At 37.9% G+C, this 72,089-nt stretch overlaps 1 protein-coding gene across 4 annotated transcripts; it reads right to left on the reverse strand.

Annotated features, from left to right (window-relative positions):
- Positions 1-1,160: 1,160 nt before the first annotated feature.
- On the reverse strand, positions 1,161-44,172 carry LOC116252223 (phosphoglycerate mutase-like protein 1). Of its 4 annotated transcripts, XM_031626347.2 has the most exons (11): positions 43,970-44,104; positions 39,998-40,184; positions 38,297-38,358; positions 38,096-38,203; positions 34,888-34,967; positions 33,660-33,822; positions 30,090-30,164; positions 29,825-29,913; positions 21,783-21,902; positions 1,621-1,665; positions 1,161-1,534 (listed from the first exon to the last, which is right to left on the reverse strand). In XM_031626347.2, exons 3-11 carry the CDS (start codon positions 38,354-38,356, stop codon positions 1,423-1,425), a joined length of 852 nt encoding a protein of 283 aa, XP_031482207.1. In that variant the 5' UTR covers positions 38,357-38,358; positions 39,998-40,184; positions 43,970-44,104; the 3' UTR covers positions 1,161-1,422. The 4 variants fall into 4 exon arrangements, with proteins under 4 accessions (XP_031482207.1, XP_031482205.1, XP_031482209.1 ...); XM_031626345.2 differs by lacking the exon at positions 39,998-40,184 and having other exon boundaries at positions 43,970-44,172; XM_031626349.2 differs by lacking the exon at positions 39,998-40,184 and having other exon boundaries at positions 38,096-38,198; positions 43,970-44,128.
- Between the last annotated feature and the right edge of the window lie 27,917 nt (positions 44,173-72,089).

Here is a 72,089-nt window from a genome sequence, read left to right on the forward strand (position 1 = left end):
GCCATTGAATGAACCATTCACAACAGTTTTTAGTATCACAAAATACAAAAGAACCCCATAAGCAATAGACGTTGACTAGCTGATTTCAATTTCATCATATATATGTGTGTGTGTGTGTGTGTGCATATGGCGAAGACCATTGAAGTATCTAGTTCGGATGTTCAGACGTTTTTTTCATGGTCAAATTCTTGATCACGAAAATGCCTACAATAAATTTTGTATATATATTTTCCTTTAATGAGGTAATCAGGGAAAAGTAGATGAGGCTAGAATACCAACTAACACAGCAGAATCAGCCTTTCTTTTTACATGGTCTAATCATCGATCACAAAAATTTCAGAAATAAATTATTTAGAAAAGAGCTCGCCCCCTTTAGTTAAGGAGATCGGATGGCGATATATGTGCACTGGAATATCATCATAGACTGGCTTGAATCGGCCGAAACAAGTCATTCAACCTCTGTCGGCCTGTTTAATTAAACTATGAAATATTTACCAATTAGAGGTTTTTACTCCACAGAAACATCCAATACAATTGGAACGAAAGATTCATGCCAGTTCAATATAGCCAACTCCGTTTGGTAATTTACAAAAGAATTAACGAGCAGGATAGATTCAAAAATTCTATAGAAAGATAAACTTAGCAACTGTGATGTGGCAGAGGATACTAATGAAGGTCTGAAATACTCGATCACTGAGCCGCAGCACTGCATTCTAATTAGCGAGTGTTTAGCTTCCCATCAAGGTCCCAAAGCGGCCTTCGGTGGAGGGCGGTTAAGACCTCTCATCAAATCACCAAGGTAATGACCATAATTCACAAGGAAAAACTGGAGCTGTGGAAAAAGCAGATTTTTCAGTTGTTTCTTTTCCAAAAATACGATCCCCATTTTATGTTCAAAGCAAACCACCATTTGATGGCTGACTAACATTATCTGAACAACCTACAGCCATGACAAGTACCACGCTTCTCGAAAGGACGAAGAAGCACAACCAATTCTCAGAGCCCATCCTGTGGAAAGCAATTGCTAAGACGCTTAGGTGGTACTCAAGTGCAGAGTTTTATCAAAAGTACCCCTACCATGACAAGGTTCAAGTCTACGAACACGCTTGACCAGAAGCCATTGGAGAAAAGCCCAAGACCCTTGCATTAAAATCCAAGAGTAACGTGAAAACATGCTAGATGCCATCATTCTTTCTAAAAAAAAGGTCCATCAAACAGAACATACGAAATTTATAATGGAAAAAAGACAAGAACCATCTGAAAAATGGGAATCCATGCCACAAATTTGGCGTATTTTAGTAGAATGTATGAGCAATTGCACCACAACTAGGCCAAGTCCACAATCATACAAACTGACAATGGAAAACCAAGTGACTACCTTCAATTACCAGGAAGGCAATAATCCTTGATCAAAAAGGAATCCTAAAACTTCCCATCCTCTGCCTTATCCATATGTGCAAAATCACTTGGAACATCAGGACCGCGAGGAATCTTTCCTGGAAAATTTGTGCTCCGGTAACCCGACAAGGATCCACTGCAGCAGAGATTATCCTTTTGGTTAGTGAAAGAGGATGGGCAATGACAAAAGCTAGAAGCCAGTTATGAACAACATTTACTTACTGTCTATCTACGACAACCAATGATCGAAGTTCACAATTTGCAAACCTGAAAGAAGTAAAGGAGAAGCAGTAATGAAGTAGCTCGAGAATTATCAAGATGGCTAAGCATGAAAATATTCTTTGAATAGGAAACGTGCATATTCTAAGACTCAATCAAATTGTCCTTATGCCAATGAAAAAGGGTATACCTAAAAGAGTGTTAGAGAAATCTTGGAGAATAAAATATCCCCCATTTTCACCATTTTGCAGCCGATTACAGCAATTGTTAATCCTAAGCACCAAGTATCACAGATGCACCAATACAACAAGGGTAACACATGACATTCACCTTCAGCAAGGAAGAACCAGCCAAAGTAGAAATTGATATATAGGCAATATCGTTTAGGCACAGACTCACTCAACTTCATTTGGTTATAGATAGATCAGGATTGGATTGGGCTCAAGTCTATTAAGAGCACCACATATCCTTGGACGTTCAACATTTACTTACTTAATTTGTAGCCATAGCCTAAGCAAATAATTAGACAATTATTAACTCCTCAACTTATGAAGTAGTAAATTAGAAGGCCAATGACGATGCTGAGTATCCCTGCCATGACCATCACATTCAGTCGTAAAAATGATGCTGCTACTAATTTAGTTTGCACGAGTGTGCTCAGAAACACCTACACCACAGGCAGCCCCTTTTTTGGCTAGGTTGTAGTTTCAAAGTGGGCTGCCTAGGCACTGCCAAGGCGGACTGCAACTAGGCTAGTCCATGGAAGTACCAAAGTCTTTAAACAAGAAGAATTTTTTACCTCATGTTTTTCCTTCTAACTTTTCCTTTCCTCCTGTTATTTTTTTCATTCTTGTTCTTTTCTCTCTTCTTTTTCTTTTCTTCCTCCCATTTGTTTCTTTTCTTTTTTTTTTTTTGCCCTTTTTACATGCTGTTTTGCTGCATTTATTCTGTTACTTTTACTGTTATATATTTGCTTATACAGTTAAAAGATACCACATAAACATATTGCTCCCATTGCATTTAGGGCCAGGCATCGGGCTTGGCTGGCCAGAGCCCCATTTTGATGGCCTCGGCCAGGGCACGGCCCAGTTTTAATTAAAACATTAAAAAATTTATGTTTTATATGCAAATATAAGAAAAATATATTAAAATAATAAATAATAATAATATATTATATCGTGCCGGCTCAATATTGACCCAACCAGATTCATTGTCAGGCTCGTGCCGGCCCAAGTCCATTTTTACAGCACAGGCCTGGCCTAAAAGCCCGACGGGCTCCTATACCAGAACCCACCCTTAATCATATTGTTGCTATGAGATATACTGTTAATATATTCACTCCCAGCTCGCCTTTTGAAGACATAGGCTGTACCAGAGAAACACAAAACAAGCTTCCATTTTAGAAAATTTCTAAAAAAAATATAATAAAATATAGTAACGATAACCTGCAGTAAAAACTGAGATGTATGTAAAACAGGTTTTAGATCAAAATGTGGGCAGGTCCCAAAAAAATTGATATCAGAATACATTAGGTACAAATGTGTTGCAAATGTATCAACTTTGGTACAACCGTACAAGAGGTTTCAAAGCATGTCATATGGGTGCTCCTAAACAGCTGCCGCACCTGTGTGGCACCCGTGTCGGTGCTAGTGCTGGTGCTTCTTCCACACAGCATGTCCAGTGAGTTTAGCTGAAACCGGCCAAAACTAACAATTTTAAATGTGCACCTGACTAAACTAGCTCGAATACCAAAAGATTATATCAAAATATAGATAAATTAGGCTACTAAATAGTTAAATAACTATGTAACAAATGATATACTGTGCATATATACAAATACACACATGTATACATCCTCCCCACACCCAGCTAATTTTTTTTTTTTTTTTTACAAAACTGCCACATCCGCACCCATACCTTCACCTCGCACCAATCCCTGTGGCCCGCACCCATGTGACATAGGTTTCAATTTCCAAATATATAACGGCCATGGGTTTAGTTCTATGGAGTATGAAAACCAAGTACCTCTCTGAATCTGGTAAATTCCAGGTCAATTTATATCGGTCAGGTTTATATTCTTCACCTGTTTTCCTAGCCTGACATGACCCGCATGAGTGCAGTTTGATCTTCTTTCAAGCGGTTTGTGAGTCTTCTTATGGAAAAGCCTCCTTCCTTTGGGACAGCAGCACAGTGAGGGTCTTTGACAATCTTCGTGACGCCCCCACCTATTGCGTGGACGTCCTCGTCACGCCTTCATCGTTTTCTCGTTGACCACGAACTGCCACAAGTCGTCACTTCGTTCCCAACTTGCTTCACTCTCGGGTAGTCCCGTCCACTTTACCAAGTCTTCCGTGTAAGCTGGGACACCACGTCGATGAACTTTGCGTTCCGCCATCACATATTCCACTTCCTTGTGGAAGGAAGTCGTCATCGTTGCCGGTGGCCTCTTGGGCAACGTAAGCATGCACCTCATACAAGAAGGCATTTACATGAACAAAATTAATCTTTCTGCAGTAGAAAAAAAAATTGATGTCATCATTGCAAAGTTGTTCTCATCATTGTAAGCTCCAATATGTGAAGCAACTGCTCCTTTGACCCGTAAACTGAAGCTCAGTTAACCGAAAACATTTTCTTGCCTTCTATCACCAAATCTAACTTCACTCAAAGCAAGTGAGAAGATCCTTAATTCTATGAACCCATCATTTATGGAAATAATGGCCCAACAAAATAGACTTGATGAGGCATTCATGTATCACTTAGTGGGCATCCCCCAACTCTACAAACCATGTAGAGTTAGATTAGGACATTTTTGTAACTACCAACAAAGGAGTTTCAGAGAGTTTGACCAAAACGCTGCATGTTAGCAAAGAAACAACGAAAACCAGCCATATTCTTTACCGTTCCAGCCAACCCAGCCATCTCTTGTTATCAGAGAATGAAAACATTCTCATATCTAATCAATAAGCTCTTTCTTTACGGTTCTTGATCTTTTAAGTTGGATTCAGTCCAGCCAGTGTTGTCAACAGAACATTATGACGCATGCTATATGCACTTGATAACAAAGCACATATTAAAAAGCTTGGGAAACATACAACATAATGCAAGTGGGAAAAAGTGTGTGCTTGTCACACAACAAGGTGCATTTCCCACTATGGAGCATAGCTCGCAAACAAGGCACATACTGTATTCCATGCTCTGCTGTGCTTCTTTGTGTTCTTTATATTTTCTTTGTGTTAGTCTAAGTCACACGGGTGTGCCAACTATGGTGGCGCACCCACACCGATGCGGGTGCGGCCCGACACGGCACCCGATTCGATCAAACTGAATCGAGTGCTGCTGACACAATCCATTCTTCTTTCCTCTTTTTTTTTTTCATTTTTTTCCTTCACCTATCTTTCCTCTTCTCTCTCTCCTCCCTTATTTTATTTAAGAAAACTTCAAATTTTGTATGAGATTACGGTAACCTTGATAAAAAAAAGTCTAAAAATATAGACAAATAAAATTACTTACATAACAAATAACATATATATATATATATATATATATATATATATGCTCTCGCACCCAATTTTCTTTTTTGGAAATTTCCACATCCAGCACTGACACCAGCACCAACTCCAACACTCACACCCATGTGACTGTAAAAAGTGACTATAACAGTCACAAAATATGTATTTAGCAATAAAGAGGCACTAAGGCCAAGTGAGGAATAACATATGAAGGCTGTAAAACACAGCTTATATTTACAAAGACTCTTACAAGAATATATACAAGAGGGAATAAGAAGAGAGGAGCTGAACTAGCTGTTGAGCTAGTTCCAACGGCTCTTAATAGAGCTGTTGGAACTGCCAACGGCTAGTTTGGCAGTAATAAAATACAAATAAAAAATAAAGAGAAAAGAAAGAAATAAACTAAATCCTAACTAATCCTAAACTAACTCTTAACTAAGATAATACCTAATTAAGAGATAACAACAGTAAGAAATCATATTTCTTAACACCCCCCCCTTAAACTTATGGTGCTATCACCGAGAGTTTATCTAAAAGAAAATTGAATCCGGGAGAATATAGAGGCTTTGTGAAGAAATCATCCAGCTGAAAATCAGGGGATACATATGGAAGCTTGATAGTCTTCTTAAAAAATTCTTCACGAACATAGTGACAGTCCATCTTTATATGCTTTGTTCGTTCATGGAATGTTTGATTCTTGGCAATGCAAATAGAACTCTTGTTGTCGCAGCATAAATTAGTGGGTTCTTCTATCCTTGTTCCCATATCGATGAGCATTTGGCGAAGCCAGACAATTTCCATAGTTGTAGAAGCCATGGCTCGATATTCAGCTTCAGTAGAGAATAGTGAGACTTTCTGTTGCTTTTTGCACTTCCATGAGATGAGTGATTCCCGTAGAAAAACACAAAATCTAGTAGTTGAGTGTCTATCATTTGGATCTCCTCCCCAGTCAACATCAGTATAAGCAATCAAGTTCAAGTAGGAAGAGGAAGACATAAATACTCCCTTATTTATTGTTCCCTTAATATATTTGATGATACGAAGAACAGCTCCCATATGAACAGTTGATGGAGCATATTGAAACTGACTCACAATATGAACTGCATGAGCAATGTCAGGCCGAGTGATGCTAAGGTACATCAAGGATCCCACAAGTTGTCGGTAAGGAGTGAGATTGGCAAGTGGAACTCCATTATCAATCTTTATCTAGCTTCCTACTGCTTCAGGAGTTTCTGTGACCTTATCATCCGTTATGCCTGATTTATCAATGATCTCTGCAGCAAACTTAGTTTGTGACAAAAAATATCCTCTAGTAGAATATACAACCTCAATACCCAAGAAACACGTTAGAAAACCTAAATCTTTCATTTCAAAAGTTTCTTGTAGTAATTTCTTACATTCTCTAATACCTTCCTTATCACTAGCTGTAATAATCATATCATCAACATACAATAGAAGAATTATGATACCTGCAATAGTATACTTAACAAACAAGGCAGTGTCAGTTAAGCAAAAATGAAACCTATAATCAGAAATAACAGAGTTAAAACGGTCAAACCAAACTTTAGGAGCTTGTTTGAGGCCATAAAGAGTCTTCTTAAGTCTAAGAACTTTCCCTTGAGAAACTGACAGCCCTGGTGGAACTTCCATATAGACTTATTCCATAAGATCTCAATTTAAAAAGGCATTTTTAACATTCATTTGGTAGATATTCCAGTTTTTAATAGATGCTAAAGCAATAAGTGTCCTAACAGTAGTCATTCTAGCTACAGGGGCAAATGTTTCCTCATAGTCAATACCATATTCTTGAGCGTATCCTTTGGCAACAAGTCTTGCTTTATATCTCTCTAGAGATCCATCGCTTTTAGTTTTCACCTTGTATACCCACTTGCATCCAATAGTCTTTTTTCCTATGGGTAAATCTTGTATTTCCCAAGTTTGGGCTTTTCTCAAAGCATCCAATTCTTCTAACATGGCATTCTTCCACTCAATATATTTGGAGGCTTCATTAAACGTAGAAGGTTCAAAGTGAGAATGAATGACATTAATTCTAGCTCTATGTGTTGGGGTAAAAGTTTCATATGATACAAACCTATTGGGTTGTCTTGAATTTCTAGTGGATCTTCTAAGGTTTTCCTCACTTGGAGTTGGAGTTGGTTGGAGATCACTAGTCTCATGATATTCTTCCTCACCAACATCTTGTTGCTGGTTTCTTCTATGATATGTGATTATATCCTTGGCTACTCTACTATCATTATCATCAGTGTTACTACCATCAACATCATGCATTTCATCATCACATTGAGAGAGAGATTTAAATAAAAAGGAATAATCATTGTTGTGTTGTGACCCTCCACAATTTTTAAATCCATTTTCATCTTCACAAAACTTTACATTTCTTGAAACTATGATCTTGTCTTTGACTGGATCATAACATTTGTAGTTTTTTTGTGTCTCAGAATAACCAATGAAATCACATTCAACAACTTTTGAACTAAGTTTATCAGCCTTGTCATTAAGAACAAAGCATTTGCATCCAAAAACACGAAGTCTATTAAAATCGGGTTCATACTTAAATAATTTATCAAATGGGGTTGTATTGTTTAAAACTTTTGAAGGCATTCTGTTTATGAGATAAACAGAGGCAAGAGCTGTTTCAACCCAAAAGTTTTTAGGCACATTTTTGGCCATAAGAAGAGTTCTTGTTGTTTTAATTATGTGTCTATGTTTTCTTTCAGAAAGTCCATTTTGTTGAGGTGTTCTTGGACATGATTTTTGATGAACTATACCATAGTTTTCCAAATACCTTTTGAACTCATTTGAAATGTATTCTCTCCCAAAATTAGTCCTTAAAATTTTTAATTTGGCATTCAACTGTGTTTGTGCCAACTTGTGAAAATTTTTGAATATCTCAAAAACTTCATATTTATATCTTAGGAAATATATCCAACAATACCTAGTGAAATCATCAACAAAGATTACATAATATGACAATCCTCCTTTTGACATGATAGGAGATGGTCCCTGTAGAAACAAGCAACGCAAGAAGATAATGGAGAAGAAACACACGATATACGTGGAAAACCTCAGTAAAATGTGAAAAACCACGGAGAAGCTCTAACCTAGGGGCAAGACCGCAACCCTAGAAGAGAGAATGTTATTTTCACTTAATCAACAATTACACAATAAGTGAGATAATATAAGAGGGAGGCCCGCCTAGGGTACCGAGCCACCCTCGGTACCCGCACCCATGGGACCGGGTCCATATCCAGACCCGGTTCCCTATACAAGATATTCTAACACTCCCCCTCAAGCTTGGCATACATGTCAAACATGCCAAGCTTGCTCACATTTTTCTCGAATTGAGATGTACATAAGACTTTGGTCAAAACATCGGCAATTTGATCTTCAGACTTCATGTACGGCAGGATCAACTCCTTGGAATCTATACGTTCCCGTATGAAATGGCGATCAATCTCCACATGTTTAGTTCTGTCATGAAGGACGGGATTGTTTGCAAGGTTAATCGCAGACTTGTTGTCACAGTACATCTTCATCTTTTCTTCCGTTTCAACTCCAATATCCGCTAGGAGAATCTTTAACCATAGCATTTCTGTAACTCTCATAGCCACAGCCCTGTATTCAGCCTCAGCACTGGATCTAGAGCAAACTTCTTGCCTTTTACTTCTCCATACAATCAGGTTACCCCCCAGAAAGATGCAGTACCCTGTGGTAGACCTCCTAGTATCAGTGCATCCTGCCCAATCTGCGTCAGAGTATCCTTCAATATTAAGTTGGTCTTGCTGAGTATAGAGTAATCCTTTCCCTGGGTCATTCTTTAGGTACCCCAACACTCTTTCTGCACTCTTCCAGTGACAATCAGTAGGCGCATGCATAAACTGACTCAACACATTCACAGCATACGTAATATCAGGGCGAGTAAGAGTAAGATAGATGAGCTTACCAACCAGCCTCTAATACCTCCCTTTTCCTTCCTCATCAAGGATGTTGCCAGTTTTGATGCTTATCTTTGTACCAGACTCCATTGGAGTTAGAAATGATCTACATCCAAGTTTGCCTGTCTCCTTTAAAAGATCCAGAGTGTATTTCCTTTGGCTCATAACAAGCTCTGTCTCTGACCGAGCAATCTCGATTCCCAGAAAGTACCTTAGTTTACCCAAATCTTTAAAATCAAATTCGGCAGCTAACCTTTCCTTCATCTTCCTTTTTTCTTCTTCATCGTCACCTGTGACTATCATATCATCAACATACACAAGAAGAAGACTCACCAGGCCATTTCTCTGCTTAATGAATAAGGTGTGATCACCATTTCCCTGTTTGTATCCATTAGTCTTCATCACTATCCTCAGCCTTTCAAACCATGCTCTAGGAGACTGCTTTAACCCATACAAGGCTTTCTTGAGATGACAACATTTTCCGCTTTGAACATATCCAGGAGTCATGCTCATGTAGACCTCTTCTTGTAGATAGCCGTTCAAGAAGGCATTGTTGACATCAAGCTGATCCATGCTCCACTTCTTTTGCACTGCAAGTGCTAAGATGACCCTCACAGTTTTCAGTTTAGCAACAGGGGCAAAGGTTTCGAGGTAATCAATACCATATTTTTGGCTGAACCCCTTTGCAACAAGACGAGCCTTATACCTCTCCATGGTGCCATCCGGTTTGTATTTCACATTGAACACCCACTTGGAACCAACTAAATGAGTCCCCTTGGGAATATCAACTACTTCCCAAGTATCATTCTTCGCCAAGGCCTCCATCTCCTCTGTCATGGCATGTAGCCATTTAGGATCCTCTCTAGCATCTTCCACACACCTGGGAATCACAGACTTAGACAAGGATGTAATAAAGCATTTGTAATCCTTACTAAGTTTCGCATAAGAGACAAATCTCTGAATAGGATGAGAAGTACATGACTTGGTGCCCTTGCGCAAGGCTATAAGAAGCTCTTCATCGATTTGACTTGGGTCATTCGGGGAACTCACAGGATTGGGATTGGTTATATCAACATTCTCAACCACATCTGTCTTCTTCCTGGTGTACACCTGGCCAAACAAGTGATCACGAGCTGTGGACTGATTGACAACAAGGCCCCCGTCCGTGTGACTGTCTCTACCATCTCTGACTGTGTCTGTCACACTGTGACTAACCTTGTAATCCAAGAAGTCCATAAAATGAATCAATTGATTTGAGGAATACTCTTCACTACTGTTCCCTAGACACTCCCCCTGAAGAGGATTCACAGGAAAGTACGCCTCATGCTCATGAAAAGTAACATCCCGGGAGACATAGACTTTAGAAGTGGTAGGATCAACACATTTGTATCCCTTCTGAGTGGAGGAATACCCCAGGAAGACAGCCTTGATAGACCGAGGGTCAAGTTTCTTGAGGATGAGACTATGGTCATGAACAAAACAGACACACCCGAACACCCGAGGAGTAAGAGGCCAGGGATTCTGAGTGGGCCACAGCATAGAATATGGGGAATGACCCTGCAACACACGGGTAGGCATACGATTAATAAGGTGGGCACTAGTGAGAAGTGCATCACCCCAGTAGCGCTTAGGAAGCTGCCGATGGAACATAATAGCCCGAGTGACATCTAATAAATGGCGATTCTTACGTTCAGCCACGCCATTTTGGGGAGGTATGTAACTACAGGACGTTTCATGAACAATACCCTTACTCTTCAAGAAATCATCTAGAGATTGGGAGACATACTCTCTAGCATTATCAGTGCGGAAAGCCTGAACAGAGGTCTGAAACTGAGTCTCAACAAAAGCCACAAAATTTTTTACAATGACCGGAACGTCACTACGTTCTTTCAACAGGTACACGAACGTACAACGAGAGTAGTCATCAATAAGAGTTATAAAATAATGAAAACCACGACACGTGGGTACTCCCGAAGGACCCCAAACATCAGAATGAACCAAAGCAAATGGACGGGTGGTTTTATTGAAAGAAATAGGGTACGAAGCCCTGACATGCTTAGCCAACTGACACACTTCACATGTGAAGGAGTCAATGGAAACAAACGTAAAAAGTCTAGGAAACAACTTCTTGATCAACTGAAATGGGAGATGTCCAAGACGCTCGTGCCATCGCATAATGATAGACCTGTCGTCCACACCTGACAACTGTCCACTAGTGGCTGAAATCAATGCAGACGCAACTTGCACGGGCAGTCTGTAGAGCCCATCAATAACCGAACCAATCCCAATCTTCTTCCCCGTCACCAAGTCCGATAGAAAACAATGGTCAGCCGAGAAAATCAGATTACAATTTAGTTCTTTGGTAATACTGCTGACAGATAACAAGTTCACAAGAATATTGAGAACATGAAGAGCATTATGCAGACAATATTTATTTAACAAGGACAAACTCCCTTTTCCAGCCACAGAGATAGAAGACCCATCAGCCATAGACACGCGTTGCTGCCCTGAAGACAATTTGTATTCTTGAAACAGCTTAGGATCCCCTGTCATATGATGAGTAGCCCCACTGTCAACAATCCAATCACCATGGGAGGGATTACCTTGATCACTTGTGGCCACAAGAGCTTGAGCTAACTTAGCTCCCTCGGTCGTGGAAGTTTCCTCTTGTGTAGTAGAAAGCCGGCTGATATAAGCTTGCAACTCCTTGATTTGCTCAGAGGAAAGCTTTGATTTTTCAACATGTGACGAATTACCCTGACTAGAGTCAGGCACAGACGTCCCTCGCCGACTAGAAGGAGGACGACCACGAACAAGTCTCTTCTCAGGATGAATATCCCAACAGAAATCCACAGAATGCCCCAACTTGTTACAATGACTACAACGCCGAACAGGATGTTGTCCAGTCCCAGAGGCACGGCTAACAAACGCTGAGGGAGAACTCCCCTGGCTGGAGTCAATATGCATGACTTGGCGACGTTGTTCCTCAGATTCTACCTGGGCATACACCTCCTCAATCCCAGGAATCTCGTCACAGTTTAGAATTTGGCTCCTAATGGATTCAAATTCATCACGTAATCCTCCAAGAAAAATGAAGGTCTGGTCCATCCATTCTTTTTCCCAGTACAGGGCATGATCAGAACCACAATGCCAGTCATCATTCACATGATAGTCCAGTTCCTCCCATTTAGTCTTCAGGGCGGCAAAGAAGGATGCCACAGACAAGTCACCCTGTTTAAGGGAGTAGATGCCACGTTTGATTTGGTACGTGCGCAAGACTCTCTTCTTACGGCCATACATCCTTGCAAGCACAGTCCACATGTCATATGCAGTCGACTTACGCAAGATCAGGGGCTGAATATCAGCGAAAACAGAACTAATGATCCATACTTTAACTTGGCTATCTTCCAACGCCCAAGTCGCCCATTGTGGATCCGTTTTAGAAGGTGCAGGTTTCTCCCCAATGATGTAGGGAAGACGACCGCGACTGGTAATCCCTATTTCAAGTGCAGTAGACCAAGAGAGATAGTTGTCTTTGTTCAGCCGAATGGAGGTGACTTGAACAGGCAAGTTCTCGCTCTTGGTATGACTGCCCGAGTCAAAGGCAGCATCGATCTTGCAAGTCATCTCTTCTGCCATCACAATCCCCACAGGAAGGCAATATCCAACACCAGGACACGCGGCACCAGCCCAAGAGAAAACAAGACAAGCGGCGGCGAAGGTGGAAGAACCACGGCGGAAGAGACTTAAGGCCTGACGGCGGCGGCAGAAGAAGCCCTGACGGCGACGGCGAGAGAAACCCTGGCAGCGGCGGAAGAACAGCGGCGCCGCAGGTCACCAGCAGCGGAAACGCAGCGGCGGTGGGCGAAAAACGTCAGCGGCAGCGACGGAAAAAACAGCGGCGGCCGCGGAAACGTCAGCAGCGGCAGGCAGCGGGAAAAACAAGAAACTCCAACGGCAGCGGAAAAAGGCGGAAATCCACGATCACACCAAAGAATCCACACGCGCTGGCTCTGATACCATGTAGAAACAAGCAACGCAAGAAGATAATGGAGAAGAAACACACGATATACGTGGAAAACCTCAGTAAGAGGTGAAAAACCACGGAGAAGCTCTAACCTAGGGGCAAGACCGCAACCCTAGGAGAGAGAATGTTATTTTCACTTAATCAACAATTACACAATAAGTGAGATAATATAAGAGGGAGGCCCGCCTAGGGTACCGAGCCACCCTCGGTACCCGTGCCCATGAGACCGGGTCCATATCCAGACCCGGTTCCCTATACAAGATATTCTAACAGTCCCCATACATCGGAATGAACAAACTCAAAAGGCAAAGAAGAGAAGAAGTTTCTTTGTCCAAAAGATAAGGATTTCATTTTTCCATGTATGCAATCATTACATTTAAAGTTCTCAATACAAATGTCCTTGATAGGGCTCATCATAGACAATTTTCTAATGTTTGGATGACCTAATCTTTGGTGCCAAACATTGATGTTCACATTTTCGACATAGTGACAAAATTTTTCTTTGGGGATACATAAATTGTTCATGTAGTAGAGGTCCCATTTTCTAAAACCTTCCCCAATCAATCTCCCGGTTTGGTGATCCTCCACCAAACATTTATTTGATGAGAAAACTACGTCAAAACCAAGATCTGAGATTTTAAACACAGAAAGTAAGTTAAGATTAAGTTTAGGGACAAAACCAACTTTTGGAACAAAAAAATTTTGTTTTCCAAATTCTTTTTCAAAATTCCCAATCCCTTTAACACTCAAAGAAGTACCATCGGCAGTAACTACATTTGATTCTTTTCTTGTTTGTTCAAAATTGGTCAAAGATGATATATTTGGTGTCATATGAAAAGATGCACCGGAATCTAAAAGCCAACAAAACATACCGGGAGTGTTGGAGATGGATGCGATTGTTGCTAGTGCTCCGGAATTTGACTCCTTGATCATGGGTTGAAGGGCCGTCGTGATTTGATTCAACGTTGTGGAGATTGATGAAAGATCACATCCTTCATTTGCAACATTTGCAGCCCTTCTTTGATCAAATTGTCTAGTGTTGTGTTGTCCACCTTGAGGATATGAAATTCCCCGGTTGTGTTGCCCTTCTTGAGGATATGAAGTTCCTCCTTTGAAAAGATTTCCTCCATGTTTTCGACATTGTCCTTCATTGTTGTTCAACTTTGGACAACTAGGTCTTATGTGACCCGGTTCATGACAATAGTGACAAACAACTTTATATTCTCCTCTATTTTGATTTCTAAAGTGAGGAGGTCTAAAGGATTTGATGTTGTTTCCGGGTTTAGAGGCGGCTAAGACTCTTTCTTCTTCTTGTTTTGAAATAAGAACACTATCCTTATCCATTTCTTTGGATAGTTTCATTCTAGTTTCTTCTCCACTTAGCTTTGTAAGTAGTTCATGGATGAGTGGAGGAGAGGCTAGGGAAAGAAGGGCTGACCTTATTTGTTCAAATACGGGTCGTAGCCCTTGAAGAAATTGAAAAAACCTAAATTCATCAACTTCATTTCTTCTAATCTCATGACACTTGCAATCCATCCCTAGTGTGGGACTAAGTTGATCCAACTCATTCCACACACTAGAGATTTCCATAAAATATTCTCTAACATTTTTCTCTCCTTGTTTGATATATTTTGGGCCTTTTGAATCAAAAGATACTTACGGGCCATATCTTTTTGGGTAAACATTCCATTGAGATATTCCCAAACTTCACTAGCTTTTTCATAATACATAAGATTTTGAGCAATCCTAGGTTCAATACTCTCATAAATTCATTCTTTAATCCTAGAATTCTTGGCTTCCCAATCATCTAATTTTTTCTAATATTCATTTATGGCATTTTGTCTTTCCTCTCCATCTAGTTGTTTCTCGATCCCATTTTCTACTTTGGTTAACGTAAGAGAAGGAGGGATAGACGTACTTCTTATGAAGCCCCATAGATATTTTCCTTTGATATGCATTTTCAAGCATTTTGCCCATAATGTATAATTGGTTCCATCAAGCTTGTATGGAGCATAATAACTTCCTCCTTCGATTGAAACTTTGGAATCCTCCATGAGAGCAATATTTGAAACAATAATCTCCAAGGAAATCAAGAAGAAATTCTTCTAGAAATTTCACCAAATAGTTGGTGAGCAGCCACGGCAAATGCCTCCAAAAGATGATATCCACTAGCACAAAAGAATCTTTTCAACGAACCAGCAACTAGAAATAACAGCAACAACCTTTGATAGGCTTCAAGAATCAGCACAATGGCTCTGATACCATGTAAAAAGAGACTATAACAGTCACAAAATATGTATTTAGCAATAAAGAGGCACTAAGGCCAAGTGAGGAAGGATAAAACTGATTCAATATAACATATGAAGGCTGTAAAACACAACTTATATTTACAAAGACTCTTACAAGAATATATACAAGAGGGAATAAGAAGAGAGGAGCTGAATTAGCCGTTGAGCTAGTTCCAACGGCTCTTAATAGAGCTGTTGGAACTGCCAACGGCTAGTTTGGCAGTAATAAAATAAAAATAAAAAATAAAAGATAAAGAGAAAAGAAAGAAATAAACTAAATCCTAACTAATCCTAAACTAACTCTTAACTAAGATAATACCTAATTAAGAGATAACAATAATAAGAAATCATATTTCTTAACAGTGACATAGCCACATAGGTGTTAGTGTCTCATTCATTTTGCATTATGCAAGCTTTTCTCTTCAACGATATTTTCTGCACAAATTTTTTTTCTGAATATTCACTTTGCAGTGCATTATGTAAATTGTTTTTATGTAATTTTCTCATGCAAATAGTATTGCAGTAACAGGGAAGACAAACCGCAAACACTTTCTTATGATTAATTGCTATGAAAAGATGATTGTGTGTGTGTGTGTGTGCGTTGTAAATTCCAATTGCTTGGATTTTTTGTGTCTGGTCCTGTATATAAAATCAGGCAATCACTTGAACTCTTATTGTGTATTGATTTAATAGCTTTAGGTTCTTCTTGTAATCATTTACTGGCTCATAGATAGATAATGTGGTTGTTTAATCTTCGCTTTCTTTTTATGAGAAAAGCTGACCATTTATGCTTTGCAGCTTACATGTTGCTTCAAGGCTGGATGTTGTGCTTTTCAAGCCTCGATGCGTTTGGCAATATTGATTCCACTGACCTCCAGACACACAATATAAGTTGCCATGGTGAAATATTTGCCTCATTCAACTTTTTATTCAATTTTGGTGCAATTCTTGGTTACTAGTAGGGTCTAATTTTGTGGTTTCATTTTTTTCTTTCTGTAGAAACATGCAACACACGAAGGAAGAAGAGAGGAACACACGATATACGTGGAAAAACCTCAGAAAGAGGAAAAAAAACCACGGGAAGCTCTGACCTAGGTGCACACCACAACCCTAGGAGATAGAAAATCTATTCACTTAATTTAACAATTACACTTAAGTGAGGATTATATAGGAGGGAGAGAAAGAGTACCGCCTAGGGTACCGAGCCAGTCTCGGTACCCGTGCCCCATGGGACCGGGTCCAGAATTGGACCCGGTTCCCATTACAATCTATTTCAACACTCCCCCTCAAGCTTGGCATACATGTCAAACATGCCAAGCTTGCTAACATTTTTCTCAAATTGAGATGTACATAAAGACTTGGTTAAGACATCAGCAACTTGATCTTCAGACTTCATATAGGGCAGGATCAACTCCTTAGAATCTATGTGTTCCCGTATGAAGTGACGATCGATCTCCACATGTTTGGTTCTGTCGTGTAGGACTGGATTGTTTGCCAAGTTAATAGCCGACTTGTTGTCACAATACATCTTCATCTTCTCTTCCATTTTCACCCCAATATCTGCTAATAGAATTTTGAGCCATAACATTTCTGTAACCCCCATAGCAACCGCCCTGTATTCAGCCTCAGCACTGGACCTAGAACAAACTTCTTGTCTTTTACTTCTCCATACCACCAGGTTACCTCCAAGAAAGATGCAGTATCCTGTGGTAGACCTTCTAGTATCTGTGCAACCTGCCCAGTCGGCATCAGAGTATCCTTCAATGCTGAGTTGACCTTGTCGAGTATAGAGCAGTCCTTTCCCTGGGTCATTCTTTAAGTATCCCAATACTCTTTCAGCACTTTTCCAATGACAATCAGTAGGGGCATGCATAAACTGACTTAACACACCCACAGCATATGTAATATCCGGGCGAGTAAGAGTGAGATAAATTAGTTTACCAACCAGTCGCTGATACCTCCCTTTTCCTTCCTCATCCAAGATTGTCCCAGCTTTGATACTTATCCTTGTGCCAGACTCCATTGGAGTAAGAAAGGGCCTGCATCCCAGTTTACCTGTCTCTTTTAGAAGATCCAAAGTGTATTTCCTTTGGCTCATAACAAGACCAGTCTCAGATCTAGCGATCTCAATTCTCAAAAAATACCTCAATTTTCCCAGATCTTTGAGATCAAATTCAGCAGCTAACATTTCTTTCATCTTCCTTTTTTCTTCTTCGTCATCACCTGTGACAATCATATCATCAACATATACTAGTAGAAGGCTCACCAGACCATTTCTCTGCTTGATGAAGATGGTGTGATCACCATTTCCCTGTTTATATCCATTAGTCTTCATCACAACCCTTAGTCTTTCAAACCGCGCTCTAGGGGACTGCTTGAGGCCATACAATGCTTTCTTGAGATAACAACACTTTCCTTTCTGCGCATATCCAGGCGGCATGCTCATATAGACTTCTTCCTCAAGGTGACCATTCAAAAAGGCGTTCTTGACATCCAGTTGGTCCATGCTCCACTTCTTTTGTACTGCCAGAACTAAGATGACCCTTACTGTCTTCAGTTTAGCAACGGGAGCGAACGTCTCAAGATAGTCAATCCCATATTTCTGGCTAAACCCCTTTGCAACGAGACGAGCTTTATAGCGTTCTACAGGTTTGTACTTCACAGTAAACACCCACTTGGAACCAACTAAGTGAGTTCCATTAGGAATATCAACAACCTTCTACGTATTGTTCTTTGCCAGGGCGTCCATCTCCTCTGTCATGGCCTTTAGCCATTTGGGATCCTCCCTGGCATCCTCCACTGACCTGGGAATAACAGCCATAGATAAAGAGGTAATAAAGCACTTATAGTCTTTACTGAGTTTAGCATACGAAACAAATCTCTGAATAGGATGAGAAGTACATGACCTGGTGCCTTTGCGTAGGGCAATGGGAAGATCTTCATTCATTGGACTTGGATCATCCGGGAAGCTCACAAGATCGGGATTGGTAACATCAACAACCTCCATCACATCCTTCTTCTTCCTGTTGTATACCTGACCAAACAAATGATCACGGGACTGTTCTTCCACAGGCCCCCCCTCCATCTGACTGTCTCTGTCCTCACTGACTGTGTCTACCACACTCACACTCGGAGAACTGGCCGTGTAATCCAAGAAATCTGTGAACTGAATCAACTGATGCGAAGAATACTCGTCCACTCTCTCACCTAGACACTCCCCCTGAAGAGGATTCGCAGGGAAGTATGACTCATGTTCATGAAAGGTAACATCCCTGGAGACATATACTCTGGAAGTGCTAGGGTCAACACACTTGTATCCCTTCTGGGTGGAGGAATACCCCAAAAAGACCGCTTTGATGGACCGAGGATCAAGTTTCTTGAGAGTGGGACTATGATCATGGACAAAGCAAACACACCCAAACACCCGAGGGGTCAAAGGCCAGGGATTCTGAGTAGGCCACAAAACAGAATAAGGGGAATGACCATTCAACACACGAGTAGGCATGCGGTTAATGAGATGAGCACTAGTTAGGAGTGCATCACCCCAGTACCGCTTAGGGACATGACGTTGAAACATGATGGCCCGGGTGACATTTAACAAATGACGGTTCTTCCTTTCAGCCACGCCATTCTGAGGAGGTGTGTAGCTACAGGATGTTTCATGTATAATCCCCTTGCTTCGCAAGAAGTCATCAAGGGATTGGGAGACATACTCTCGAGCATTGTCAGTACGAAGGGTCTGAACAGGGGTCTGGAATTGAGTTTCAACAAATGCAACGAAGTTTTTGACAATGCCGGGAACTTCACTACGTTCTTTCAACAAATACACGAACGTACACCGAGAGTAATCATCGATAAGAGTCATGAAATAATGAAAACCACGACAAGTGGGTACTCCCGAAGGACCCCAAACATCAGAGTGAACCAAAGCAAATGGACGGCTGGTTTTATTGAACGAAATATGGTACGAGGCCCTAACATGCTTAGACAACTGACACACTTCACAGGCGAAGGTGTCCAAAGAAACAGACTGAAACATCTTAGGAAACAACTGTTTAATCAACTGAAAAGGAATATGACCAAGTCTCTCGTGCCAGCGCATAATAACAGATCTGTCCTCCACGCCAGACAACTGTCCACTGGTGGCTGAAATCAAAGCAGAGGCAACCTGTACTGGCAGTCTGTAGAGCCCATCAATAGCCGAACCAATCCCAATCTTCTGCCCCGTCCCCAAGTCCTGCAGGAAACAACGATCAGCAGAGAATATTAGATTACAGTTTAGCTCTTTGGTAATACTGCTGACAGATAACAAATTTACGGGAATATTAGGAACATGCAGGGCATTATGAAGACAATATTTGTTCAGTAATGATAAACTCCCTTTTCCAGCCACAGAAATAGAAGACCCATCAGCCATAGAAACACGCTGCTGCCCAGAAGTCAACTTGTATTCTTGAAACATCTTAGGATCCCCGGTCATATGATGAGTAGCCCCACTGTCAACAATCCAATCACCGGGAGGAGAATTACCTTGATCACTAGTAGCCACAAGAGCCTGAGCTAACTTAGCTCCATCAGACGTAGATGCGTCCTTTGACGTAGTAGAAAGACGACTGATGTAAGCTTGTAGTTCCTTAATTTGATCCGGGGAAAGTCTCGACTTTTCACTACTAGAAGAACCACTCTGATTTGAGTCCTGCACAAGAGAACCTCGCCGACTAGACGGAGGGCGACCACGAACAAGTCTCTTCTCAGGGTGTAGATCCCAACAAAAATCAACAGAATGTCCTGACTTGTGACAATGTGTACATCGCCTAACAGGGCGCTGGCCACACACAGAGGAACGGCTAACAAAGGCCGAGGGACCATTCCCATGACTGAGGTCAATCTGCATCACTTGGCGTCTTTGTTCCTCGGATTCCACTCTGGCATAAACATCTTCTATTCCAGGAATCTCATCACAGTTGAGAATTTGACTCCGAATGGATTCAAACTCATCACGCAAGCCTCCAAGGAAAAGGAACGTCCGGTCCATCCATTCCTTTTCCCAGTACCGGGCATGATCAGAACCACAGTCCCAGTCATCATTCACATGATAATCAAGTTCCTCCCACTTAGTTTTCAGAGCTGCATAGAAGGAGGCAACAGACAGGTCACCCTGTTTCAGAGAATAAATACTGCGTTTAATCCGGTACGTACGCAGAACCCTTTTCTTGCGCCCATACATCCTCGCAAGCACAGTCCACATATCAAACGAAGTCGGCTTCCGCAGAATAAGAGGCTGAATATCAGCGGACACAGAGCTGATGATCCATACCTTAACCTGACTGTCTTCCAACACCCACGTCGCCCATTGAGGATCAGTTTTGCTGGGCGCCGGTTTGTCGCCTGTGATATAGGAAAGACGACCACGGCTCGTTATCCCAATTTCTAGAGCAGCAGACCAGGAGAGATAGTTGTCTTTAGTCAGACGAATGGGCGTGACCTGAACCGGCAAGATCTCGCTCTTGGGAGCGCTGCCCGCGTCAAAGGCCACATCACTTTTAGGTGCAATCTCTTCCGCCATCACAAGCAGTCAAGTCAGAACGACAGCAACAAGACAGCACGGCGGCGGCTGAAACACCAGCACCACACGGAACCTTAGGGGTTGGCGACGGCGCTTGATCGCCCGACGGCGGCGACGCAGAGGCGTGACGGCGCTGGATCGTCCGTCGGCGGAAAAAGGAGACACCCACGGCAGCGGAAGCTACAAACGGCAACAGGCGGCGGCGCTGGATTGTCTGACGGCAACGGCGGCGGCGCTGGATCGTCCGACGACGGCGGCGCAGAAGATCCCAACGGCGGCGGCGCGGAAAACCCTAACGGCGCAGGCGGCAGCGGTGCAGGGGCGACGGCGGAAACACGAGACGAAGCCGAACGATCTCACGGCTCTGATACCATGTAGAATTATGATTTCTTTTAGACATTTCTTTTATTTTCTCTGATTTCTTTTGGATTTAAATATGTGCAGAGATTTGTGAATCAAGAAAGAAAATAGAGAATGTAGCAAGAAACTATAATATCGACCTTCTCCTAAATAATCAAAATAACTTAATTAGAAAAACCAATGCAGAAAATTCTTTCATAGATTAAACATAATATGAACTGAAGCATACTGTCTTAGGGAAACCTGCAGCATATTCTCTGAAAGAAAATATCAGAGCCAAATGACAAATTGAACTAAGCATGTCCAAGTAACAATCCATAAAAGAAACTAAGTTAAACATTTATTCAGCATAAGACCATACATATATATCCAAATTTCAACAAGGTGGTAGAGTTGCACAAAAGGCTATATAACATCAAGGATGCCATTGAAGAAACAAATTATTTATCAAACACTTACGGTCTACTTATTTCTTCTTTAACAATTGGATCACAATCATTCCCAAACATTCTCAAGGTGTGCACCAGAAAGCCACTATGAGTGACAACAGCAATCTCCTTTTCCTTCCTTGTCCACAACCTGCAAAAAGTTAAAACAACAAATTAAAAACAAGAGCATATAGAAATGCACAAACAAAGAAGTTTAAATTCTTAATCTGTAAAATCCAAAGATTAGCAAAAGGACAACAGTTTCCACTCATTTTTGCATCCTATCAAGTCATTTCAAATAGCAAATGGAATAACAACTTTAAGGAATCAAAACCAAGTATCTAAATCAATATGTTATCTTCCCAAATGATGCATTTGCATGCACAGGATGTTACAACCAGCAGCTCAATTTTCATTCATTTAGGCATCTGGCGAACTTTTATTCAAGCAATTGTCACAAATATCATTCTCACGGTTTTATTGGTGATGTTTTCCTTTAGTGTCAATTGGTAAACTTCCTTTTCCACGATATATATATATATATATATATATATATATATATATATATATATATATATATATATATATATATGAGAGAGAGATATATATTATGAAATTATGAATTTTTTACTATTTTTCTTCCAAAACCACGATAAGGGTTTAAAACAGTTAAATGTAAAAAGAAAAATAGTTAAAATCATATAAAAATTTAATTTCTGTATCTTGTAAAAATATCACCATATTTTCTTTTTAGCAATATTTTCAAAATATCATGTTCAACTGCATTTTTTCATTTCACAGTTTTTGGATAATATTATTGAGATACATTCAAAATATTGCCGATAACTGTGACAAAAATTCAACCCCTGCCAACTTAATGATTTTTAAAAGCCTTCTCAGGGCCTTACAAATGTTAAGCTAATTTGTTTGAAGATATTACTGTGTAATATGAAGGAACTCATGTATCATGAGTAATGGCAGACTGAAACAGCATCTTTAGCATACCAAAAGCTAAAGAGCTTTAGTGGTTATTTATCTTCAGTGGCACTGTTATTACTATTATTATTATCCTAAATTCCTATGCAAGTTGATTGGATGCTACACTTAACTTTTCTTTCTAAAGAGCTTAGCCAAAGCCTCTCAACCTTCCATAATTTCATGCCTCAAAGGCGTAACTTTGTAGTTGATTAAGATACATCATACACCCTTATTAATTGTTAGAATATCTTGTGTAAGGGAACCGGGTCTGGATATGGACCCGGTCCCATGGGCACGGGAATACCCTAGGCGGGTTTCCCCCTTATAATCCCACTTAGTGTTGTGTTGTTGATTAAGTGGAATATAATTTTCTCTCTCCTAGGGTTGCGGTTTTGCCCCTAGGTTAGAGCTCCTCCGTGGTTTTTCACCTCTTCTTGAGGTTTTCCACGTATATTGTGTGTTTCTTCTCTTTTCCTCTCTTTTGTTGCATATTTCTACATGGTATCAAAGACACCGTGTGTGGGTTTTGCTCTGTGATCGTGCGTTTCCATTGTTTCTGCCGCTGCTCGTCTCCCGTCGTCGCTGCCTGTTGCAGTGTCGCCGCTGCCGCTGCCAATTCCAGCGCCGCCGCATGTTCCAGCACCGTCGCCAGCGTTATTTTCAGCGCCGTCGCCTTTCCTGCGTCGCCGGCGTGCGCCGTCGCCTTTCCTACGTCGCTGGCGTCATCGTCGCCGTCGCTGCCGTCATTGCTGCCGCCGTCGCCTTTCCTGCATCGCCGACGTCGCCGCCGTCACTGCTATCACCGCCAGTAATTCTTCCGCCTCCGCTGCCTCTTGTCTGTCGTCTCTGGTGCTGGGTATTGCTTTTCTTTGGTGATTGTGATGGCCGAAGCGATGACTCCCAAGATCGATGATGCCCTAGATACGGGCAGCAATACCAAGAGCGAGAACTTGCATGTTCAAGTCACCTCAATCCAGCTGAACAAGGACAACTATCTCTCTTGGTCTGCTACCCTAGAAATCGGGATAACCAGTCGTGGTCGCCTGCCCTATATTACTGGGGAGAAACCTGCACCTTCAAAAATGGATCCGCGATGGGCGACTTGGGCGTTGGAAGATAGTCAGGTGAAAGTATGGATCATTAGTTCTGTTTCTGCAGATATTCAGCCTCTGATCTTGCGTAAATCGACTGCATACGACATGTGGACTGTGCTTGCACGGATGTATGGCCGTCAGAAGAGAGTATTGTGTGCGTACCAAATCAAACGTAGCATCTACTCTCTTAAACAGGGTGACTTGTCTGTAGCTTCTTTCTTTGCAGCCCTGAAGACTAAATGGGAGGAACTAGACTACCATGTGAATGATGACTGGCATTGTGGTTCTGATCATTGCCCTGTACTGGGACAAAGAATGGATGGACCGAACTTTTATTTTCCTTGGAGGCTTACGCGATGAATTTGAATCCATTAGGAGCCAAATTCTCAATTGTGACGAGATTCCCGGGATTGAGGAGGTGTATGCCCGGGTGGAATCTGAGGAACAACGTCGTCAAGTCATGCATATTGACTCCAGCCATGGGAGTTCCCCCTCAACATTTGTTAGCCGTGCCTCTGGGACTGGACAGCGTTCTGTTCGACGTTGTAGTCATTGTAACAAGTTGGGGCATTCTGTGGATTTTTGTTGGGATATTCATCCTAAGAAGAGACTTGTTCGTGGTCGCCCTCCTTCTAGTCGACGGGGTTCTTCTGTTCCTGACTCTAGTCAGGGTAGTTCCTCAACTGTTGAAAAATCAAAACTTTCCTCCGATCAAATCAAGGAATTACAAGCTTATATCAGTCGGCTGTCTACTACGCAAGAGGAAACTTCCACGTCCGAAGGAGCTAAATTAGCTCAAGCTCTTGTAGCCACAAGCGATCAAGTAATCCCTCACTTGGTGATTGGATTGTTGACAGTGGGGCTACGCATCATATGACAGGGAATCCTAAGCTGTTTCAAGCATACCAATTGTCCTCAGGGCAGCAACGCGTGTCTATGGCTGACGGGTCTTCTATTTCTGTGGCTGGAAAAAGGAGTTTGTCCTTGTTGAATAAATATCATCTTCATAATGCTCTCCATGTTCCCAATATTCCTGTGAACTTGTTATCTGTCAGCAGTATTACCAGAGAACTCAATTGTAATCTAATCTTTTCTGCTGATTATTATTCCCTGCAGGACTTGGTGATGGGGAAGAAGATTGGGATTGGTTCGGTTATTGATGGACTCTACAGACTGCCTGTGCAAGTTGCGTCTGCCTTGATCTCAGCCACTAGTGGACGGTTGTCAGGCATGGAAGACAGATCTACCATTATGCGATGGCACAAGCGTCTTGGGCATCTCCCTTTCCAGTTGATCAAGAAGTTGTTTCCAAGGCTTTTTACTTCTGTTTCTATTGGTTCTTTCTCATGTGAAGTTTGCCAGTTGGCTAAACATGTCAGGGCTTCGTACCCTATTTCTCTCAATAAAACCACTCGTCTGTTTGCTTTGGTTCACTCTGATGTTTGGGGTCCTTCGGGAGTACCCACTTGTCGTGGTTTTCATTATTTTATGACTCTTATTGATGACTACTCCCGTTGTACGTTCGTGTACCTGTTGAAAGAATGTAGTGAAGTTCCCATCATTGTCAAAAATTTTGTTGCATTTGTTGAGACTCAATTTCAGACCTCTGTTCAAGCTTTCCGCACCGATAATGCTCGGGAGTATGTCTCCCAATCTATAAATGATTTCTTGAGGAGCAAGGGTATTATTCATGAGACATCCTGTAGTTACACACCTCCTCAAAATGGCGTGGCCGAACGTAAAAATCGCCATTTATTAGAAGTCACCCGTGCCATTATGTTCCATAGGCATGTTCCTAAGCACTACTGGGGTGATGCTCTTCTCACTAGTGCCCATCTAATTAACCGTATGCCTACTCGTGTGTTGAATGGTCGTTCTCCCTACTCTGTTCTTAGGCCCACTCATAACCCTTGGCCTCTTACTCCTCGAGTGTTTGGGTGTACTTGCTTTGTTCATGACCATAGTCCAACCCTTAAGAAACTTGATCCTGGGTCCGTCAAAACTGTCTTCTTGGGGTATTCTCCAACTCAGAAGGGATATAAGTGTCTTGAACCTACTACCTCCAAAATTTATGTCTCTCGGGATGTTACCTTTCATGAACATGAGGCGTATTTTCCTGTGAATCCTCTTCAGGGGGAGTGTATAGGGAAAAGTGTGGAAGAGTAATCCTCAGACCAGCTGGTTCAGTTTATGGATTTTTTAGAGTACAAGGTCAGCCACAGTGTGACAGAGACAGTCAGAAGTGATAGCGATAGCCCTGTGCAAGGGAACTCTGTGGATGATCAGCGCACAGCCCGTGATCATCTGTTCGGCCAGGTGTACATCAGAAAGAAGACATATGTGGTTGAAGTTGTTGATGTAACCAATCTCAATCCTGTGAGTTCCCCTGATGACCCAAGTCCAATAGATGAAGAGCTTCCCATAGCTCTGCGCAAGGGAACCAGGTCATGTACTTTTCACCCTATTCAGAGATTTGTCTCTTATGCGAAACTTAGTAAGAATTACAAATGTTTTATTACATCCTTGTCTAAGTCTGTGATCCCCAGGTATGTGGAAGATGCCAGAGAGGATCCTAAATGGCTACAGGCCATGACAGAGGAGATGAATGCCTTGACAAAGAACAACACGTGGGAAGTTGTTGATATCCCCAAGGACACTCATTTAGTTGGTTCTAAGTGGGTGTTTAGTGTGAAGTACAAACCTGATGGTACTGTGGAAAGGTATAAGGCTCGCCTTGTTGCAAAGGGGTTCAGTAAGAAATATGGTATTGATTATCTTGAAACTTTTGCCCCTGTTGCCAAACTGAAAACCGTGAGAGTCATCTTAGCACTTGCTGTGCAAAAGAAGTGGAGCATAGACCAGCTTGATGTCAAGAATGCATTCTTGAACGACCGTCTAGAAGAAGAGGTCTATATGAGCATGCCCCCTGGATATGCCCAAAGCGGAAAATGTTGTCATCTCAAGAAAGCCTTGTATGGACTAAAGCAGTCTCCTAGAGCTTGGTTTAAAAGACTGAGTATAGTGCTGAAGACTAATGGATACAAACGGGGAAATGGTGATCACACCCTATTCATTAAGCAGAAAAATGGTTTGGTGAGTCTCCTTCTTGTATACGTTGATGATATGATTGTCACAGGTGACGATGAAGAAGAGAAAAAGAAGATGAAGGAGAGGTTAGCTGCTGAATTTGATCTGAAAGATTTGGATAAACTAAGGTACTTTCTGGGGATAGAGATTGCTCGATCAGAGACAGGGCTTGTTATGAGCCAAAGGAAGTACACTCTGGATCTCTTAAAGGAGACAGGTGAACTTGGATGTAGGCCCTTTCTAACTCCAATGGAGTCTGGTACGAAGATAAGCATCAAGACTGGCAACATCCTGGATGAGGAAGGAAAAGGTCGGTATCAGAGGTTGGTTGGTAAGCTCATCTATCTTACCCTCACTCGCCCTGATATCACCTATGATGTGAATGTGTTTAGTCAGTTTATGCATGCTCCTACTGATTGTCACTGGAAGAGTGCAGAAAGAGTGTTGGGGTATCTGAAAAATGACCCAGGGAAAGGATTACTGTATACTCAGCAAGACCAACTTAATATTGAAGGATACTCTGATGCAGATTGGGCAGGGTGCACTGATACTAGGAGGTCTACTACAGGGTACTGCATCTTTCTAGGGGGTAACCTGGTTGTATGGAGAAGTAAAAGGCAGGAAGTTTGTTCTAGATCCAGTGTTGAGGCTGAATACAGGGCGGTTGCTATGGGAGTTACAGAAATGCTATGGTTGAATATCCTTCTAGCAGATATTGGAATTGAAATGGAAGAGAAGATGAAGATGTACTGCGACAACAAATCTGCGATTAACCTTGCAAATAATCCCGTCCTGCATGATAGAACCAAACACGTGGAGATTGATCGCCACTTCATATGGGAACGCATTGATTCAAAGGAGTTGATCCTGCCTTATATGAAGTCTGAAGATCAAATTGCAGATGTTTTAACCAAACCAAAGCCTTATGTACATCTCAATTTGAAAAAAATGTGAGCAAGCTTGGCATGTTTGACATGTATGCCAAGCTTGAGGGGGAGTGTTAGAATATCTTGTGTAAGGGAACCGGGTCTGGATATGGACCCGGTCCCATGGGCACGGGAACCGAGAGTGGCTCGGTACCCTAGGCGAGTTTCCCCCTTATAATCCCACTTAGTGTTGTGTTGTTGATTAAGTGGAATATAATTCTCTCTCTCCTAGGGTTGCGGTTTTGCCCCTAGGTTAGAGCTCCTTCGTGGTTTTTCACCTCTTCTTAAGGTTTTCCACGTATATCGTGTGTTTCTTCTCTTTTCCTCTCTTCCGTTGCATATTTCTACATTAATAAACAGCGATTACATTCAATATAAGCTCTAATCATGAGAGTGGATTACATTCTTCTTTCCGATAAGTAAAGACCCTTCACCAAACTCGGGAAAGGCCTTTAGAAAAATGGGGGTTTCATCATTGAGATTGGACAATTAACACGTTTCCATTCTTAACGTATGTTTTGATCTTTCATGTTGTTTCTTTTTGGCCTAGCTCCATATCTACATCACTGGAATTCTTCTATATGGTTATTTATGTTTCCACCAAATAGCAGAAGGAAACATGGAAATAGGCATAGGCTACCCATTGCCATCTCATTACTCGCAAAAGCTGATTAAGTATAATAAAGTAAACCTTATCTTCAAAGAAATAGCTTCTATTGACAAATGCATCTTTCTTCATAACGGAACAAAAGTACTTTGAAGGAACATATCCAGTAAAAAACAATCCTCATTTTTCTGTTATTTATTTTATTTTCATATGAACTATGTTATCAAGGTTGCTTAGGTGCAATTAGGAGACCGTTTAACTAATTATAACTGTATGTATTACATACAACCAATATTATATAACTTATATAACATAATATATCAAATTGTCATATATGACTTAATATATATGTTAAAAAGTGTGGAAAACTACTATTATATAATATGACTAATAGTGGCATAGTCATAAACAACAATCCATAATTGTCAATACTAAATAATTTATACCATACATCTATATTGAAAACAAAATCTAAAGTTTATGGCATTGAAGATTCAAGAAACTGAAATATGGGCCTTCTCTTGCTTAGGTAGCCATTTCCACGTTGAAGGAAGACTATCTCTTCAGCTTCCACAACTTAAAAATGTGCCCCACACCAGTCTCCAGCGCTATTTATTCTTTATTAAAGAGTCTTTCGAAACCCCTCCTGAGACTCTCTTGACTTCCATGGACTAGGCATGAGCCTAGGTGCACTACCACCTTGCATCAACTAACCGCTGGACTTCCGTGTGCAGGTACAGTAGCACCTATGTGTAGCCTTGGCATGCCTAGGTGATGCCTCAACAACATAGCATCTGAAAGAAGTAAATCAACATGACACTTTATCTTAAAACTTCAGGCAGAGATAAAGTGTTGCAGCTTAGGGACCTCCAAAATGAGAAGGGAACTGTCATTGTTACAGTATTATAAAATAACTAGAACATCAACTACGTTAGAGTAAATTCTTATTAAAAGCTTTTCCTGACTTTTTTCTTAATGAACAAGGACCATGCTACTTGGTCTATTTTTCCTTTTTACAATCTAGACCCTTGTAAACTACTCGAGTGTGAAGCTCATATCCGAATAAAATGTTCACAAGGTACTTTTGCATCTAAGGAGAGATTCTCTCCACTTATCACCACATTACTACAATAAAAGCACTGTGCATTGACTTCTAAACATCTTGTTAATGGGAAAGATGGGTTTCCTTTTACCGTGGGACTTTCTTTATAGAGAGTGCAAACATACAGGAGAAACGATGGTGCTACTGAACTGCAAAATACTAATTTTAGATGGAGTCCACAATCTTAAACAGCATTTATTTGTGATGTACTAGATGAACTGTGACAAGTGCCAACATAAATTTACCAAGGAAATGTAAAAGTTTCAAGTCAGGTACTACCAATTAATAAATTTTTTTCCCCTATTAGCAACTTCTTCAGTTGGCTCTCTAATATCAGGCTTCCATAGGATGTCATCATCATTTTCTATCTGCAGGAAAATATTAAGCAAATGTAGATAAATAATAAGTTACAGGGAAGCAGGAGACAGTAATGGTAGAGAATCTTCACAATCAACAGGCAGAAAAGGTGATTCATATTTCATTCCAACAACAGAATACAAAGATAAAGAGATAAGCACATTTTGGCTTATAGAAAGAAACTTGCCAGTGAAAAGTCAATGGCTGGGAAAAGTGCTTGATAATCACTTATTTTCTGCCTTCTATCGCATGGATGAACTCCCTGAGGTACACAGACATGGCTGGGTTACAAGGCATAGTAAAATATTCAAAGAAGCATTTATACCATGCATTAAAAAAAAAAGTTCATGTTAAACATTTAATCTCTCCATATATAACACTACCTGTTCAATGATAATGCCTGTTGCTCAAGGGCAGGAAGTGCAGGATTGCAAATTCCATGCTCTCAAGCAGACCAGTGTCAACCAGTTTTGTATTGCATAGTAAAAACAATTGAACTCCTTCAGGAAGAGCAGACATAATCAGACTCAACATGTTTCAACAAAATTTACAACATGGTCATCGAAGGCACTACAAACAACACAGGCACAAACGTGAAGATGGTAAATGAAATACCACTTTTCTACCAGAGCAATAAAAGAGCATAGGACACAAATACAGTTTCATTGAATGGGTTAGGAATTAAAGTTTTGACTAATGAAATAGGAAACTCTAGGAGTGCAGCAAATTAAAGCTTCAACTTTTCATGTGAACATGTACCTGTTGCACATGACCACATGTAATCAGCAATAACTACACCTAGCCTCTATGCCAGCAACACCAAGATATTGTCAAATATTTTTCTTTGCATTATTACTCAAACCCATTGTCAGATATTATACTCTGCTTGAAAGCTACACATTGGACATACACTGTGGCTTCCATGTCTAACATGGTACAACGAGATGGATATCTCAAAAAACCATTGCGCCATTTAGGCCTTTTTTTCCCCTCTCGAAGTCCATGCAACAAAGAGATGGATTTCACAATTTTTTTTTTTTTTTTCTGGGACATCCTTCTCCCTTCCTAGTGCAGTGAGTTACAAGAACCAGGAGTTCCAGAAAGAGTTGATGTCGTAGTTTCAACTTTCAACATACAATCCATAAATGGTGATTCAAGAGTAACTGCCTTAAGCACAAAAGAATAGTTAGAATGTGATGACCTGCCCCCTTATCGATAATGTGAACTATAAAGCTACCAAGAGACGGCCTATTAGAAAACTAACTCAGAAGTTCAAAAGAATACTCCACCTATTACTGCACACACTAAAAAGTGAACGTATGCATGCCAGCCAAGCTACATGTACATAGCAGATACGTTCTATGTAACTAAAAATTTCCGGATCAAATTCATCAAATTTCTCAGATGATTAATTAAAAACAATTCCTTCAGGTAGACATTCTCCAACATAGAAAAGCAACATCAAAGTAGTGCGCGGGAGCTGTGAAACTGCATGGTACATATATTTGTAGACTTCACTAGCACAAAAACTCTATTTGACCTTTAAATCATGCACAAATGACATCCCAAATGCAATCAACAGCTGTTTGCAAATAACATAATGAAATCAGAAATTTGTTGTGTGTGCCCATCAAAGAAACCCAAACATCTTATACTAACGGATGTATTCCAGGTTTCAATTGAACACAAAATAGATAGATGATCTTAAGAGATCGAGAACTAACTGAAAGTAGTAAGTTGATTTACCCAGAAAAACTAAAATCAAGTCCATAACCAATCTCCAGTCTAAAAGCGCTGTAAATATGCAGTTCCGAATTTACTAAAACATAAATGACAGTTCACTGCCACTGTATGCAATCTCGAGTCTCACAATTAGAACCAGAAAATGAATGCAGCAAGAAACTCAAGACTACTTTAACCAGACATGAAATATTGCCAAATCAATGTCAACATAATTTTAGCTTGACTTTCTAACTATTGACAAAACATTATTTCTCATCATGATGTCATTTCATAAGATCCGAATATGACACACCATGAATCAATGTTATCAATACCACTTTTGCTAGCTGTTATGCATTACAAGAAGAAAAAAATGCCATATCAGCCATACATAACCAGCATGAATTCTGTTGACTTTGATTTTTTAAGGAAACAAATTTTAAAAATAATTTGAAATAATAAAATAATGCAGAACACCTATGAAGTTCAAAAGATGTGTCACCCTTTCCTGTTCACAGGGTAACTGATACAGTATGTGTCAAGTAATTCAGGCTTCGAATAAACTACTTAAATCAACTGAATACCGAACACTGAAGGTTCTAAAAAACGTAAAACCAATAAAGCTGCCTGGTCTTAGACTTTGCTGGGGACAAAAACTTTGCTAGAACTGAGTTGAATTGTAATGGAACACCTAATTATGTTTTGAAAATGAGCTTTACTCGTATTACTGTTTCAGAAAATATATCCACTACACAGTGTGTGTGTGTGTGTGTGTCATATATATATATATATATATATATATATATATATATATATATATATATATATATATATATATAGAGAGAGAGAGAGAGAGAGAGGGAGAGAGAGAGAGACAAATGCACACACACATACTCTTTTTCCACTCCAAAGAGCAGAATTTGAGCAACATAATCTAAGGATCCTATTTGTTTGTATGTATGTGAATTCAGTGCATGTTATGTGTGCATATGAATTCACAAGGCAAATATTGCCTTAGACATGGCTCAACAAGGTCAAAGAAGTGAAGGGCACTCTGTGCCTTTTCTGCCCAACTTTGGACTCAGCAACTTTGTTCCAATCCCCTGCCCCTCGCCCCCACCCAAAAAAAAAAAAACCAAACGTTTCAATGTTTTTTTCTACTGATCAATTATATTATTCTTTAAGTTTATTATGCATGTCTTTAGCACCAATTGTTTATCAATGAGTCTGCTATTTGTTAACAACATACACAGAGAGACAAATGCATATATATCATTCTTGGCTCTTTATGTGAAAGGTTTTTCTCTAGTATTAATTAGAAAGTTTGTTTTACTCAGGAAAATATTGAGAATTCAAGTAATTGGGAAAAAAATAATAATATACAACTATGAAATTTGAGTTTCTACTTTCTTTGCGAACATTGATAAAAATTCAACTAGTAATGAAAATGTAAAAGAACCAAAACAATCAAAAATATATTAAAAAATGTTTTTTTTTAAATCAAGTGAGAATATTATGGAAAAAAAGATAACATTTTCATTTTGATAATATTTGCCAAATTCACATTTTCGTGGTTTTCTTTTTTCCTCAATTTTTCATTTTCAAAGTTTTTTTTTTTTTTGAAAAAAGGCAATATTTAGGACAATTATATATGTATACACACACACATGATACCAGTACCATCTTCACCACAGCATCAATAATAGATTTGCAGAAGCATGAAAGAATTGAGCTTCATGGAGTTGCCTAATAATTATACTGAAGTTACACTAGATCCCTTATAATTGCACAAAAATCGTCCGGTTCATTATACTGCAGATAAACACTTGTGGAGATGAAAAGGTTGTCTGATTAGCAATTTTATAACAGGAAAAGAAGGTGCCAGACAATGTGCAACGTTATTGTTAATCTCCTCTGCAATTAACTATAATACACAAATGATTCTGAACAAGTACAAAAGACTGTTACAAGCATAAGACTAGCTTTATCATGTCAAGAAAATTTTGGGGAAAAAAAGAAAACTTTAAGTACGCACCAAATGCTCTCGACACAGTTCAACTGCAACAAAAGGTGGGCAACTTAAACTTGATATCGCAGCATGATTACTGTTCCCAGCATTAGAAACCATCAAAGGAGGTGCCTGCACCCCATCCACGTATTCTTCCCCACCAAAAACCCCCACAGCAGTTTGAATTGTCCTAAATAATGTCCACTAGCATCAATATTAGCACCATAAAAATAAATCAATTTCTGATAAAAGGTAAATGGGAATAATGTGTCAAAGTGAAGAGCAAGGAAAGAAACATTCTATTCACCAAAGGTAAGGGGCAATTACAATTTGCAAAGATGTACTAAATAGAAACATAAAATATATAAACAGTGAAGATCAGGATCTGGCTTACATAGTTGACAAACTCCTGACTAGTCAGCCAACTAGTCAGTTGAGGTGATCATTGGTGACTTGTTTATCAAACAAGCGACTAGTTGGTCAGACTAGTAAATCTGTCAGCTTAACCCTGGTCAGCCAATAAATCCATGACCCAAGTTCCCATTAGCTTTTTGTTAGGGTCTTGAACATCTATTCTTTCTTAGGCTCAAAACCATCCAATTTTGACAGCTTAGCTTACACAGAATCTAAAGCAAAAACAGAAAAAAAAAAAGATAGGAAAAGGAAGAGGAAAACCAACTAATTAATTTGTTAAACTGATCAACTAATCACAAAACAGCGAGGTAGGAAAAAAAAGCACCAAGAAAGCAAAAGGAATTCAAAAAAGAAGGCAAGTATACATAAAGAGCAACACTAAATTAAAGACCTGTGCAGCTCTCAGTCAATTTATGCTTTAGCTCAGTGGCGGAGGTACACAAAATTTTTTCCTTTATTTTTATACAGGTGTCTTACAATTATTTGCTTATTTATCTATATTTTCCCGTTACAGAATGAAAATTTCTAAAATAGTGTCCCTCAGCAATCTGGCTATGCCACTGCTTTAGTTTAGCTAAAAATGACATAAGACCCTTAAGGATTCATTTAAATGACAATAATGGCGTCATATGCATGATTATATTGACATGCAAACATATGGCTAACCTATATATATATATATATATATATATATATATATATATATATATATCTCATTAGTTCCAGAATCATGTGTCTTCATTACACTGTAGCTATCAAGCATCCAAATCCCAAAATCATGCCGTGATCACAGAAAATATTGATGCAGGAACAACAGGCAACTGCCCCAAGTAGGATGTACCGTAGCAGTGGAGAGGTTATGACCAAGTCAATCTTAGACACAAGCCCAGATGTACGTATATGCTTCCGTAGATTATCAACCTGACAAGAATTACAATGTGAACAAAATGTGTTGAAAACATGTTAATGAAGTATATCCATTACAAACACACTCAATATAACAATTTAAGAATCACCTACATTACAATGAAAAGAAACAAGACAAAAGAGCCACTAAAAAAGCATAGGGCAATGTAAGTGCTTCATAATCGCACCATAGAAATAAGGAAGTGGTTGGTTGCGGATGAAACTTAATCAAATTAAGTTTCACCTAGATAACTTGCGGGAATTATGTGAACTCTAAGGGTGAGATAGTCACCTTATTTTGCAAGGGGTATTCTTCCCTTCATTTGACATGAATTTGGATAAAATCTAAGCAATCAAATTGAAAAGGGGCACAGATTGTTCAAAACCACAAAAGGACAGTTAGGACTAGTTGGCACAAGATGATTGACTCACATAAACAAATATAAATAAATAAATAAATATATATATATATATATATATATATTATCAAAGTCACTAGGCACAGCCTGGACGACAGGCTGAGCCCAGCACCCAGACATGCCTGGGTGGGATTAGGTGCACTTAGGCAACCGTTCAAACAATTGTGAGATCTATCTATTACATATAGTCAATATTATATAATTTATATTATGTAATATATCAGATTGTGATATATAACATAATATATATGTTAAAAAGTGTGGAGAACAACTACTATATATATTAAGTTATTAATTATTAAGTAAAAGTTGTAGAATATGACTAATAGTGATATATAACAGTCGATATTATGTAATCAATATTAGACTTGTATATTGAAGACAAAATGTAAAGTTTATAGCATTGAAGATTCAAGAAACTGAAAATGAATATAATAAGCTCCTACTCTCAAATGTTCACTAAAATAATCATTTCCACATCGAAGGAAGAGTGGGATTTGGCTTCGACAACTTAAAAAAGTATACCACAACAGTCTTCACCACTATTTAATCCTTATTAAAGAGTTTTTAAGAACCCGGCTGAGTCACTGGGTGTCTCTTCGACTTCTATGGACTAGGCATGAGCCTAGGCATACCAACACCTTGCATTGCCTAAGTGCTGGACATAGGCGATGCAAGTGGAGTAGTGCCTAGGCAATGCCTGAACAACATAGATACGTATACAAAAAATGCATAAGGTCTGGCATTAGTCATTTAGCCTATGACTATGCTAACTACTTGACTAGTCTGACCAACTAGTCCCTGGTTCGAAAACACTAATTTGACAACTGACTCAAGCCACTAGTAAGACTAGTCAGGATTTCCACTACAGGCACAAAGAGAAATCCTTTTTTTTTCCCTTTCAAACAAACCCAAAGCTACAACTTGGAACCTAGAAGACTAATAGAGAAGATATAAGTCACACTGTTTCACGGTGTTGGAAGTGGTTACTGGTTTTCATTTCCTGCGCTACTTGATTAGCCCTTTATTTGTTTCTCTAGTGGTCAGATTTCAGCTTGTCTTTTATATATATGGCTTAACAAAACCATTGGGCCCAAAAACTAAAGCTCAATATCCTTTCCCTTCTAGAATGGTTCACATATATTCAATCTCGATTAGGAATGTAGATGGTCTAACCAGTGTTGTACGTATCGTACGATACGGGGCCGTATCGTACGATACATATCGTCGTGTTTCAAACATACGGTACGATACACCACCTGTATCGTACAGTTACCATACATGCACCGTATCGTACGATACAGCTGCGATACAAAACGATACAGTTACGATACGTTACGATACATTAATTTTACTGATTTTTTCAGATTTTTTTTATTTTTTCTGATTAATTTTTGTTTTTTTTTTAAAATACGATACATCGTGTCTTAGAGCCAGACCTATACGACTTACGATACGCTTTTTACAACATTGGGTCTAACCATGGTTCTGGGTTTTTTCTTTTTTGCCTGGAACAAATTCAATCCAGATCTGACTTTCATACAAACTGTTTTTCTGAACCCAAGCATCATTTACTTATTCTGCACATCATGCTAGAGTTATCGAAAATTTTCATATAGAAAAAAGAATATTTTGAAAGGCATGTGCAAATACCTCTAGTATATCATATACAGTATAATGGAAGTAATGAAGTACCAAAAGCACTCAAATGAGGCTACATGCTGATATCTCACTGATAAATTCTAGTTGTTTACCACCACATGATGACAGAATGGTAACATGACCACAGATTATATAAATATCAGCAGACCTTGTTCTGTCAATGAGCAATCATTTGCAAACATAGTTCATGGATGGATCAACAGCAACCCTAACTATGACGGACAGTGATGACTTAGATCACTCAAATTGCCTAAACGACAGGATGAAGTGCAATCTGCAATGTAGGGTCGATGGGTTCCTATCTAAATCTAAAAGCACAAAACAGTAAGGTATTAGTGTTCTTTTCAATTATTGTAGGTCTTCTTTCTTAAAAGCTGTTCCAAATAACAAACTCATCCTACCTTTTCAAAAGTAAAGAAAATCATCCTCCCTAATTGTGATCGGTAAATTCATCCCCAACATTTGCACTTCTAAGTTCTGACTTCAACAAAAGGTTCACCCTTTGTTATTGCAACCATGGTCAGCCGTTTCCTCTAGTTTTCAGTCAACAAGTTGGGTTTGAGTTATTAAAAATACAGGTATCCCATTATATTTAAGATTTTTTTAACTTTATTTTTTTAAGGGTAGCTATATCTTTTTATAGAAGAAAAACAGCACATCTATTCTCAAACGACTAATTAAGTAAAAGGTAGGCACAGATTTCTCATTAGGAATAAGGTTGAAATGAGTGTGACAAAGAGCGTAAGATAGGCATTAATTTGGAAGAACAAAAAGATCTATCATAGATTTCATGATTTAGTGTTAATTCAAAAACTTTAGCAGGAACCAGAGAAAATGGGAAAGCACATATCTACATGGAACACGTTACAGCTTCAGATGCCTTAACCAAGCTCATGAATGGATGTGGACTGTTATTTACATGACAAAAATATTCTATAGAGAATTTTACAAGGAAGAAAAATGTGATATAGATGCCACTTCTATTTTGTGGAAAAACAAAATGAAAGAAGGAAAAAAGGAAAGAAATATAATTAGTGATATCGCTAAGACGTTAACGTTTACCTGCTCCCAACCTAAAGGAGTAAGATTAGCATCAAAAAATTCTTCGGACATATACGCTTTAAAATCTTTTTCTCCAGCCACATTGTGGAATCCTTGCCCGTGCCTAACCTTCATCGTTTAATAAATCCATGCAAGTGAACTGTCTATCAATCTGAACCAAAACAAGTATATTTTTTAAATAATAAATCCAGAGATACAAACCAGATGTAGTGTTTTACATCGGTGTAATGGGTACAAACTTGGGACTGCAGCAGTATCCATATCTGGAAGAAAAGAACTGTGTTAAAACAATATGAATCTAGACTTATATCATAGAATTAAAAATGAAAATTTTACATAGGCATGTCTGACCTTCAGTGACACGCAAATACACAAAGTAAATATACACAATAAGAGTGTTTTTGTCATCCATTCTAACATTAAATTTGTCTTTCTAAATATTCCTCAACAAATAGATGTATCAGACCGTTAATCCAACAAACACATGTTCTTGGAATATGCACCCCAGTCAAAAAACCAACAAATAAAAATGCTGCAACATTGCACACAATCCTCTAAAACACTAACATAAGCCATATAGCTTGGGCTCAAAGTTACATATGCAACGTAAGTATGTAACATACATAAAAATCAAACTTAATTATTTAAATTTAAATAAAATACACAAAAAAAATTTAAAAAACAAAAACAACAATTAAAAAAATTTATCCTTATCAAGAAACATGATTTATATAAACATAAGACAATAACAAGTGCATGCTATCTACAGCATACACGCTTTCATCAGAAATAATCAAAATGCCTACTTAAATTATTCTCAATTATTGTTTTTGAAAAACATACTGTGAGGCACAAATGGTGTGCCTCACAGGCACGCTGAAGTGCGTCAGCACACGACAAAGTAGAGCTGAAGCACAACAACATGCACTACAGAATGCTACAAGGCACATTACTCTTTTGTTAGTCGAAAGAGCGCCAAATCCCTCAAAATCCAAATTTGAATTACTTTCACCCGTTGTCACATATATCGTGTACGGGTATTATACGGCAAGGAATTTCTCGGGTATAATACGGCAAAGTTGTATATCTCGAGAATATCTCGAAAAAATCTCGGCAAAATTTTAAAACATTTAGTAAATCCTGGAAATTATAAAAAATAAAAATTTAAAAAATATAAAAAAAACGCAAAAAAGACGAGTATAACATGCATTTTTTTCACGTTTTTTATTTTCTGGCATTTTTTTAAAAACAGACACATCTAATTGCCGTTTTCTATGCTGACTTATTTTTTGCGTATTTACGCATTTTTTCGAAAAAACGTGTTTTCTGTGACAATAATAATAAATTCACCTAAAATGTCTTAAAGCGAGACCAGACATGATGAACTGCTGCCCCTTCTGGTTCGTGGTCTGGCTGCAACTGCACCCAAAGACTCCAAGACAACTTCTCCGTTCTTTAACAATCTGCGGAAGCAGCAACGTACCAGCCAGATTTCAGTGGATTTCTGGTGAGCTCTGTCTCTTTTTCTTCCCCCTGTTCTTCTTTTCTTTCCTCCTTTTCTTCTTCCTCTTTTTCTTTTTCTTTTCTTTCTTCCTTTTCTACTTCGTTCTTTTTTCCTTTCCTCCTCCTCCTCCTCGATTAAATTTCCCAGTTTGTTTGGGTGTGTTTTCCTACAGGAGGTGTGCCGTAAGTTACACCCAGTACACTATAGTTACACTCCTGGAAACTAATTTCAGGGGTATATCACGTCTTTCTTCTTCATAATTACATTACATAACACATACAACAGTTATTGCACAAAAAATGAAAATAACCCCAGTGTAATATATAATTTTGTGAAACTGGATGTTACTGTTCTGATGTTATCTCTAGATATATGGTGTAAACAGTACATTCACCAACCTGATGAAGTATAATGTGAAGATATGCAACAACACAATAAGGTTGACCTCCATGAATATTACTGGTTTGAAGGTTCTTTCTTGAATTTTCGCCATTATTCTCCTTTGTCTTCTAATCTGTTATATTCTTTACCTCTCAGCTGGCTCTCTTCCCATTCCTCCAACAAATCTTTCTTCTTTATGTGTTCCTGCTTTTCGGAGAAATGATTCAACCCATCTTAGGCATAAATAGGAACCAAAATATCCCATATACACCACCAAGCAGAGTCTCAGGAAATTTATCTAAATCAGAAGAATTTAGTTGGATATCATCTCTTAAAAATCATAGATCATTGTTATCAGAAAATTATTGGTAAAGTCTACAGGTGATAAGGAAAACCCATAGTGCATCCGGTATTTCCAGGATAATGGTCAACAAAGTAATCGCAGATTCCAAAGACATCTTTCAGGGCATCAATAACTCCATCCTCTACAGAAAAATGCTAGAATGTAATACTTCTATTACCAGGCTCATAAAGTGGATCTTCCTGCTGACTTTGAGTGAATAAGATAAGCAAGTTTTCTATTCACTATGTGATAGATGGGATAACATTAAAATCAACAGTTGCTGAGATTGAGACCTGAGAGAACGAAAGGGGAAAAGAATTTAACATTCATTTTCTGTGAGTCCTTTGTCTATGCTGAGGTGTCACATCGAATATCAAAGGACTTTGAATAAGGGCATACTTTTATGGAAATTCAAAATTGAATTCCATGGTTGTAATATTGGTTTCTCTTAACTTGTTCCACATCTAAACCATGGCAATTGATGCCAAAAAGCACCAAAACACAAGGCACTAATAGATTCACATCAAGGCAAAGTAAGTGTGTAAGTTTATAGAGCATTAGAAATCTTCATGGATGGACAGCTCAAGTCACACATTCCATCTCAAAGTAAAGGTGGAAGATAAAAGGCACAGAGACAAAATATATAAATTCCATTAAAAGAACAATTTGACAAGCATATTCAATCCATAGTCATGGCATGGTTTGATGGATCTGAATTAGAGATCAACCTATGTTGTCAATCTAGTATTATGTATGAACATCAATTTTCTGTCCTAGTCCCCATAGTAACACAAACTTGATGTATGTTATGAAGTCAAAGGAGATATACTGTCCCTAGTTACTAAGGTCGAATCTGAAAGTAATTTAATCTTGTATATAGTACCTAGTAAGTGATACAAGATCGAACTGTCATCCATCTTGTGCAACATACTGCTGTATCACCAGCATTAAAACAACTGCCTTTAAGGACATGATTCAGTTTCTCTTAACAAGGCTTGAAAGAAATCATGATCAGATTTGTATCCATGAAAGGTAAGAGCCAGTAAGTCACATGGGTACAGGTACGGTTTGGGTACAATTACGGAGATACGGGTACGGACGCGACAACTTTAAAAAATGTGGCTACGGGGGTATGGCAGAATCAATGTCACATGGGTGCGGGTACGATATGGGTATGGGTACAGCGATACGGGTACGGACACGGCAATTTTGAAAATTTTGGATACGCGGATACGACAATTTTGAAAATTTTGGATACACGGATACGACAAATTTTATATTCTCAAAAATCATAAAATGAAAAAAAAAACATTAAAAATTAATAGTTCACTCTTACAATCTCGTAAGAAAGTTTGTTTTATCACAAAAGTGCTGAGTGTTGGAAAGGATTGTTCATGGAAATAATTGGATGCATCACAAAAAAATGATAAAATAAAAAAAGACGCATTAAATGAATAGTTTATTTTTTGGCGTGTCCCACCCGTATCCCGTATCCGGATACGCGTATCGGATACGGGTACGTGGGCTAAACCCACGTGTCTGTGTGACAGAGGGCAGAATATATGTATGAATATATGCAAAATAACACAAAAAAAATCAAAATGAAAGCAACATTTTAGTAAACAAGTGATATAAATAAAAACATTAGTATGTTAATGAACAATAACTCTAAGAATAGAATGAAAAGTAAGGTGGAAAAAAATTAAATCAAAGTAAAATTAAGTAGTTTGAATCTAAAGGTACCAAGTGTGTCCAAGTACCCATTTTGGGTACGGGTACGGCGAAGCGGGTACGTGGACCTTACTAAAGTACCCATGTGACTTATAAGAGCCTTCAATTAAAGACTGACTTTGTGTATTGCTTAAACTCAGACTTTAGTTGCACAAACCACAATGGCATAAAAGCAACATGGAGCAGAACTGCAGGAGATATGCTTTAGAGTTTACAGTTTACACTGCAGCTACTACAAAGACACAACTCAAAGTTCAAGATTCTTACTAAATCCATGATCTCATCATAAGGTGCAATATGAGCGAAGGGAAGTTTCTGTTTCAAGAATTTATTCTGTAGATTCACGTGTATATATATATATATATGTATATATATATATATATATATATGTATATATATATATATATATATATATAGAAGATGCTCCTTAGACATGCAAAGTGCTTGATTTTCTGTGCTTTAATCTTTGAGTCTTTTTAAGTTGCAACGAAAATAGAGACCTGATCTTTGTTACTTTTTAACAGAGTTATAGGCATTGGTCAGTCAAACCTTCGCATATTTATTTGGAAAAGCTCTGCCCTATAGTGGGACAACGACTTGCAAACCCAACAAGGAATCTAGAGACTATGTTCTTTTGACACACTTGATTATGAAAAGAAAAGCAAGTTCAGGGTTATAGTCTCCCTTCAGGGTTTGGCATGAACACTATGATCCTAATTTATAAATATGATTAAAATTTAAAAAAGTAGATTGACAGGTCAAAGAAAATTTCTTGGTTGAAGTTGACTTGCTGAGTACCCAAATAGACCTTCTACTATCAGCTATGAAACGTAAATTTCAAAAACATTCTACTCTCTAGATTTTCAATGTTGTCAAACTCTGTTTTTCTGCAGCTAGATGTGCTTTCCTAATGAGATGTGATTACCACAAAAACATGTAACCCAAGCAGCTGATTCCACCTAAAATAGGAAGGCAGAATTTTAATACACTGAAATGCACTTCACCTAACAAGACTCACAGCTACATAAGAAAATTAAGTCAGCATACACTTATTGCAGCAGCTGTGATTTTACTAGGTAGGTCTGACAAACCATCGTCACCAAAACGCCACATTTAATAACACATATAATAACGTACTACCGAACAACGTGCTACCTTGTGGATCAATAATTCGCAATAAAATATACCATTGGCACCAAATCCACTAAGTGCTGTACTTAACGTTGCAAGGCATCATTAGCAGCCAGCCTACCTAATGTATCTAGATACTTTACAATTTCCCGCTAAATCGACTGGTTCAATCTTATGACGATTGGCGATTCTTATCTATCTTCCAAGGTAGACAATCCGATAGACAAAGGTGCCACAGGCACAACAAGTGCAGATTCTATTATTTTAACGCAGCATTGACTGCCCATTTATCGCAATTTTTTTAATTGACGCACTTTAAAATCTCTCACCACAGCAATTGCTTGATAATTCGCTAATTTCTTACCCATCTCCATAAACAAAACAGTTTAGAAAACGGATAATTCTACAGCACGTCATATCATGCCTTAAAGCGCCATTAAACAGAAAGAATTCTAAAGCTACGTACGAACCAAAACCAAAACAATAAGAACGCATTTCCAAATAAAATCAAAGCAACAAGAAAAGAATCCGGCACGATAAAAAAAAAAAAGTTCCGTAAATCCGCTACGGAATTGTGCATTTCGTTTCTTCTCGAAACACAACATACAGAAGCAGAAGGAGCAGGACGATCTTCCGAACAAGGGAGAGGATCAAGGAAGACTCTACTGGACAGACGCAACCGAGCAAAAAAACGGAGATCCCAAACTTCCGGAATCGGTGGAGGAAGAAGAGGACTAGGAAGAGAAGAAGAACGGACAACAATGGGGATAACATGAGTGCGTACCTTCTGGTCTGAGAGAGGAACAGGGAGCGGGGAGGAGCGGGAATCGGCGTTCAAGCTCGACTGCACTTCTGACGCCGAGGAAGAGGGAGGAGGGGGAGAAATGAACGCGGGAGATGCGGTGGCGATGGTAGTGTGGGGAATAAGGAGGTGCAGTCGCCGTACAAATACTCATTCCCCCTCAACCGGTCGCCCAATGGCTCAGGCACCCACGGTTTTATGAACGTTCAGCGTATATACGTCACACCGAAGAACCTGAACAGCACAAGCCAACCAGTTATTGGTTGCAACGTAAACACATCTTGCACGTGTCGAAAGGATATTGAGAACTTGATCTTCTCTTGCTCTTTTCGGTGATCGTGTAAGATGAACAAAGCTGAACTCCGTGCGACTTCCCGTCCGAGCCTTCTTTGTTTTTCCTGACACGGCAAAATCTGGAAAAGCGCTGTTTTTTTATTGCCTGGAACGACATCCCAGAGCTTTCCTTTTTTTTGTAAGAAAAATTATATTAACAAACATTTAATGCTTGGCGTCCCGAGTTTTGGCCGCCGGTTTGACCGACCCGGTGGGCGGGCCGCTGACCGGGTCAATGATCACCGACCCGAATTCACTTGATCCACACGGCACACGAGCATAAATAAATTAGATCGGATTGGCGAAGGGTTGGTCGTCAGTTCGAATCTTGAGAATGTTATTTCGCTGTATTATAAAATATGAAGAATGTACGACATTTTAGTTAATAAATATAATATTTTTCATCCAAAGTCTTGATAATATATATGGAAGTTTATAATGTAGGAATATGTTAGGAGGAGCGTGAAAACTATATTGGTGCCACCAATTAAAAGATCTGACAACCCAAATTCTTCATAATAAAAAAATCGTGCTTCTTTTGTGTAGAATTTTCAGTTAAAAAATAATGCGAAAGTTTGTTGAGCAGTCCAAGAAAGAACGGCATATGGGGAACGGTCAACATGATCACGTCACCGACAAATTTTGACTATTTTGTATTTAAATTTTTTAATTGAATTGAAAACCAATGCATAACTCTCAGCATAAACGAGTAGAAATCTGGATAAAAAATAATTTACACATTTTCAATTTTGGGCCTACATTTCACTCATAATAAAATAAAAAAAAGAAAGATGGAACTATTTTTTATTATTCCATAAGAAATGCTGTTTTATTACCCTGAGAAGCCGCCTCTGTTGAGTGTCCAGGGCCAATGCACCTTCCGCCAATTTTCATTAACTTGAAAAAAAAAATGTTAATGTAATTCTTTAATGTTACTATTTATTAATAACTTATGTTACCATTTTAGTTAGCTAATATAATTTTCAGCTCAGCAGAATTTTTACTTCAACTTCTTATCTAGTGGACTTGACAGTTTATTAAAAAAGTTCACCGGAAGATCTGTTTTTTAAGTCAGGGGCAAAAGAGAAGCACGAGAATATATTCCTTTTAACTTTCGAGCACCGAAAGAGAGAAGTAGAATAACAAAAAGATGAAGAATCAACTTGTTTGTTTTAGGTGAGGGAAAGGTTAGCAACTCATCACCTTGCCTAGAAAAGATGAGGGTTGAAGATGCCACCAGTGCCTCCATGTCCTGAGCTCATTACCAAAGCCAGAATTTTTTTATTCTCCTGAAGGCATTCATTCATTATCTTTAATTTGTTTGGGGCACTTATATTCATACAAATCAAATATATCAAAATATTAACATAATATTAAACTAGATTTGTAAGGCTAGACTAGGGGTGAACAACGAGTCGAGCTACTCGAGCTCAAGCTCGACTTGTTAAAGCTTGGCTCGTGAATGAGTTCGAGCCGAATTATTTGTTTAACGAGTCGAGGTCGAGTTCATGAGTCGACTCGTTCAAATAATCGAGTTGAATTGGAGCTCAACACGTAACTACCGAGTCAAACTCGAGCCTCAATCGAGTTTGTCGAGCCTTCATCAAGTTGATATATTCAAACGAATTTATGAGTTTGTCGAGCCTTAACCGAGTCGAACTTGAGCTCAACACATAACGATGAGTATCTATTATATTCAAACGAGTTTGTCGAGCCTTAATCGAGTCGAGCTTGAGCTCGAGCACAACACGTGACGATGAATATCAATTGTATTCAAACGAGTTTGTCAAGTCTTAATCGAGTCAAGCTCGAACGACTCGATTTTCATTAGTCGAGCCGAGTTCGAGCTGACTGAACTCGGGCTTGTGTCCAACACACCCAATTTCAGGAGGTGTTTGATAGGCTGGATAAATCCACTGGCCTACTGGCCTATATTTTACTGGATTCAACCGTGTTTGATAGGCCGTTGTACTTCTCAGATAATTTCACATTGAAAAAAGTTAGCAAGGCCGTCGAATATATGAGCTAAGTTATGAAGAATTAGAATTGCTAAAGGAGATTACACTTATAACCTTTATGCACTGCTAGAGTCACATATAAGCGTGTGACACATGTGGCCACTTTACTTGCCAAAATACTTGCGCACAGAAGGATGATATTACCGTAATGGCAAGGCCTATATCACGCATTAACTTTGCGTAACCAAGGTACACAAATCAGTTGCAGACTTCCTTCAAGCTTAATTAATCATGTGACACCAACTGGCTTAACAGCTAGCCTTAAGGCCTACAAGTTGAAGAAATTAAGTAAAGTATTCGATACTTTTAGGTATGTTTGATTGCCTGGAAAAATTGGTTGACATGTGAAATTTATACATGTTCCTTTCAAAAGGTCATCAAACACGATTAAAGTTGCACTGTATCCAATGGCGGAGCTAGGATTTTTTTCACTAAGGGGTACTTGAGTCGATGACATAAGTTTGGTGTAGGCATAGCATGTAATTTTTGAGTCACGACAATATGATCTTGGAACACAATAATAAAATCTTGGAACACTATAATAAGATTTTTTTTGGGTTGACGTGGGCAATTGCCCACATCAACCAACAAGTGGCTCCCTGATTGCAACCCAATAAGGTTAGCTTAATAGTTAGAATGGGTGCTGGTAGGCGGCTAGTTTTTGTTTTGAACTTCTAGCATGTCAATCTTTTATACTGCAACAATGAGGTTACCGATATGCAAGTTGAAGCATGTAATGACGGCACCCTGAGATATAAAAAACAGGCCATGTACCTATGGAGACAAAAGGTTGAGATCTTTGGCTTTTTTAATGGATGATAGGATGAAATATGTTATGCGACATATTCGGGCCATATAGCTTTTAAGAAATAGTGAGATTTTGATAGAAATTTCATGTAATTATTTTCATCCTTTTCACAGGGAAGAATTTATGGTTGGTTATTTATTTATTTCTTCTCCTTCCACGTGTACTTGATCTTATTAATGTTTCACCAGAGTCCCAAACATGATCTGGATCTGACATCCAAAGAAATTACACGTCACGACAATGTGCTAAGAATATGGGGAAAATGCAGCTTAGCTTGGCCGTGAATATGGCCGGTGCCTTGCCGGACATGGCCTGACCGTCGATTTTGAAACGGACAGAGACAAAGATATGTAACAACATCCAAAAGCATCAGTTACTTGGATGAACATGATTGATCAACCGCTGCTAAGAGATTGATTTATTTAGTTGGAAACGAGCTGACATTGTCTAAGTTTTAGTTTGCTTATGTGAAAAGGGACAAAAATCTGAACTCTATCGTACCGTAGAAGGGTTGGTATGACCAATATATGCATACCTTGCTCGCGTAATGTTGCTTGAAAAATGCTAGTCCAACGTGGATCATAATCGCAGGAATTTGATCAATGATTTAATTCTTTGCTTTCAATTTCTCAAGATGTTTTCATTTTTGTTATCTTGGATATATTTGTTTCCGTAAGAAAACTCGGCGGGGTTGAGTAGATTAAAGGATAATATGAAAGGTATAGTGCAAATTCTAATTGAAAATAAGAATTTTAGTATCTCATTCTTTTTTTTTTTTTTTTAATTTTTATACAATGTATGATAAACTGGAAAATGAAACATATAGTGAGGAAACCCACAAAATAGCACATTATCTCTTTTAAGATTCTTAGGGAATGCTAATATGAGCCAGATACTTTTAGATATCCAGTATATGTCTAATGGATCTTATCACATCCCCAAGTAACTACTTTACCTAAGTTGCAAGTAACTACTTTATCTAAGTTCACCTCGAAGCATTAAAAGTAGACAGTATACCTTGTAGGAATGGAAGAAGGATAGGTGCTTTGGTAAGATGAAATACTTTGGCTCTCTTGTCCAACGGTAAGATGAAATACTTCTCCGCTAATAACAAAACTACTTTAATTAAGTTAAAAAGGTATGAGTACGTAGTTTGTGTTTTACAAATTCATATGACGATACTCTTTTTTTTTTTCCATTTTCTACTCTTAGGATCTCTTTGGGTCAATAGTTCAATATGATACATGTATATAGCTTCACAATCCATATTTATATATACTGATTTATTTACCAGTTCATAACCAAACTGTTTTCATATGATTAAATAATAAAAAACCCACTTTATTAAAAAGACACTTACGTTATGTATGATTCAGAAATAGCTTTTTGCAAATTTAACTCTATGCTATCATTCAAGTAGTCGAGACAAGAGTGACAAACAAAATAGAATACCCTCAAATACATAAAACATATTTAAATAAGTTCATTAATTTGCAATAACCTCTTCAAATATACACAATAAATTAATATGTGATTAGCTAGATTCAAATTAGATAAATATCTTTTTGGTCTCTAAGTACGTAAATGAACTTTTATTAACATTAGAAAGATATCCATGAGAAACTTGTATTTATTTCTAAGGTTATTGTATTTTTTGTATCACTTTTTTGAAAGGCAAAATGACAACCTTGCACTGACTTAGATGTGATTAATATGTTTTATTAGCGCGGAAAATCTTGGGTGTTGCAACTTGCAAGATTGAATATTTTTTCTTTTTATTATTGATTCCTCTTATAAATTTTCTCCTCTGTGCAGAGTCACATATAGGCAGTTGCCTACACTAACCTCACATAAATAATTTATTTTCATATTGGTGTCTTAAGCAATTTACTCATTTATATAGTGACACCCTTAAATATATGAGAGTTTTTTGAATTAGTTCCTCTTAATCTAAAATTTTTGGATAACCCCTAGGGATGGTTTATAATTTTTTTTTTGTTCTTCTACCCATCCGTTTGGGTTCAGATCCAACTGTGCAGCCAATAGCATGACCCGATCCAATGGCAGCAAAACTTTGGTAAGAGTGGCATTAGGCTGGGCTCGACCGACTTTTGGGTCCTCGGGGTGGGCTCGAGCCAAGAGAAGAGGCAGGTTGGGTCTTTGTGGGCCATGTATGCTCTATGGAGCACACTTTTTCAAGCCTTAATTTGGTGTTAAAACTAGGGTGAACTTGAGTCTAATTATATGGAACAGATTTGAGTTACGATTCCATTGTCGATCGAAAATTTGTTAAGCATATATTTAATAATGTTTCATAATACTCTGCCCTTAGCCCAAGCCGTTAAAAAGGGCATTGGGCCTTCTCATATATATAAAATCTTATTATATATTATATATATTTTCATTATAAAAATGTATTTATATATTAAATTTATATATTTTAAATGTTTTTTTAATAAAATCCGGTCACCGGCTGTGGGCACGGGCCCAGCTCAGCCCGATGCCCAGCCGTAGCGGCGGTGCCTTTGGAAATAATGGAAGCATAAAATAGGGTTAAAAGTTATCGGGATGGAGCAAAAGAAGGCGGTGGTTTGCTTCATGGTTTTTCAGGATAGTAGCATGTGTCTCGCAGTTAAAAGCTGTAAATAAAAAACGCGCCACAGGCTGTTCCGCTATCTTTCAATTATTTTGCAGCTTTTGTTCTTCAAGAGCTTGTTTCAACTTGTGCAACTTATTGCTTCGCAAGTTCATTCCGGAGGAATTTATGAAACGTCTATAAAAGCAGCCCAAGTTTTAATAGCCCAACAAAAGATATACTTAAGTTTCAATATCTCATGTTTAATTGCCTAAGTTACATAGCAAAATACAATATATATATATATATATATATATATTACAAAGAAATTGACACCCCTTTGAGGGTGCTTCAACGCATTCATGGTGTTCTTAAGACCACATCATCCCATATCCATCACATGCTTTGTCTCTCTTCTTTTTTTGGTAATTATTTGGAGAAAAATGGGGTATGGAGACCCTTCTAGACCAACCCAGCTACCACTGATGTCAAACTCCTTTTTAAATTAAATTTTCTCAAAGGGGTGCTTCGACGCTTTTCATTAGTTTGTGACTCAACGAAACAAGAGCAGCGTGTGCTGGGGCCGACATAGAGTCCGGCATCTTGTTGTGTCAGGGAAGTTATTTTTATCATTTTAAAGTCATTGGATATTTTAGTCATTTTAGAAAAGGTAATTTTTTTCTCTTTTTTTTTTACCTTTTTGTTTTTTTTCCCCAAAGTGTGAGGGTGTTTTCGTAATTTGAAGCCCTTAAGATTAAGTTGACCAGCTTTTTGTTTTTTTTCCCAACGTGTGAGGGTGTTTTCGTAATTTGAAACCCTTAAGATTAAGTTGACCTGAACTTTCAAATGAACAAAATGAGTATTTCATCATACTAAAGCTGAAGTCTCCACCCATCATCCCCTTCCTCAAAAAGTTAGCACCCAAATTTATGAACAATTCTTTGCAAAGAAACTGCGTTGGAAAGAGGTTTCTGCATTAGTGCCGACCAAGAGGTTCTATCTTCTACCCTTGGGTCTATGGGTGCTTTGTTTGATGAAGAAGGAACAATTGTTTAAATTGTTCTTTGCAAAAAGACGATACAGAGGAATTTATTTGGAGCGAGGAATGTCCCTCTTTCGTCTTCAAGTTGTTGTAAGTTGAATGCCCGCAAAACCTCCATAGAATTTTCCAGTATTCCCAACTTAGGAGAGATGTACTACACGATCCAGAAAATGATATTGGCTGAAAGAGTTGACGGCATCCCAACAACTTGTAGGAATGACCCATGAGAATGGCATCCAGTTGAATGCCTTGGGCCTTCTTTTGTTCATGTTGGCACCAGTGGCTGAGATACGTGAGGGCGAGACTGGAATCTTTTATTAGAATCATATTTCTTTTCCACTGACTGCCGCTTGATCTCTTTTTTGACATGCCACAAAAATCACAATCTTCTTTTTCAATAGAATCTATCTACTTGGCATACAATTGTTAGGACGTGTGTTTGGTGTACTTAGGGGCGGAGCTAAGGTAGAGCCCGCATTGGCTTTAGCCCCACCTCAATTTTTTTTTTTAAATTTACGTGTAAATTTTAGAAAATTTCACTCGTTCTATATAAAATTTTTGAAAAATAATATTTCGGCTTTAGTCAAAATTTAGAAAATTTTCTGGCTTCACTTTTGGTTGTACGTAGTTAAAACCTAGTTGTGCATTAATCTAGTTTCTTTATCTCATAATAAGAACTTGACAATGTTTCACTTTCTCGCAATGCCTCTTTAAACAACACCAGCAACATGGTAAATGATTTGTTATTCCCTCCATGAAGACACTTTATGTGAAAGAATCACACAAGAAAACATAATGTAGTAAATCTTGTTCATCCTATATACAATCTTGTTCAATATAAATCACCAACTTCAATAAAGATACAGATTTCTCGTTATCCTTTTGTAGGTGTATCTTCTTCATTATTCATATCAAAATTTGTGCTAGACATTTTACATATGTCATGAAACATGCCACTAGATTGTAAACCCTTACATTTTAGGCCACAATGAATTAGTAATGATAATAATAAAATAAAAAAATGAAACGATAATTAATTTTAATAAATTAAAAAATTATTAAAGTATTAGTGAACTGGTGCATTGCTTGCCATGGCAACGCTTCCGTTATTGTGAGGGCACAACTCTGTGCTGTGTTTGTCCTTCCATTCTTTGAGAATTTTGTTGTTGATAGTTTTTTTTTTTCTTTTTTTTTAAAGGGTGAATGATTCATTTCACTGCTCACACTGGGATGTGACAGTCAGTCCTCTAAGATTTGAGTACAAGTCCTTAGAGGAGGTGGACCACCTTGCCACCTAGTGTGCTACCACCCTTCGGGAAGTTATTACTTGTCATGTGCCTTGGTGTGTTGACTTCATCGCTGGTGGTGTGCCTTTGAGCCTTTCGTCAAGGTACGTAGTCTTCTTTAGTTTATCTCATGCACAAGAACTACACGTTAATGCAGTAACCCTTGCATGGACAATATGTGATTTTCTCTTGGGCTTCCCTATATTATTTCTTGATAATTTTGAACTGCATACATGAAAATGCTGATGTGTGCATGCATCAATTAGCACATAACGACTTTAAGATGATGATGCACTATTATGCCTAAGGAGTGTAAATTTTGTTTCCCTTGCATGATAGCAAAAAAACTCATGCATATATATTAATGGCAACATAACATCAGTGGTTTGAAATGCTTAGTGGTATATTTGCATGGCATAGTTATGTTTTAATACACATAGAAAGAAATTTGTACACACGCTAAGGCATCAGGAAGAACGAGTTCTCTGCTTAACCATAGTAGAAAAAAAGAAGGCTGGTTTTTCCTTAACTTCATTTTTACCTCAGCCTTTTGTGTCTTCTGTCTTGGCTCCTCACATTCTTTTAAGATGTTTGTCGCTGCTGAACCTTTACTTGATAGAGTTTCTTTTACATACTCTGATTTCTTAAGTCATAATCTGAGACACAACCAAACTATGGGTAAACAGAACAAATATTTTTAAGTACAAATAAATGAACGGAAAACTATATATATATATATATATATATATATATATATATATATTATTGTTGGTCACGGAATGTACTGTGCAAACAGTGAAACCAGCGACCCGTCGCTTTTTTTAGAAATATATATATATATATATATATATATATAACACTAAAAAATAAATAAACAATAATAGTTGAGCCATGGGGTTTGTTGGATTCATAAGTCTCACTGTGTGAACAGTGAAACCCTCGGCCCACTCAAATAATAACTAAAATAAACAAATAAAAATAAAACTTACTTTGGGTTCAATCAGCATTGTGCAGCCGGTAACAGCGGACTGCCGAAGGTGGCCGCTGCTAGCCAGTCGGCTAAATTCTTAGAAATTCGAGAAAAACTAGAAAAAAGAAGGGGAGGGGGTATAATATATATATATATATATATATATATATATATATATATATATATATATATATATATAGACACACACACAAAAAGAGAAAAAAAGAGAGAAAGCAAGGACTTACCAATCCTGAGACCCGCATGTCGGACTGTATCAGAGTCGAGCCAAGCTCCAGCACGGTCAGTTTGCCTCGACTCATGTAATGCTCCGCTCAAGCTCGAGTCAACCTATATAAGATCAGTTCAAGCTCGACTTGATGAATTAAGTCCTAGCTGAGTTCAACTCATTTAAGTTTGTTTACCAACTCCCTATTTGCGTTGATCTCCTTCCTTAGTTTTAAGTTTGTAAATCACAAAAAAAAAAAAGGTAGCCTATATTAACAAAGTGTATTCGAGTTTAATCGAGTCTAGTTCATGTAAGTAGAACTCAATTCGTTTGTAAACTTGAGTTTTCAGTTTAGCCCAAGAATGCGTTGAGCTCAAGTTGAGCTTAATCCAGTGAGTTCAAGTCAACCTCGAGTTGGCTCGACCCACTGTACAACTCTACCCACATTAGAGGAGAGTATTTTTGCCCTTTATAAAAGGAACTTCAATTCTCCCACACCTTTTACAAAATTTTCATAAATGCTATCATAATTTAAAGACACTCTTTCTTCCTCAATTTTTACAAATGAAATTGTAGAAAGATATCTGTGACCCCTTATTGTGCAAATTTAGAAGTTTGCTTGTTTTCAAGTTTTGAAAAGAGGGTTTAAACTTTGTAAAATATGTTTTACCCGATTTCAACTTTTAGAAATTAAAAAAAAAGCTTTCGTACCATTTAAAAAAAAAAAAATCAAATTTTAAGACACTTTCAAACCGAGTCTTTCGGATCCGAATCTAGCTAAAGTTTTATTTAATGGTTCTGATCTTTTAGTTAAGAGGAGTTTACGACATGTAGTATCTGGAATATTAAGAAAATTAGTAATGATGATTATTTGAATTTTTATTAATTAACAAACGGTAATCATAGACCTGCATTTGTTATGAAACTTGAATTGGATTTCAATATGAATTTCTAGGTATATTGGCAGGCTTAGCATTTTATGTGCATTCAGTTTGTTGTATGTGAATATTCTTGTTTTATGAATAGGATTGGGCTCAATAGCAAATATGTAATTGAAATTATTGAAATTGTACCTTTGTGTATTGTGGATCTATTTAAGTTTAGAATTGGATCCAAATTGTTGATGTTAATGTATGAAATCATGATGGCTATAAATGGTATTGAGCCCTAACCTGCTATTCATTTTGTTTATATGCATTTAGTATATGCAGTTAAGTGAAACGATATGAGCAAACAAATATTATCAATATAAGAATATACATATTGCTCTCAAACATTAATACACCATCTGGCCTGGCCTTAAGGGGCCGTTTGATGGCTGCAAATATGGAAATGGAAAAAATTTTCAGAAATAAATTTCTGGAATTGATTAATGGGAAATAAAATTCCATATTTCCAAAACCACCTTGTGTTTGTTATGAAGGAATTATTTTTTTGGAAAAAAATTTTTTTGTTTGATGAAAAAAATTGGAATTGGTGGAAATGAAGGGAAAAGAGGAAGAAGGAAGGGGAAAGAGGTGCTGTGCGACGGACGATGCCCTCCCTCCTTTCCTTCTTCTTTCCTCCCTCCTCCTCCTTCCTTGCCTTCTTCCTCCTCCCTCCTTCCCTTCTTCTTTCCTCCCTCCTCCTCCTTCCTTGCCTTCTTCCTCCTCCCTCCTTCCCTTCCTCTCCCTTCTTCTCCTTCCCTTCTTCCCTTCTTCTTCCTCCCTCCTTCCCTTCCTCTCTTCTTCTCCTTCCCTTCTTCCCTTATTCTTCCTCCCTCCTTCCCTTCTTCTTCCTTCCCCTCCATTCTTCCTCCTCCCTCCAACGGTAAAAAAAAAATTTTTGGAAAAATTTTTCCACCCCTCTGGCTAGAAAAATTTTACCAGAAATATATTTCCAGAATCACCTCCAACGGTCCAAAATTTTTTTCCATGTTTGATGGGTTGAAATTTTTTTAAAAAATTTGAAATAAATTCCCTCTGCTATTCTATCTGGATGAGGCTAAGTAGGGCCAATATCATTTTGTTATTGTTTCTACTATACCTTTATTTGGGCACGCCTGTTTAGGTGTGACTTGTTCTCTTAAAACAAAATTTGGGGAGCAGCCATCCAACTTGCCTTTTAAAGGGCTAGTTCAATAGAGGAAGACAATGGCCAAGCTGTAAGTCTAGTACTAGTAAGTAGTATCCAGGGCAGAGTAAGGATTTTTTTTCAGGGGCGGGTCAAATAGTCCAACCTCTAGATCCGGGTGGGGCTAAACTGAACCCGAATCCAAACGATACATGACACAACTAAAAATTTTCAATTTTTTCAATGTATTTTTTTTTTCAATTAGCTGGTGTGGGGCTATGGCCTAGGCGGCCCCCCTCCCTCCTCCCCTACTAGTACCTAAGTTGTGCATATTGTTGCTGTTTTTGTTGTACTTACGGACACTAAATAAAATAAAATAAAAACACATGTGTGTAAACCAATGCTGGTTGGGTCATCACTTGCATGGTGTCTGTGATTATGGGTAAATAAGGGTAGAGCGAGAAATTTTTCATGAGGATGGTGAATTAAAATTTTAAATTTTTGACTAGGTTGAAATATCATTTTTCAAAATTTATAAATAGAATAAGTGAAATTTTCTAAAGTTTACGTGTAAATTTTATTTTATTTTTGAGGTGGCAGGCCTTACCTTACCTCTGCCCCTGCGGGTAAAGGAAACTTAATTTTGGTGTCAAACATGACAACAAATAATTAATATTGCTCGTATTTGCTTCACACAAATCCTTGATGATGCCATAGTAACTACTTGTTCTGTTGTAAAACTTATTGTCTATGCACATGTTTGTGCACATGTTTGTTATTGAATGCATGATGTAAATGTTATTTTTTAAGTTGCTATACTGCTTTGTCTTTATTACTATTGCATATCTTAGTTTCATAGATTCAGATAAGTTGAATTATTGAATGCTATTTCTACGTTAAAATAATCAATGGTAGAGGACATATTGAGAACCTTCCAAGTTCTCATCATTGTCTATCTTTTCAGTTAATCCTGAAAACCCAGGAGGGCGAGCACAAAAAGGGGGGGGGGGGGGGGGGGCAGTGGTCTCTCTTAAGGGAGGTGGAATGAACTACTCACCCTTAAATAAAAAGAAAAAAAAAAGAATAAGAGAGAGAGAGGGATGTGACTGTTACATTGACGAGATGATCTGATGATGCTCAAGCCAATGTGAGTCCGTTTTAAGAACTTTAGCTGTTGAATTTTTACGTTATTACTTATATGGAGATGTAATTTTGCTGACAAAGTTCTAAACATTGATTTATAAATGATGGTTATTTGTCATTGTATTTTGTAATGACACCCAGTTAATTTTTAAGAAGTCTGATTTTCTGAAAATTTAATTATCTACGCTACTCACAGAAAATTTGAGAAAAAATTAGGGTTGTTACATAGATAATCTTGATTTGTTTCATGCAACACTCTCAACGACAAATTATGATGATAATGTGGTCTCTTTATGATGACACCAATGAGTATAATTTGGGCAAATTTCAATGCATATTGAGTGATTTAAGATATAATCCAAAGTTTGAGGCAAAGTACTTTTGCATGTTAGGACACTCGATCTACCCATCTGTTGTGACCTTATTAGCAAGAACAAGCTTGATAAATTCACTCACTCCATTCACATATTCATACCTATTCTATCAAAGGCAATAAGTATTAATCACTATTAAAAAATATTCAAATCTTCATTCAATTGTTAGTCAATACCTTTTGTCAAGCCACCTTCCATTATCCAAGGCAACCATAAATCTCAATGCAACAATTCATTTCCAAAATTAATAACATAGAAATTGAGTTAGCTTTGGGCATGCAACTAAATAGGTATAGAAGAAATAGTGCGTAATTTCTCCACTAAAAACTTATATTAAAGAGCAAACTGCATAAACCAATATTTTTTTACAATATACAATAATGGCAAAAAAACAATAGGTAAAACATAATGACTCTATTTGCATAATCTGTGATTATTAAAATATTTTCTCTATTTCTCAGGTGGATATTGTCGGATGGAATATGGCTGACCTGCCTGCCCCTTTCATACTTGGACCTTCCTCCTCTTTTTTTTTTTTTTTTTTTTTTTTTTTGACAAAGCTTAACTCTTGGAGGGGGAGACTTCCAAATTATGCAGGAAAACTATGTTTAATCAAGCATGTAATGGGCAAGACCATCTAATAGTGGACCATGGCACCCTTCAAGATTTGTAAAGCTATTATTTTTAAGGCTGAAAAGTTATGGGAAAGTTTGTATAGGTGATAATCTAAGGATAAACTGATCATGTAGGCAAAGTTGGTGCAGGTTGAACAATATTTTTATCCTTATGAAGATCAACATGATCTTCCTGGGTTCAAAATACACATCTCTAGTTCCTTCAGATCACGTTTGATTACTCTAGATTTAAAATCCATAGATATGATGTGGACTCAACGTGGCATGCTTTTGCTGATGTTGCAAATGATCTATTAGTCAGACCTAAGATCTACAAACTTAAAATTCTTATCTTACTTCTTTGCATGGAAAAAAGGTCGGATTTAAGATTTCGAGGGAGAAGATTCTGATTTTAAATTCATGGTTCTTAAACCCTGAGGATCTCAAATCTGAGGCTATCAAACACTTACTAAGTGCCAAGTTTGTGAAGAGAGACTATTTAGGGAGGCACATTCTTTTGACTTGTGAAAGACTCTTGGGCATCGAAAGGCCTCATGTGAGGCTGAGGGGAAGTTATTCACATTGTCGCTTGGAAACTTGGCATGAGGCATGCAACATTTTGGACAAAAAACAGAGCTACAATGTCATTCTCAACTGCATTAATGGAGTGGATTTTGAAATGTGTCTTAGCTTCCTTGACTACTACTCCATCCATCAAGCCATTACTACAAGCTTTGGTATTTCTAAGCAGCCTTAGATGCATCCCTTAGCTTTGCCTTGCACTCAACAGGCACTCCAGCACTGCTAGTGTAATTTTTTAAAACTAAATTTGAGTTTGAATGGATAGTAGGATAGCATCCACTTCAAATTTGATATGCAAGTTTATTTTGAATCAATGCTGAGAAATTATGACTCTGAGATGACGTGACATATCTTTCTACATTTTGTTGTGATTTTGACATGCAAAAAACTTTTAAATGTTATTTCATACTTTCTTAGTTTCTTTGTTTAAGCTTCAATCTCGTCCTTGGATTTTTACAAAATACTAAAACTTTTGCAAGTTCACAAGCTTTCTCATTGCCAGGATTTTATGGATGATGAAAATTGTGAATATGATGTATGCTTGCAATAAGTTTGTCGTTATGCACACTTGTGTGTCACATAGAATGCATTAAGCATGATAGTCCAGTACATCTGTCTTATTTCAGTTGAGTGTTGATTACTTTTCTTTTGATCTAAAACCTTATTAAGTTATACTTCTTTATTTATATGTGCCCGTTGCTCGATTGGTGTCAATGTTTGCTATTATAGAATATTATTCAATTATCCATCATGATTTATCCCCTTTTAGCACTTTTGATGAAGATTGAAAAGATCTATTATGCTTGCTTTTTGTGATGATGAATTTCAAGGTCATGACATGTTGGCTTATATGAAGCAGGAACTTTGTAGTGGATTAATCAATGGGAGCAGCTGATCAGTTTTCCTTGGGCTTTGATTTGAACAACTAAAGCTCTAGTTGATAGCAGTAGTCATCTTTCCAATACATCTGAGGTTCATTACTCCAAAGCTTATAGTTATTTATAACATTGGGAAACCCAGCATCACTGTTAGATTATTCACTTATGCGAGACTGGGTTGCATCACACATAGAGCTCTATTAGTCTATGACACAAGGTTTGATCTTTGTCTTATTTTTGTTGTGTTAGTCATATATAACATCAATACACATTTTCATTTGAAGCATAACATATTTAATTTAATTTGTTCGTGTATATACATGTGTATCTCATTTATGTTATGCATCAATTATGTCGTGTGTTTCATATTTCATGCTTCACATATATATGTATATGGCAATAGTATTGGGTTGGTTTGGGTGACACTATGTAATGTCATGTAGGAATGTGCTTTATATACTTTTCATATTCAAAATTAATATTAGAATTGTCATTTTATGCTAAACTAATTTCCTAGTCGAGATTAGGACTGTCATCTATATTATGAATTTTACATTAACGGACACATATAATATTATAGTGGGTTGTAGAATTAGAGAATATGTTGTTTGTCGTCTCACTTATAAGTATATTTTTTCTTATTATTTGTGCATTACATACAATTTTTTACATTAATATATTTACTTTTGTCAATAGTTGTAGTATATAATAAAGAATAATGATCGTCGAAGATGGAAGATTAAAGTTGGATACAGAAAGATAGGTAACTTATTCTTTCATTTTAATAGAAATATAGAATATATGACTTTGTAGTTGAGTTTAGGATTTGTTGTAAACATTATTTGTCTTTTTCAGAACATGACATGCATATGTGAAAGGAGTTGATAAGATGTCCTTGTGTAAAGTGCAACAATTGTTTATATCAAGTAGCAAGGAATGCTTTTAACCACATGATATGCTTCAGTTTTGTACAAAACTATACACGTTGGCATTATCATGGTGAGTCGATGTTGCGATATCAAAGTGAACATAATGAGGCTGCATAAAGTGATGAAGATAATATGAATGAGTTGATTAGAAATGCATGAGGAAAGCCCTCTTGTGAAGAGGGATTTGCTCGTGACATGATGTTACTTGACGTAACATAACGTGACCGCTTTCCTTGCCTTCCAAAAATCCATAAAGGGGGAGCTGTGGAGTCTAGTTCCGAAGGCCTTGTTAAGTCAAGTGGAAGTTCTGAGGGCTCTCAAGTCGACGTGGAGCAGGCGTCACTTGCTTGACTGACCTCCCAGTGCCAATGAGATTAGAGCACACGCAAGAGGCGTCTTCCCTCTGACTACGATGTGCGGCTTCACATCCAATTTGACTAGCAGCCCATCGGTCGGTCAAGTCCTTGAGTACATTCAAAAGATATGATTGATGAACATGCAGATGATGACATGGAAGATATACATACAAAAATTACATGGAAGATGACAGAGTAACAAATATTTTTGGCACATTTGGGCCAACCTAGATATTTCAGAAGGTGGGGTTTCTGTAGAACTATTATTTGGTTTACATATCTATACTTGTTTACTATTTTCTGAGTAGGTTTATAAATATAATCTGTTCAGAATCTGGTACTACTACAAATAATGATGGAAATGTTGCCATTGAAAATTTTGGCCCCTTGTTAGCCACTGCACCAAATGTTGATGCTTATTTTCAAGGCCTTGATCTCATCACATGGCTTTATCTCCTTAGAAGCAAATCTCACATTGATGCAATCCAAAGTGGGGGGTTTCTTTGTATCTCTGACTCTCGTGTCCTTCAATTTACTTCATTATTATATAATGTCTATTTTGGACAAACTTTCTTAAAGGCTAGCATAATAAACAAAAAGGGAGATGTTATGACCTTTTTGGGCTCTTCCTTGTCCTACATTGCATTCCTTCTAACTTGATGGTGTACATTTTGTTTGATAGGAAGGAAGAGGCCTGTCAAGTGCTTTCTAAATTACTTGCGTCATGGCAAAATTAAAGTTAATATCTTATTTGTTATGCTATCCATCTTCTTGGTCCGGACACGTATAGACCACATGTTTTTTAAGGAATTTTATTTTATTGAGGTTCTCTCTCTTTCTCTTCACATTCATATGTGAACTTCCTAAACTAAACTTGCTGTCCGCTCCTTTTCAGGTTGAGGTGCATTATATACTCATTTGAAGAAAAATCTTATGTTACACTTCCTACTTCTTTTTCAATCAAAGAAATTGGAACATGATCACATGGTTGTTGTCATGCAGATACTCATCCTTCCTATGCTAGCTCATGCATTTCAAAATGGCCAATGTTGGGAAGTTCTGGACCAAAATATTATCAAGCCTGTTGTGGAGAAGATTCTTGACCCTCCTGATGAGGTGGTTCTGCTTTGCTTATTGGAAGAGATTAATTTACTTGTAACTTGGATTTGGCATATATAAAGCTTTCTTTGTATGCAGGTCAGTGCTGAATATGATGAGCCCTAGAGGATAGAACTTCTGCAGCTTGCTACTTTGCTTTTGAACTATCTACAGGGAGACCTTGTCCATTACCAGAAAAAAAAAGATCAAGTTTGGTTGGAACCATCTTAAGTGTGAAGACAGTGCCAGTAAACAGTGGGCATCCTTCAAGCTAAGCTACACTCTTCAGGACTCCTAAAGGAGTAGGAGAACAAACTCACATTAGTGGAAAATGTGAAGGGTGTCAAATAGAAAGGCATAGATCAACTCAATCCTGTCATTCTTGTTCTTGCTCTAAATTGTTCATAGGTTATTTGAGCTCATCCTTGTCTTAAAAAAAAAAAAAAGATGTAGAAACTATTGAGTGGTCTCCAAGATCACATTCTTACAGCAATGGATGCTTTTAAGTAACTTTAAACTTGTGATGTCTTGTCAACTTGGTCGCATTTTGAACTTAGTGCAATCCGATGAATGAACCTCTTGTGGGCTATGCACAAACTTTCTCTAGGGAAATTATTCAATCACATGTACTCTGATTAAATAACAATAACTAAAATAATATCGATCACCATACATATATTTTTTTTTAATTCTACCGCTGAGACCAAATCTACATATCAAAGTGCAAGGCACCTCTGGGAGTTTGTCCTTATGTGGTTTTAAAGCTGGTCAGGCTAACAGACTGGTGGTTCTTAGTTTGATTCACGTGGGTACTGTCTCTGCGTTGAGAAAGAAATAGGAGTGTTAGACTAGTTGATGTACATTGGGTGCAGTTCTGGCACCAATGTAGCATAAGGAAAATATTTTCTTTTTTCGCAGGAAAAAAGAAATGATCAAGTTTGGTTGGGACCATCTAAAATTTTGTGTACTTCTCCTTCTGATAATAATGTAAATGAGTATAAGAAAAAGTCAAATGATGTTTTGAGTTCTGAAAGTGAGCTTCCTATCAGGCCTGTCAGGCTTTTTCAGTGTCAGAGATGAATAGTTCATTGGTGTGCAAATTCTCATAACCAAAATGGCTTCTGGAATGTCTTTGGTGATAAACTAGCTTGGGATGCTCGGGCTATTGTAGCTGCTGATCCATAAATCAAACTTAATGAGTCTTCTTGCTTCAACCTTCATACTACTTTGTGAAGTATGAAGTAAGCAAATGAAGATTAAGCATATTGATTTTCTTCACTGGCTGCATCGTGTCCTTCTGTGATCGACTATTTATGCCTTGTTTTGCATTCTTAGTAAACATCTTAAATTACATGTGCTATTCCATGAACAGTTGCATCTTAATGATAGTACTTTATTATATATGGCATTCAATATTACAAATTAGATGTTTCAAATACTCTTTGGTGCCTTCTGAGAAAACCTTATTTTAGATATTGTAAATCTGGTTTAGCTTAAATGGATAGAGAGGTGGGCCATGTTATTCAAACGCATAGTCACAAAAAACGCGAAAAAACCTCGATAAACTAAATTTCCATTAAAACTTTAAAAAATACATTTTTTTTAAAATAAAAACGCATTTTTTAATGCCAAACAGTCTTTTTTTCATTTTATATCTTTTATTTGTTGCAAATTTACTTATCTTTTGATGTTTGTGTTATTAGTTTCTCAGTTAATTTATTTCCCTTCATTTTCAGTTTTTTTTAATTTTTAAAAATTTACCATTTTTTTCTTGATTTTTTCAAGCTCGCCATATTATACCCAATAAAAACTTGGGCGTAACTCCAAAACATTATTTGTTACTATGATTCAAGGAGATGGTCACTGCATGAGTGGAAGCAGGTAGATGCTCAAACAGGTGGAACCAGCAAATCTATGTAGAGGCGATTATTATTTTTCCAAAATTTTTGAGGAGCCTGTTGAAGTCTCACTACTAAAATTTTTATTTTTTTGAAGTTCAAGGGGGGCCAGGTTGAGCCTGGGCCTGGGAGTGCACATTATATTGTCAATTGGACAATCCAGCACACTGGAAGACGCCTCTGAGTCCCCAAGAACTGCCACCAGCCTCCCCAAGGTGTGTAACATACCTGGTTGAGTGGCTTTGGGATGAAATTATGCATTCATTTGAACAATCCTTCTGTAGGGTCAATTCAAAGAGGAGAAATGTACCGTGTTGCAGGAAAGGCAGGGATATCGTTGTCATATATGCATTGAGCTCATGAAAGCTCAAGTAGACTCTACTCTTTAAGACTTTTGTTTGAGATTGTTTGTTTATGTTTTTCCTCAGTTCTTGATTGTGGCATTGCTCAATAACTCATATATTGCCTTCTGCTTAAGAAACAGGATGCTGATCTGAATCCACAAAAATAGCACTATGAATTCTTAGGTGCCTCCCTTAGTGTGGTAATACAGTTGGGTGATTTTATGTTTCACCAAGTAGCTTGTCCAAGTCATCTGTTACCAGAGAGTTCAAGTTCATTACAATTAGTGAATCATGTCTTCACTGGTAGAACATGCCTTCAGAAGATAGAAAGAGAGAACCGAGTTTCCAAGACCTAAGGAACATTAAGATGCTTTTGTGTAAACTTAACTTTTCTCTTTGGTATTTTAACTTTCTATGCGGCTGTTCGTGTATTGGACGGTAAGCACTCTCAATTTCTGCATTATTTTTTAAAATTTCTCTCAAAGGTGTTTTTTTTTTTTTTGGGTGGCCTTTCTATGTCTCATAGACCCAGACAGAGAGGGAAACAATATGTATATAGGCGTGCTGTAGCTTCCCTTTTATATATATATATATATATATATATATATATGTATGTATGTATGTATGAATGAGGTGTGAGGAAGGGAAATAGAGAACTATGAACGCATTTGTGTTTACATACAGTGTGATCTGTATTTGTATGGAATTTTAGTTTCCACCAATTAATATTGTGATGTTTATTTAAAAAAAAAAGAATTAGTGATGAAATATTTCGTTACTAAAAGCTCAACAGTTTGCAACAAAAATATCTCGTTACCAAAATTTCAACAATTTGCAAGGTAAAAGTATTGTTACCAAAAACGAGACTCACCCCAAACCAAGAGGCACGCAAACTGAGATTTGCGACGGGAAAATTCATCGTAGTTGACAATTTGCAACGAAATGTTTTTGTCACTGATAATCATTTTTTCCGTAGCAAACACTATTTTTGTTACTAATGGGTTCAGCGTCGTGAATTTTAGTAACAAAAGCTTGTAATGGAAATTTCCGTTGAAAATTTTTAGCAACGAATTTGCTGTGTTACTAAATATCTTCCATGTTATAGTGCCCCCCACACACAGAGACAACTAGATAAAACAAGACCGAGTATTACTAAAATGAGGTTGGGAAAGGTGAAGAAAGAAAGTGTTTGCAGGAAGCTAGCTGCTTCAAACCAGACGTGACAGCATTTCCTACTCCAGAGTTTACTGAATTCCAGGTTCTAAGTCTCTGCTTTTGTTGCTGATCACATGACATCCCAATGTCTCTCTCGCCCCAAGGTTGAAGATCAGGGAACTTCAAACCTTTTGCCATTATTTACTGCCTTTTATTAAAAGGAAGGAACGGATTTATTTCCCCGTAAATTCTGGAGCAGGATTTGCGGTGAGATAAATGTTTGTTCTTCTTTGTTCATATTCCTTGGCTAGATTTTTCAAGTTCCCCACATAAATCCACTGTTTAATGCATTAGAAAATTAATCCACTAGACTGTTCATGTGGCAAGGTCACGTGTAATCTCGTTGTTGGCTTTTAATAAATCGAGTCGTTGAAATTCATGCCCATATTGTAGACATTAATCTTGGACACATTTTGAAAATCACGCACTTGCATGTCCTATTTTCAGCTTAAGGACAAACGATGAAATGGCTACAAAATTAGATTGAACAAAAAAATGTAATCAGCAAATGCATTTTCTAGAGGCATCTTGGATAGTATAAGACATAATGTGGCTCATACCCAATAAATAAAAAAAGGTGGCCATGTGCCCATATTTATATATATTGAAATCAGCTGGTTACTTCTGTGGTGAGATGATTATTATTTTTATTTTACTAAAAACTATCATAAAATATGTACTCTATCATTAAAAACCATGACAAAGCAACTGGCAATTGCAAATGCACTTCTTCCGATGGTTTTTAACCACACAAAATAAAATAAATTAAACGCTTCAGCCCCAATGTAACCGACTGATTTCAATTTTTATATGTATATATGATTAAATATGCCTATATCTTTAAAAAAAGTTGATATAGGTATATCATTGGCAGTTTATGGTGCACAACCGTTGTGAGAATAATTTAAATCAATAAATTTTTAACTTTTAGCCATCCTTCTCTCTCTTCATATATATATATATATATATATATATATATGGACCAATTGAAATGCATTTCATGTTACGTGTAATACTGATGATAACTCTTTTCATGTACGCGCTTCAAGAAACAAGTGACACTTGTGAAAGGACCCTGGGGCACCGGCGCATCTTATGGCGCAAGAAGTTACTTTAGTTAGATCTTGCATTGTGGATTTGAAAGGTAAGTTAAGATATAAAATGCATGCATGGCAGGACTTTTCAAGGGCATGCGTACAAAATTTACTATAAAAACTCAATCGGGGGATTGTTTGTTGTTTGTGAGTGGGAAAAAATTTACCATCCTTTCTCATGAAGCAGACTGCGCACTTGTTTGATGCGTGAAAGCAAACGGTAAGGCCTCGATGGAGTAATATAATTGGCCAGCTGATGCTGCCCAAATCGGTGAGTGAAGGGAAAAGCGAGAGAGTTTGTCGCCGACTAGACGAAAAGTTAAGGCAGGGTGGAGAACAACTAGCAGATATCCTTACTAGCTAGCTAGCGTGGATTTTTTGTCACTCTCAATTATTTTCAGCTTCCTTGTTTGATCAATTGTGGGAATATGGATTGAACTCTCCTGCCAATTCAGCGACTATTTTTTCCACTTCGATGGCTCCAAATTAATGGTAAGAGATTTCCTTACGATATCTTATTTTTGAAACTTAAACGTCGACAAGGAATGATATCAAATGTTTGACACATTGTTATCGAGTCATGTGAAAGTTCGGCATCTCTTTAAGTCAATACGAGACAATTAATCCGGAATAAGATAAGATTCTGCCAGCATTAAGACGTGTCTCATTATAAAAACCTCAAGGTTAAGCATGTTTGAGCCATCATTAAGAAATGTCTCGTTATGAAAACGTTAAAGTTAAGCGTGTTTGAACAAGAGGGGTAAGTTTTGGATATGGTAATCTTCAAAACAACACAGCTGTACACAAGTCAGTGGCAGAGACACCTAGTTGTACACACCAGCTCCTCAATGTTTTTTCATTTTCCCGATAACATCTTCAAATATTTAATCTGTTATATATATATCGAAACCTGTGAATGTGTGGCCCTCTAGAGTTTTTTTTTTTTGGCTCCGCCATGAACATAAGTGAAGAAGATGATTTTGAAAATGTCTTTTGTCTTCTTCAGATTATTTCAGCTGCTCTGCGTCCTACTTTTTACATGAGATGAAGTTTAGGCCACATTTGTTTACCTTTGAGTTAAGACTCAGAGTTGATTTACCTTTGAGTTAAGACTCAGAGTTGATTTCTTCTTAGCTTGACGACCAAACCCCACTAGGCTCTTTGAGAAGCTGAAATCTACTGTTTGTTTGTTTAAACCGCAGATTTCATGCACATCATGGATTTGAGATCCCAAATCCGAGGGGATGCAAACGCAGCCTTAATGAATTACTGGCTTCCAACTAGGTAAGATATAAAGTCATTTCAGGACTAGTGAACTAATCTAACAATTTCAATAAATTATTAGGAGCCTTTTCTGATTTGTTTTTCTAGAATGAGGCAGATGTTGAGAGACAATGCCATGGAATAATGATAAAATCGTACGTTTGATTCTTCTTGGTCTTGTCACGCCTAAGAAGAAACGGTTGCCCTCGGCCCTAGAGGATGACTTTTTGACAAAGAACAAATGGTTCCAAAAAATATATTCCTGGTGAGTCACAGACCTAGGCCCATGAGACAAGCCAAAACCTAGGGATGACTGTCTTGGTAACAAAGATACGCACACAGACACAGTACATTCGCCTCTGTGACATTTTGTCCCTTGTTCACTTCAATTCTAGGAACCATCAAGCACCACCTTCTCTCTGTTACATGTTTCTTCAGAGACATTTGGTAGCGTCGGATCGGAGATCCAAGGTGATTTGAGATCATTAGGAATATGAGGTCCATAGATTTAAGGTTAAACCACTCTTTCATTCGAGTTCAAATATGAGGTTTTGGCTATAAACTAAAGAACTCAAATCCTCTTTTTTTATATATAATGATAAAATCCAGTGTTTGCTTACATTATGGATCCCACATAAAAGTGATTTTAGATCATCCTCAGATCTCAAATCCAAGGCTACATATCAAACACACCCTAAATATTTTTATAGGCTAAGTATCCTATTGATAGATCTGCAGTTGCTTTGGCAATCAAGATAATCTTAGTATATTATCATGAGAGTAATTTATTCCAATTAAGTATTACCCTAATAAGGTTGGCATGGATCATGCTAGAGTGACAGCCATATGTCTAAATGATTAATATATGTGTATGTGCATGCGTCCACATACGCGCACGTTGGCAGCATATAGTTTCAGGAATCTCAAGCTTTAGTATCTAAGATCTGTGATCTCCATGCAACTTCAGGGCTGTTAAACATTCTTAAGGTATCTTTCATAGCCTCGGGTTCTCAATGATCTCAGATCACCTTGGATCTCGAACCCTATATAAACGAACATGTCTTCATTTATTGTCAAATAAGATCAAATTGCAGGAATAAAAGCTTGCATCCCATATCATTATTGCAAGGAGGACAACATTCTCCCATACAAAAAAGTGCTCGCCCGGCTTGGACTACTTGAGCATTTAATTAGTTTCCCATTTGCAAAAGCCGAATGGTCCACTTGTTACCATTAATTATATCATATCCCACCAATCTGATCGTTGGGACCCTGCACACATTGGCTGCGCTTGAGCCCAGCCGAGCCGAGCCGAGCCAAGCAATTCGAACCCGGATTTTAGATTGCGCGGGCTGAGCCCAAGCCTGAGCTGGGGAGTGCACACAGTCTTCAAAACACATGAATACAAGACAAAGTGAAAGTTTATCAGTTACTTTAGAGGCATTCTATAGGTTGAAACTTCACTATTCTTGCCTCTTGTAATGCTGAAAGAGTGAAAGTCCAAAGATGTATTCTCACAGTGGAGAAAAGTTAGGAGTTAAACTCAAATCCATACTGGACTTTCCTCCCTATAACAGCAAATCACGAGATACTGAATTGACTTCGATATCAACTGTAACGACCCAACCCAAAATTGGCCCGAACACCTCATGTAAACAGATCTAATGTCTGTCCACTAGCCAACTTTGATCTCATCTCTGTCTACAAAAGAAAAAAAAAAGGTTTATGGCAGGCTTATGACAAAAGAAATTTGAACACTATTTCAAGTCTATTCAAAACTTCAGATCTAGAGAGAAGAGAAATCAAACATGAGATCGATTGTTAAGCTTTCCATCATCATGACATCGACCGGGCCGATTGACCCGGTACCGGGGTGCCGGGTCTAGTACCAAATGAAGGGCTAGAAGAAACAAAGGAATATTGGGTCATTTTCATGGCCCAGACTAGGTCTATGGATCCCAAGCTAAGCACACAAAGACTACTGGTATGATAATGATACCTATTAATTCTCAGCAGTATCAGGCCATTAGGTGCCCTGTTATGGGTTCACGTGAATCAAACAATCCAAAAGTGGGCCTAATTGGGGTCCATGGGAATCAAAATCAAGTAGCTGCTCCTGCTTGGTTTGGTCAAGTGATCAATGAGCTCGTGATTCTTGACCCACTTCGTCAACCACAGGGAATGAACTTTGAAGGAAGAAAAGCAGCTGAATCTTTTGCCCTGCTACCACTTTATCTTTGTTCTCATGTTACAAGAAAATCTGTTGCTAAAGCAGCCGGTTGGCACATCTTTTTGGCTTTATGTCCCTTATAATGACACACTTAGTTTGATTAGTGTTGGAAAAAAATCAGGCTAAGTCGGTCAATTGGAATCAAATTGGCGGCAAATTGATTGAAATATTCTTTATGTTATTAGTTTGCGAATACTTTTAAACTAGGTTTTGAGCGAAACTGAGTTTTGCTGTCGTCCAAACGTCCCTAAAATGGGGTTTTGGGAGCCAAAACCTGGTTTTGGTTTCGGCTAAGAGACCCCGTTTTGAGGTGCCACCCAAACAGTGCCTAATTGTTTTTTCTTTATTAAGGTTTTCTAATAATCAAATGATTATCTTTGACAATAAATCAGTCAATGTTTTTGCTGATTCATATTTGACAATAAATGTTTCAAATTTCAACTTTTGCACGACTGATTTGATATTTTATTGCATATGTCAGTTTTCTTCATAATTTTGGTGAAGAACAAAAAGGCCTAAGATGATCATATATATATATATATATAAAGAGGGAGAGAAAATAAAGGGATAATTATTTGTCTCCAAAAAATGAGGGAGAAAAGGAATTACAAGGACCAGTGAAGCGGGAACCATTTTGAGGACTAAAAATGTCATATTCTAACTGACCCTACTAGAATAGCAGATTATAGTCAGGGAAAAATCAAAGGTAATCTAAAGATTGTAACACCAGATTGGTGTTTTTGAAGAAAAACTGATTGATATTTTCATCATTTAATATTAATTTACATTTTTTTTGTTTTTTTCACAACTATCATTCACCATTGATTTAACTCTACCCATTAACTCTGTCCATAATGTATTTTCCCCAACGTATAGCGGTATATCTTATTAATGATTTTGTTTGTTATCTTCTCCAAATTGATTGCTTCAATTTTAAGGTTCCCAAACCTATCATGTTCTTTTTGAATGTTACGACACATCAATGCATCAAATCTGTCCATCACAGTCTACATATATAGCCTAAAGTAGAAAATCATTCTGAACTGGTTAGTAGAAAAGCAAAAATCATATCTTTCACCTTTAAGTGCACTTTAATAGATAGTAGGTAAGATCTTTGCATCCTAAGAAATTCTTAGATAAAACTAATAGTACACACACACACACACACACACACACACACACACACACATATATATATATATATATATACATATAATTTATTTGGTGTCTTCTCCAAATTGATTGCTTCGATTTTAAGGTCCCCAAACTTATCATGTTCTTTTTGAATGTTATGTCACATGAATCCGTCAAATCTATCCATCACAGTCTAGATATATAGCCTAAAGAAGGAAAATCAGTCTGAATTGGTTCGTAGAAAAGCGAAAATAGTATCTTTCACCATTAAGTGCACTTTGATAGATAGGAGGTAAGATCCATATATATATATATATATATATATAAGTTATGTGTATTTCTCTGTTTAGGAATGGAGAAATCCTACAGCATCCCACAACATGCAGCCTGGGGCATTGCATTGAATAGTGTTTAAGATGACCAAGGATTTCAGGTTTTCAAATATATATATATATATAGTATTTGTTGGGTATCATCTTCAAATTGATTGCTTCGATTTTAAGGTTCCCAAACCTATCATGTTCTTTTTGAATGTTACGTCACATGAATCCATCACAGTCTACATAGAGACTAAAGTAGGAATATCGTTGTGAATTGGTTCGTAGAAAAGCGAAAATCACATCTTTCACCATTTAGTGCACTTTAATAGTTAGTAGGTAAGTTCTTTATATTTGTAAGAAGTTATTCGATATTCGATAAAACTAATAGTGTAAACGTGCACGTGCACACACACACGAATACACACATATATATAATTTGTGTGTATTTTTTTGTTCAGGTTTGAATGGAGAAATCCTACAGATGACCAACGATTTCAGCTTTTTTTATATATATAAATAAATCATTTGACCATCTAGTCTTAGTCTATGTGGACACGCAGCCTCACCCAATGCATTGGGTGGCTGGTGTGTTGTGAGAGATTATATATATATATATATATATATATATATATATATATATTCATGAGAACACTTTGGTAGAGAAGTCATGTTTTAGGAATGTCTAAATAGGATTTTATAACAGGTTGAAAAATCTTGGTCCGTTGAAATTTAATCCCAGACAGAATCCTACCTGCCCATTTGAAAATTTAAGGCACTCTTTTGATCTAATCCTTGAGTATTCTCTTTGTTATGGTTGAGAAGAACGTCCGTAAATCAAGGGTAAGACTTCTCATTCGGTCAAATATAAAAGCTTCTGTGTCCACTGATATGAAGCCCGGTCTTAATGATAGGCTTTGCTTGGCGAGGCAAATTAAATTAACTGGGGATGTGACTTTGAAAACCCTGTGAAAAGAAGCATGAATTAAAAAATGGGTAATAAGGCAGGGACTTTTATGACAAGAGCTTGGTTATAACGGGATGGGGCTCTTGGTGGAACCTACATGCATTTACTAATTGCATGTTTCTCAATCGGATTTGGACTTGGATCTGAATCCAAATTGAAACTTAGAAATTGGATCTAAATCCTCCTGATCCAGACCCGATAAGGGCGAGCTCTAGTTTTTTTTTTTTTAAATGTATAATCACGTGGTCATACCCTTATTAGATTTCAATCCCAGATTCACGTTCGGATACTTGAAAAGATCCATTTTTGAGCTCATTTACATCCCTATCTCGGCTTATTTAGGTCAGGTGACTTCC

Source organism: Nymphaea colorata, chromosome 4, assembly GCF_008831285.2.
Source record: "Nymphaea colorata isolate Beijing-Zhang1983 chromosome 4, ASM883128v2, whole genome shotgun sequence".
Lineage (NCBI taxonomy): Eukaryota > Viridiplantae > Streptophyta > Magnoliopsida > Nymphaeales > Nymphaeaceae > Nymphaea > Nymphaea colorata.

Excerpts from the sequence above, each read along its gene's own strand:
- LOC116252223 (XM_031626345.2), bottom strand. The coding sequence starts at position 44,141 with ATGAGTATTTGTACGGCGACTGCACCTCCTTATTCCCCACACTACCAT. Across the intron at positions 34,968-38,095 it reads CTCCTTTAGGTTGGGAGCAG|GTTGATAATCTACGGAAGCA; the intron begins GTAAACGTTAAC and ends AATTCTTGTCAG. Across the intron at positions 1,666-21,782 it reads AAAGAAGAAATAAGTAGACC|GTTTGCAAATTGTGAACTTC; the intron begins GTAAGTGTTTGA and ends TACTTCTTTCAG.